The sequence below is a fragment of the Bidens hawaiensis genome, unplaced genomic scaffold (assembly GCF_021521415.1).
Source record: "Bidens hawaiensis isolate Kalapana, Puna unplaced genomic scaffold, B.hawaiensis_p1.1 tig00005145_1, whole genome shotgun sequence".
NCBI lineage: Eukaryota > Viridiplantae > Streptophyta > Magnoliopsida > Asterales > Asteraceae > Bidens > Bidens hawaiensis.
The window spans coordinates 1,481,830-1,553,918 of NW_027491328.1; positions in this window are offsets into that span (position 1 = coordinate 1,481,830).

Below are 72,089 nucleotides of genomic sequence, written 5' to 3' on the forward strand. Positions count from 1 at the left end.
TTTTACCCGCTTTTGTTTAGTTGAAATAGTTAGGTTTCGGGGACGAAACCTCTTTTAAGGAGGGTAGACTTATAACATCCGCATTTCTAAGAATAATAAATAACGGGAAGTTTATTATCAATTGTGTGTCGTCAGTTTAATTGTGTGCGTGTTTATGTTTGGATAAGGTTTTGGTTGGAATGGGAAGTGGGTGGTGGAGCCCTTAGACCCCCTATATATATCCTATGTTCTTCTCCATTCCATTTCTTTACACAACACCCACACTCAAGAAACACACACACTTTCTCTCTAAAACCCAAATCCAAATCCGAGCTAAAGAAGGACGGATCTAGTGTATAAACGCCATCAAACACCAAGAATCACGTCCAGATCCTCGAGTTGTTTCAGATCTGAACCAAACCCGAGAACAAAAGTTAGCCGTGCACAGTTAAGGAAGAGAATTACCATTAACGGCGAGAGAAACCGACTTCAGGTGAGTTCTAGCCCCTTTTATGCGTTATGTTTTCGGGGCTGTGTGCATACTCCTATGTGGTAGATAATACACTTACTTGAATGGTAAGTTTATGATACGTGTATGACCATGTATTGAATGTTATTATTATATGACGATTATATGAATGATTGATGAGACAAGTATGGTTGAATGAGAAAAGGGTGCATACTCAAATAATATATGCGAAGAGTACGGGGTTACATACCCTAATAATATATGCGAAGAGTACGGGGTTGCATACCCTAATAATATATGCAAAGAGTACGGGGTTGTATACCCTAATAATATATGCGAAGAGTACGGGGTTGCATACCCTACTAATATATGCGAAGAGTACGGGGTTGCATACCCTAATAATATATGGGAAGAGTAAAGGGTTGCATACCCTAATAGTATCTGCGAAGGTCATAGGGCGAAAGGCTCTTTAAAAAGTAGAACGGTTATGTATGTATAAAAATAATGAAGGTAAGTAAAGATATGAATGTATGGAAGTATGAATGTAAGAACGAACGTAATATGTGTCTTCGGATATATATATGAACATGTGTAAGAATATGAACGTAATGTATGTTACCTGCTTAACTAGAACTCACTAAGCGTAGCTGACTTTTAGTATGCACGCAGGTAAATAGGTTACAGGAGCTGGCTTGAGGATGGCACATGGTAGGGACTGGAAGACTGGCATCTCGGGGAAGAAATGTTATGAAATATGATGTTATGTTAAAACAATTCAACTTTTGTTAAGACTAGATTTTGCTATTTTGTAATTTGATGGTTTGATGTGTTAGTATTCCGCGAAAGTTTTTAATTAACTCTGATTTTAGAACTGTGTTTATGAGTAAATCCAACGCCAAAGTCGGGTTACCGGGAACGGGGCCTTACACCAGCATTCAAATCTCCTATTATATTGTCCTCGGGATGGTTGGATAAAGTTCTTGGCACCACTTCGGTAGGTATTGGCACTTAAGGTTGGAGATTGTTCTCACACACTTCATTAGCAACATTAGATGGAGAAATAACTTCAGTAATCTCCTCATCTGATTCACCATCGTCATCAAAAACTGGATTAGAATCTGGAACATCATCAGATTGAACATGGTCAGATACGTTTTGAGGAATAAGCGCAGGTTCTTCAGGCATAGTCACTTGATTTTCAGACAATTGTTGATTGTAAATCATTGTCAAAGTTTCTTCGGAAAAATCTTCCTCAGGAAGTTTGAAACTCTCCCAAAGACTCTCATAATCAAATAGCCTAGAATTCCCTGGTCGTTGAACGGTAGGAGTATATTTTTGACAATCAACGTTTTGGACTTGAACAATCTTGTGGAGGCTAGGAATGTATACACGTCTGAGTGGACTAGCATACCCCACGAAGAAACCTTCAACAGATTTGAGACCAAATTTGCCATTTGGTTCAAGAATAGTACACGTTGATCCAAACGGTTCAAGCCACTTTAGATTAGGTTTTCGATGATTAAGTAGCTCAAAACATGTCTTGCCGAATTTCTTGACTGTAAGTACCCGGTTTAGAGTATAACAAGCTGCCGCCACTGCTTCTGACCAAAAATTAACTGGTAATTTTTAATCTGAAAGCATAGTTTGAGACCTTTCAATCAAGGTGCGATTATTTCGTTCAGTAACCTCATTTTGTTGTGGTGTGTACGGTGCACTGAATTCATGAAGAATCCCTCGGTAATTACAGTACTCAAGCATTTTGTTGTTCTTGAATTCTGTCCCATTGTCACTTCTTATACGACGGATCGGTAGATTATACAAATTTTCCAGCTTCTTGAATAAGATCATTAGGGAATCATATGTCTCATCCTTTGATTCCAAAAACATCACCCACGAAAATGTCGAGTAATCATCAGTAACCACAAGAAAGTAAAGCTCTCCTGTGATACTTTTGACATTCACTGGTCCAAATAAATCCATATGGAGACGTTCGAACGGTAAGTTAATGGTGTTGACAATTTTCTTTGGATGAGGTTTCTTTGTCTGCTTTCTCTTTTTACAGTCTAAACACTCTTTGCTTAATTGAAAATTTCTTAAATTCACTCCCTCTACCAAGTTCTTGTGAACCAGATGGTTCATCTTCCTCAAACTTATATGTCCCATCCTCTGATGCCATAAAACGGATTCCCGTTCAGATGCTCTTGAGATGAAACATTGAGCAGATCCTGAAGATGTTAATGCAGTACTCATATTCATGACGTAAAGATCATTCTCTCGTGGAGCACGCATAAGAATCCACTCTTCTGGCATTTTGAAACCCGGTTTCAAAATCAAACACTCTCGATCTGTGAAGTGTGTAAAAAAGTGTTTATCACAAATCTGTGAAATGCTTGTTTTTGCAAATCCTTTTGAATTACCCAACCCATGATCCTTAACCGTTTCCTCAGTTAACACTGATTCTGCCACTTTTACACCAGTTGACATATCATATTCAGAACTTTTGTTTTCATTCTTTTCAGACTTAGCACAAACCTCATCAACAGACTTTGAGTTATCATGATGTGGAGTGTTGATTTCCACATTTAGTGCCTTTTTGAACCCTTTTGGTTTCTTTGGAATATAAGCATTCCACATTGGTGGAGGCACAACATGATAATCCTCTTTTATGTTCTCAGTGTCATTATCCTTATTTTTTGTTGATCAAGAACATATGACGATGCAGCATAGCTTACTAATTTCAAATTAACCTTTTCAATCTCAATCTTGAGTGTTTGAAGCTCAAGTTTGAGTGCTGCATTTTCGTCTATGTGTTTGTTGATGGAAATTTGTTTTTCTTCAACCGTGTGTTTTAACATTGAAATGGTTTTCTGATCTTGTAAAATCCTTTCCCATAAATTCTTTTCACACGATTGAAGTTTCAAATATGCCTCATTAACAACATTCAGATCAAACAATGATTTGTCATAGTGTTTTTTAACTCTTTAATTTCAAGAGTCTTAGTCACATTCATCACAAGGAAATTCACATTTTTCACATAAATTTGAGTTTAGAGTTACCTCATTTGCCATGAATGCTTGATCGGTTGGTTCATCACTTGAAATTTCTGAATCTTCATCAGTCATAACTTCAACAATTTCATCAACCAACTTGTCTTTTGAATCTTCAACCTTACTTGATTCTTTGACATCTGATTCATCAATGTCTTCCTCTCCAAAATTTGTCTTACCGTGTGGCACTTCCTCGCTATTAAACCAACCTGCAAAACTTTCAATTATATCAGGTGGAAATAATGAGGTAAGATAATCAGAAGGAACCGTGTGAATTCTGTCATAGGTTGTTGGAAGATTGTCATCAGAATCATCTTGATCATACTCTTAATTAATCTTTTCACCCTCTTGGTCATCCTTCACCAACTGCTTCATGTCCTCAACCGGCTTGACTTCTTCAACCTTCTCAACCTGTTCACATTCCTCAATCACTTTTGCTAAATTAGCTTGAAATACTGAGTTCCAGTTGAACCCCTCATCTACTTGAGCTGTAGCAGCCTTTTGTTGAGAATTTGATGCTTCTGTCGGTTTCTTTCCTTTTGATGATTCTCCCTCGAGACGATGATATATTGCTTGCTTGTAATAGTCCCGTCCAAACGGATTTGCAGCATTATCATCCACATTTTTGCTTGTGCATTCCCTCTTGAAGTGTCATTTTTCTTTGCATCGGAAACATCTCACTTTGGATTTGTCAAAGCCTAGCTTTGAATTTGATCCATCCAATACATTTCTTCCAGTGATCTCTTTGAATCTTTGTGCTCTTCTTATCACACTTTCCATGCACCAACGAATGTCAATCATCTCCATCTCTTTTGGGTCAATTTGATCATAATCTTCCTTTGTCATGTTGTAGTTGCCAATTCTTCCAGCAACTAAACATTCATAAGATTCCAGAACTGAGCCCAGAAATGCCATATGTTCCTTGACAATTTCAGTGTTTAGGCACCCAGTTTTCTTCAAATTTACAGCAATGTTGCACTGTAATACATCAGGGTTTTGTGTGTTAGAAGTTTGAGATACGGGAATGGCCCTTGAGTAACTACTACTATATTGTGGAGTAGCAGAAGTAACAGGTATACTAGTTGCAAAGGCTTGACCAGTTTGTTCAGCACAAAATGCAATGGGAATCTTGGGATTTGAAGAACTTGATTGTGAACCCTTGTAGTATAATCCCACATCTTGTGATACTACGGTTGATTTCATCTTTTGCTTCTTTTTGAGCTCTAGGTCATGAGCTTCAAGCTTCTCGATAATTTCAAGATTTAGACGGGCATAAGCAATGGGGTTTGATTGCTGAATCATGATGAAAGTACCCCATTCCTCAGGTAATGCATCAGCAAGTTTATCAATGTATTCATACTCAGGCTTGTCAATATTCAGCCTCTTCATTTTGTTCACCAGGTAGCAGTATCTCTCAATCAACTGTGTGAAAGATTCTCCCTTAACTTGAGCAAATATATTGAATTCTTTCTTAAGAAGTGCCATTTTACTCTTTCTCATATAAGGGTTTCCATGATCTTTGTTCAACAGTGCATGCTAAATTGAATAATAAGATCCATTGTGCTGAGTAATTGGATGATCTCGGCTTTGATGGCTTGTTGAAAGAGATTTAACATTTTCTTCTCTTTTAAGAACATAGATTTTTCCGCATCAGCAATTTGAGACAATCGATAGTTTCCCCATTCTCATTCTTGGGAATTATGTACTCTTCCTCAACTGCTGTCCATGTTTCGTAGTTCAAAGCTTGAACATACATCTCAAACTTGTCGGCCCATGATGGATAGTCTTCCATTCTAAGAAGCTTAGGGGGCTTGTTGGCAGTTCCCATTTCATTTTCCAAGTTAATGTTCTAAAGTAGAGCAGACGGCTGTGACACGAACGCACTAAGGTTTTCCATCTTGAAAGTCAACGGATATATGTTATATGGTCAATGTATAAGTGTATGGTCAACGTATATGTAGATGATCAACGTATAAGTGGATGGTCAACATATAAGTGGATGGTCAACATATATGTAGATGATCAACGTATAAGTGTTCACCTTATAACATATGCGGCATATAAGTTATACGCCGTATATGTTGTACGTGATCAACTTATACGGTGTCATGACATATACGGGGGAAATCATCATTTTGGTATTTTAGGAATTTGAAGTTAATGATGATGAAATTCAATGAATTTTGATAGGGTTTGTCACGGATAGGTAATGAATAACTTGTGAAAGTTTGGTGAACTTTTGACGGTTGAATTGGTAGATAGAGATAAAACCTTAGAAAACTTGAAGTGTTCAAGCTTGTAACGAGCCATAATGCTCTGATACCACTTGAAATGACCTGGAATGATGATGCATATGACACACAGGATCTCTAGATGTTACAGCCTATAACTCAATGTGCGGAATCCATCGAGAATGAACAAAACAAGTAAACCTTAAGCATGTATTTCATTGATAACTTCAAAGATAAAAGATATGACACTTTGACTGCTTTATCTCTCTACTCTCTCACTCTAACATCTACCAAAAGTCTACACAATAACGCATAAGTCCACTATTTATAGGACTCAACATGAAAGACCACAAACCCGTATATGTTATACGGCGTATAAGATATACGCCGCATAACTTATGCGGTGTTTGTGACTTATGCGCTATCATCATACATTTTATACATTTGACACTTTTGGCTCTATACAATCATATCTAATTCATCTTAAGACCCTAGCAATAGACGTTATACTCTAACAGGCGTTTGATAAAGAAAATGAAGGATTGATCACCGGTGAAGGAAGACTTTAACCCTCTCTCTCTCTCTCGCGCTGATAACCTTGCTAATATGTGTACAAAAGTTTTTTTACAAAACCCGTTTAAAATTACCGATTATGCTTCATAGGTATGAAGAATCCTGAGTAAATATCTTTCTAAAACAACTTGGATGGTTTTGTAAATGTATTTGATTCGTGTGTCTGTAAATATTTATTTATTTGCTTTAGCCAGGTACAGTTTATGTAAAAATATAATATATCTCAAAAAGAAGTCTTTTTAAGGGAGCAAATTCCTAAAAAGTTGTGAAAAATGAGTTCCTCTGGCCTATATAGAAAATGATAGTACATCGACTAGATAGTTAACCATGCCTATTTAATTTTTAGCTAAATAAAATGTTAAATTATAAGGGCGACCCGATTACGTGCAAATGTTGAAAGATATTTAGCACCACTAAAAGGGAAATATGGGTAGACTTATTATATGTTGCATTGATAGTCTTAACGCTTAGGTATGTTAGCTGGCCTTTGATATAAACTTAAATTGCAAAGCTACATGTTTAGTGGCTTACCGCTTCTTAGGCATATGATTTAATGGTTTTAAAGCTTGTATTGAGAGTGTTACAAAATTCTTAGATATTGTTTTTTTATCTGGGTATCACGTGTGTCTTATTTTAGGGCACAACAAATATTTCTGCTAAGCTTTATGCTAATCCTGCAGTTACTATTGCCAAATTTACAATTTATTTCAAAATAGTGACATAATCATAAATGATCCAATTATATCTCACGATATGCTTAAGTTTGAGTCGATGACTCCCGCTGTCAGTCATATGCTGTCCTCTTTCCTAGATAGTTAGAATCAACCTGAGTAAAGAAATTGTTAATTTCCTCAACATGATCCAATTGCGATTACATGATACAACCAATTGATCTACGCGACTAAATAGAACGATTCAAGTCAAAAGTTTGTTCTCATTGATAACCAAATGATTACAATAGACCTCGTACGGTTAAGGTCGACCTGCCTCAATGTGCACCTCGACGCGGCCTATCATTCTAAAAAGATTTTGGCATGGTAATGGTATGAAGCTGAACAGAATGACCAAGAGGTCCAAGACTATACTGATATTCACTTGAAACAAGCCTTATATAGGCAAGCCCCCATATGCTGACACATTAAGGTGTATGGGGATATCCATAAGCGAATGACTAACCATTCGCTAACCTTCTAATGAATGGCCTTCCCATATTCTAGGGGGAAAACGAGTCGAGCTGCTCGAGATCTGCTCGTGAAATAGCTCGATCGAGTTGAGGTTAATCGAGCCACAGCCTGATTTTGAGCCTAAAAGTAAGTTTGTTTAATAAACGAGCCCAAGCCCAAGCTTCACTTATCGAGCTCGAGCCGGCTCGCTAGCGTAAACGAGCCAGTAGTTTATATATATATATATATATATATCTTATGTATATAATAATTAATTAGTATATATAATATTAAGAACAAACAAAAAAAATAACTAAATAATATATATTATTTTATACATTAAAATATAATTGAAAACAAATATATGAAATTGTTAAATATATAAAAAATAATTAATAAATAGTAAACGAGGCGAGCCCAAGACGTGCTCAAGCTCAAAAATTTACTCACGAGCCGAGCTCGAGATTTAAAAATAGAGCTCAAATAAGTTGAGCTCGAGCTCTGTGTAAGTTAAACGAACCGAGCTCGAGCCTAGTCGAGCTCATGCTCGGCTCGTTTGCACCCCTAAAATATACTGACATACCAGCGTATGGGGTCTATTCTAGACCTAAGGGAGTCTAACTAAGCGTATGTCTATTGCTAGGGTCTTAAATATCTTAGATTTGATTGTATAGGGCTTTAAATGTAAATTTATGTTTTTGTATGTGTGAGTAACGCGTAAGTCACAAGGACCGCATATGTTATGCGGCGCATAACGTATGCGCCATATATCATATAAGGCCTTGGTGTCTTACATGTTGTTTCTTATAAATAGGGGACTTATGCGTTATTCAGTAGACTTTTGGTGAATGTTAGAGTGAGAGAGTAGAGAGAGAAAGTTGCCACAGAGTCATATCTTGTAATCTTTGAAGTTATCAATGAATATAATATTTACTTGTTTTGTTCACTCTCATTGAATTCCGCACATTGAGATACAAGCTGTAACATCTAGAGATCCTTATTGTTATCTACATCAGCATAGCATCCTCTTTCAAGTGGTATCAGAGCCTATTGGCTCGTTACTAGCTTGAACATTACAAGTTTTCAAGTTTTTTTCTCTATCTACCAATTCAACCGTCAAAAGTTCTTCAAACTTTCAAAAAGCATTTCTTACCTACCCGTGTCAAATCCTTCAGAAAATCATCCATTTCCTACATCATTTGAACCTTCAAACTGCCAAAATACCAAAATGATGCATATTCACGTATATGTTTGTCCAACGCATACGTTATTCATGTATAAAATATATGGCGTATAACATATACGTAGCATATACTATAGGGTGAAAAAAATATACGTTTATATACATATACGTTGAATATAACATATCCGTTGACTACACAAAGATATACGTTACACATATACGTTGACTTCATTACGTATCCGTTGATCATAACTCATCACATATCCGTTGACCATGTCTCTACATATCCGTTTGTTGGACTCGGTATGCCCAAGACACATATTATTATTATGTGGCTAGTACGTCATGATCCAAGTCGGGTCATACCCAATAACAAGCTATACAACAATTAAAATTGTTTATATATGATATGATCATAAGTAAGTAAGTATTGACACTTATGTTATTTGGAAAGGGGTTTCTAAATACATTGTACTTTTGAAATAAATAAATTATATGGATGATTTATACTTTGAGAGAAGGCATTCCATATTGTTACCTAAGATGGTTAAGTAACAATATATTGTGTCATTGTGTATAACACAAAGCATTGTGTATAACACAATACAGGCATTGTGTATAACACAATATAAGTGTGTATGACACAGTATATGTTTTATAACACAATGTATATTTTATGATTATTTAAAACATAGTGGGTGCATGCAAGTCTTCCTATTGGGTACTTGGGTGATGCCTTGAAGACAAAACAAAAATCTCTCTCTTTCACATCATAATTCACAAGTAACAAAACCTTTTCTCTCTTCTTCCTCCACCATTGAATTCGGCAAAAGGAAGGGAACAATAACAAGGTTTTTCAAGAGTTTAAAATCCTAGCTACGAAGGTGTATTGTTAGAGGCTTGGGGTATGCTAGCTTGAGGAGCTTCCATATTCAAGTTCTTGCCTTTCAATCATCCTCTCCTTCACCCGGTTTTGCTACTTGAAAGGTAGTCTTTACATGTGTAAAATTGGCTTTATACATATCATATAAACAATATTTAAAACTAATTTCCGCTGCGTTTTTTCATAATATTGGTGTTTTATGACTTTGATAATCTTGTTAAAACCCAACAATGGCATCAAGAGCCACTTATACGGATGCATGCTTCATTAGACTCAAAAATTTTCGGGTTTATGGTGGGGTTTTACCATATGGCCAAAAATTTTAGGGGTTTTGGTTACCCCATGGTTATTCAAGATTATACTTTACATGCATGTGGTAATTTTGAAAAACTAAGTCATTTGGATGATTGATTGTGTTGTTTGGACAAAACTCGAAACGTTCGGTTTGGTTATGCTATGGACGAAAGTTTTAAGGGGTCAAGGGGAATATTTTGGTCATTGTGTTATTGCATATGTGACATTTGAGCCAAAACAAGGTACACCTCAGGAGGTATTTACCGATTAAGCAAATAAACGCTTTTTGCATAACAAACGAACGATTAACCGAACGGGTCGGGTTATGACCTAGATATCTCTGGGGGGCCATCTATAAGTGATATACGTTTAATACAAGCTAAAACATTTGAAATATGGCCTTAGTTTGTTAGCAAACAAGTTAAACGAAAATATGCTCGTTTAACTACCCGCTATAGATTTAAACGCGAAAGATAGTTATAAACCAAGCATTGTATCATCCGTTAAGCCCAAAAAGACTTACCAAACACTTATTTGAAATGTTTTAAGTGATCCATGAAAATATTTTTAATTTTTACAAACATATAGTAGGTTTTTATAATTTTACACAAAACTAGCCGAAAAACACTCGTTTTCGCGCTGTTTAACGCACCCGATAAGTTTTTTGCGCCAAAAACCGAACCCGAACAAAATTTGGACCGGGCTTTTCGTATTTGGGCTGGAGAAACCAGATCATTGGGCCAAAACAGCCCATCATGGGCCCAAAGGGACTTCCGATCGACAACCCACCCCCATCCCCCATTCTTTTTATAAAACTTGTTTAGGAAGCTTGTTTATCCAATTTGGTTTATAAAAACTGAGGTCCAAGCAGCTGCAACCTGAAATTCCAGAAAACCTCCAAACCCTAAGGTAAAGAGCTTAAATAAGTAGATTTTGAACTTGTTTAATACCATAAAAACATGTCTTGGTTACTAAAATTCATTCCTAACCGTGTAAAAATCCTAAAAAATGATCCATAAACATGTTTTGATCATACACATGGCAAGGAACTTGTTTTGATAGTTTTTTTTGGCCATAAACACGGATTAAAGGGTTGAAATGACGTTTTTACGGTTCAAAAGTTCGTTTTTGTGCACTAGCCGAAACCCTAAGTTAAGGGCTGTTATGTTGATGAAATATTGCTTGGTTTGTGATATAGGACTTTTACCTAACTTTCTTAGAAGCACAAGAACCTGAAAACTTGATTAAAAAGTCGGAAACGAGCCAAACCCTCTAAGGTAATGCCGAAACACTCGCTTACGGGCTATTTAGGTTAAGGTTGCGATGTGCATATTTTTAGGACTTGAAATTTTTCAGGGACATCAGGGACCATGTCAATAAGTCCCTGTTTAAAATTGGTAATTTTTCGACCATCCGAGAATATTTGGCGAATTTATTACCGAATTGGGACGTTTATTTGGTAAAAATAGCTAAAATACTTTAAAAATTATGAAATTTTTCTGGGAACTCATATTTGATGTATTTTGATCACATAAAAATTTTGGGATCACTTGGAGAAGTTTAAAGGTGTTTTTTTTATTTGTGTTCGTGTGAATTTTTACAGCCGAATTTGAGCCGAAAAGAATATTGCACGAGCTTTTTACATTCTGGAATTGATACAGGTTGTTTTGGGACATGAATTGAGTATTCAGGAATTTTTGTGGAATTTTTGGAAATTGTTTGCGAAAAACGGACGATTTTCAGGCGAAATATAGCTGATAAAATGAATTTTTATAAATTAATAAATAAGTAAATAAATTCCAGAAATTTTTTTATTAAAATCTACATATTTTAATTGATAAGTGATTAAATTTTCATAATTTAATGATTAACGGTTAATTAATTATCCTAATCTGAATATTAAACAAATTCAATTTTTATAAAAACCGGCAAGTTCGCGACTAGTGAATCTGCGGGAATATCAAAACACCAAGAATGATCAAAAATCATATTTTTGGACTAATTAAGTAAAAATGAACTTTTCTATGAGAAACCTGGACAATCCGGGTGGATTGTGCGCGTTTCTTCTCAAATCAAACTGAATAAACGGAAACGGGCCCCGTGGCTAATCCGGGACCCTAATAGGTGATCATTCTTTAAAACTTAATCATTTTATTAACCAATACATTTACACAAGCTTATTTTCCCATAAGTGTTTTCTGAACGCGTAAACGAGCAACTTGGCCCAGCTGGGAAAACGGGAGTCTGAGCCAAGTTCGGTTTTAAGTATTAAACATTGAACAACATCACAACCTAAGCCTATTGCCACTTTCTGGGCGTTCCAGCTATACCCAGATTAGTTATACAGCCCAGTTTAGTATTGAGATTATAATAATATTAAAATATTAATATTATTATAATATTGATTATAGGAACTACTGATAGCGGATCGAACAAACCACGAGCTGATACAATACTGATTATCTACTAAACCGTGAGTTTCATGACCCTACTTTTAAACTGTTTTGCAAACTTTTGGGGTGAAAAGCATGTTTGATTACATATACTTATCTGTAACATGTAATGATGTGAATTATCTAAGTGCTAACACACGAAAGTCCCCACGATCACAGTGCTTAACTTCGAGCCAGTGGCTTGTGAATAGTACTATTGGTTTGACAAACCCAAACGGAATCGGCCTGGTTGCCGTGTCACATAGCGCCGTTTGCACATGACCATATTTATACAAACAGGCTATGTAGTGTTAGACATAGCTACCGGGGCATGTTGTGGGCGGAAGGAGAGCCACAGTGGTTGATTGAGCGTGGGAAATGGAAGCACGCAGCAATACAGTCAAGGCTTCACTGTAGCTTAGCATAATTACATCATTTACATACATACATACTTATTTCATGATTGCAAGTGTTAACTTGTGAATACTCATTACTGTTTTCTTGAAACTCGTGAAACTCACCAACTCTAGTAGTTGACCCGTTTTAAACTGCTTTTCAGGTGTACCTAAATTGGAGTAATTTGGTGATCTGTTATTTGTCTGAAGTGTGTGGTCGATGCTATGTGAATAGAAGCAAGGGTGTTAGTAGTAAGAACGTCTAGTTAACGAATTAGTTTTGTTTGTACCACCTAGACTGTAAAACAATGATAGAACAAAGAAATGTAATCTATTGTAAATTAGTTTGTAATGTTTCTTTATAAACAATGTGTTGATACCAGAGGTGTCTGTTACATTCCCGTTTTACGCTTCCGCATTGTGCTAGTCGGGGTGTGACAGCATATATGGATGTGTAATAGATGTTCATAACCTAGCCATGTTTGGTTGAATATTTGTGTTGTTATGTTTGTTCATTCGATTTGGTTGTAATATTTATTTGGGTTTGTAATCTATTTATTCATTTCAATTGGTTTGTAATAATAAGTAGATTAGGTGCATTTCTTTTACTAGAAAAATGTATTAGGATATATTTTGTAAAAGAAAATGCAAGGAATGAAGCCCAAATAAAATGGAGTCCACAACACGGGGGTGAACACTTGAAGCATTTAGATGCGGGATCAAGTGGGAGTTCATAGACACAAGCACGTCTCCTTTTGGGTCCCTTAGGTGAGACTTTTTGGCACACTTGTCTTCGGTCAACAAGTGTAGTCAGCATTAGGAGGCTATGGTTATGAACTTGTGATTGTCTGTTTTATGCTTGTATGTTTGATTTACTTTTGTTTGTGTTATTGCAATATGGTTTGCTTACAACTTAAAATCAACAACTAGCATAAAATTGGTTCCTTAGAAATCGTTAGGTAATAAAATTGGTTTTATTAAAGGCTAATGATTTCGTAATAAAATGGGTTTTATTAATAGGAACTTTGAAAATGGGTTTTTCAACTAAGTACCATACATTTGAATGCATGCAAATGGAAGGTACATAAAAAGGTTTTCCAATCTAGAATTTAGAAAATGAAAATCCCTTTTATAAAATAAGTCGAACAACATCCTTTTATACAACACTCGAATCACTTGGGAACTCGATATGGGATAAAGGTCACCTAACCATGTTGGAGGAAACTTGTGAGTTTGAGGTGGGTTTACCATATTTGTGGGATAAAGGTCACCTAACCACTTGTATGTGTAAACTCACATGTGTGTATAAGTAGGACGACTTAAATTGGAAACCATGTGAATAGGGTCACCGAAGCATGGCGTACAATGGTGTTGATGGTATTAAACATGACAACTAAACATAAGATGTTTAACCGATCCCATAAAACTAGAAGTTGCAAAGAGTTGCAATCGTCAAACGTTGACTACCTTGTTAATTTAAATAGTAGGATAAAGGTCACCTAACTACTATTTGAATGTAACGTTGGGTTCTAGATTTTAATCATTAATTGTCTTGGAGACACAAAGGGTATTAAAGAATAAAATTATTGATATCAAAAATACTAAAATTGAGCTTTGTTATATTTGTAGATGGCCGCAATCAACAATCCACCTAACGTTATTATTCCACCCGTTAATAACCTATCACTAAGATCTATTCTTGATAAGGATCGCCCAAACTATACCAACTTTATGGATTGGTATCGAAACTTGAGAGTTGTTCTCAAGCAAGAAAAGAAATACTATGTATTAGAGGATCCTATTCCCGCTGAACCTAGCATTGACGATGTCCAAGACCATAACGATTGGGTTAAGCACAACAAGGATTCGGTGCAAGTTTCTTGCCTCATGTTGGGAACTATGATTCCCAAGATTCAAAAGGATTTTGAACTTCATGGGGCGTACGACATGATCACCCAACTTAAGGAAATGTTCCTTACACAAGCTAGGGTGGAACCCTTCGAAACGGTTCGAGCGCTTCATGCATGTCGTATGGAAGAAAACCAATTGGTCTCATCTTATGTTTTTAAGATGAAAAGCCACATTGATCGTCTCGAGCACCTTAATTGTCCCGTCTTAAAAGAGTTAGCCACGGATTTGATCCTAAATGGGCTAACCAAGAAGTTTGAGACTTTTGTTATGAATTATAACATGAATGGATGGGATAAGAGCATTGGTGAGCTTCATGCAATGCTCAAGACGCCCGAGACGGGAATGGGTAAAAAGGTTTTACCCGTTCTCATGATCAATGAAGGTGGAAATAGCAAGAGGCATCACCCGGAACCTAAGGCAAAGGTTGCCAAAGGTAAGGGACAAGTCAAGGGCAAGTTCAAAGGAAAGGAATAAGTGGAACCACCCAAACTAAAGAAGCAAAAGGTTAGCTCGGAGGATCCGTGCTTTGGATGTGGGCAGATTGGGCATTGGATGAGGAATTGTCCAATCCGTCTCAAAGAGTTGAAAGCTAAGAGGGATGCAGGGAAAACCTCGGGTACAACTTTCATGATTCATGTTGATCTTAATATTAAAATAGGTTGGTTAAGTAAAGGTTGTTTATCTAATGTACCTCATAGTTGGTCTGTACCTTCCTTATGCTCTTTCTGCTTGATCTTTCAAATGGATAAATTCCAAAGCTATTTTGGGCTAGATAGATCTCACTACTTCTTATATCCCCTTATCTTTCAGGAGTATATTTATGTAATTGCTCATGATCATGGGAACAGATTACTCGATCTATTTCCGTATCGCTCATGATATATATAATAACTCGTACACCCATTTCAAATGCATATCCCATTTTTGCACTTTTTCTAACACATGGGTATTGGATACCGGATGTGGAACTCATATTTGCAATTTATTGCAGGGGTTCAAAGGAAATGAAGGATTTAAGAAAGCAGATATTAGTCTCTTCATGGGCAACGGAGCAAAGGTTGTTGTCGAAGCCCGAGGAGACTACACATTGAAGCTTCCAAATGGTTTGGAAGTTATTTTGAAAGATGTTTTGTATGCTCCTAATTTGACTAGGAACATTATCTCTGTTTCTTTGTTAAGACAATATGGGTTTGATTTTAAATTTGTGGACAATGGTATTTGTGTTTTCATGAATGATGTCTTTTATTTTAAAACAATGCCGTCTAATGGCATTTATGAATTAGTTCGTGATAATACATCCTTTGATAACATGTTGTACCATTCAAGCACCAAGAAACTCAAAATGGAATTGAGTAAGACTTATCTTTGGCATTCTCGCCTTGGTCACATAAATAAAGACCGCATACATACACTTCAAAAGAACGGTCTTTTTGAATCAAGTGAAGATGATTCATTTGATAAATGCGAGTCTTGTATGTTTAGAAAGATGACCGAGGACCCCTTTAGTGGAACAAAGGAAGGGGAAAAAGACTTATTGGGTATCATACATTTGGATGTATGTGGTCCTTTTAAGGCAATGAAAAGGAATGGTGAAAGATACATCATTACCTTTATCGACGATTATAGTCGTTATGGGTATGTGTACTTGTTAAGACTCAAAGATGAAGCTTTTGAAATGTTCAAAATCTTCCAAAATGAAGTACAGAATAAACTCGATAAAACCATTAAAGTACTTCGTTCGGATAGAGGAGGTGAATACCTAAATGATGCTTTCCAAGATCATCTTAGGAGTTGTGGGATCATCTCACAACTTACTCTACCCGGAACACCACAACACAATGGTGTGTCCGAAAGGAGGAATCGAACTCTATTGGATATGGTTCGATCTATGATGTCTAGAAGCACATTGCCTCTATCATTTTGGGGTTTCGCTTTGCTCTCCGCGGCCTGTATTCTAAATATGGCCCCAACCAAGAAAGTGGACAAGACACCCTTTGAAATATGGAATGGAAGGGCTCCATCGTTATCATATTTAATGGTATGGGGTTGTGAGGCTTATGTCAAGAAAAACACCCAAAACAAACGTGAAATTCGGTCCACTAAGTGTATCTTTGTAGGATATCCCAAGGACTCCATGAGATATTATCTCTACAACCCAACCGAGCAAAAGGTATTTATTGCTCGAAAGGCCGAGTTCTTGGAAACTAAGTTCCTTATGGAAGGTACTAGTAGAACGGTGGAACTCGAGGAGGATCGAGAACCACAAGCTGATACACGTTTGGTTGATACTAGCAATCAACAAGAGGATGTTGAGAATGATCAAATGGTTGATCAAAACACACAAAACGTTCACAAATCCGGTAGAATTAGTCATCCACCCGAAATATATGGATTTTTCATGGATGGATGCTATGTGGTAGATTCCGATAAACCCACCACATACCGTGATGCAATGTCACAATCCGATTGTGACAAATGGCTTGAAGCCATGAATGTTGAGATGCAATCCTGCATGACAACCAAGTATGGGATTTGGTTGTACCACCTCTTATTTCCAAACCGGTTGGAAGTAAGTGGGTTTTCAAGAAGAAAACTGATATGTATGGAAACTTGGATACTTACAAAGCAAGACTTGTAGCAAAAGGTTTCACTCAAACTCAAGGGGTTGACTATGATGAAACTTTCTCTCCGGTAGCAATGCTAAAGTCTATTAGGATATTGTTTGCCATAGTCGCACATTATGACTATGAGATATGGCAAATGGATGTCAAAACCGCTTTTCTAAATGGGCATCTAGAGGAAGATGTCTATATGGTTCAACCCGAAGGTTTTGTCGATCCACAACATCCTAATAAAGTATGCAAGTTAAAGAAATCAATCTATGGATTGAAACAAGCATCTAGAAGTTGGAATCACCGTTTTGATGAAGAAGTTAAGAAATTTGGATTCATCAAGAATGGTGATGAAGCTTGTGTGTACAAGAAAGCTAGTGGGAGCAACATTACCTTCTTAGTATTGTATGTTGATGACATATTACTATTTGGGAATGACATTCCAATTATGGAAGGTGTAAAAGCGTGGCTTGGAAGTTGTTTTTCTATCAAAGATCTTGGTTAAGCTGCATATTTTTCGGAATAAAGATCTATAGGGATAGATCAAGGCGGTTGATAGGTTTAAACCAAAGTGCATACATTGACAAAATCTTGAATAGTTTCAAGATGGAGGACTCTAAGAGAGGTTTGGTACCTATTCAAAGAGGAACGATGTTGAGTGCGTCTCAATGTCCAAGCTCGAAGGAAGAGCAAGATAGAATGAATGGGATCCCATACGCATCGGCTATTGGATCCATCATGTATGCAATGGTATGTACTAGACCGGATGTGTCATGCGCTTTAAGCATGACAAGTAGATTCCACATAATCCGGGAAGTAACCATTGGATGGAGGTTAAAAGTATATTGAAATACCTTAGAAGGACTAAGGACATGTTTCTAATATACAGTTCAGGTGAGGAGGAACTCGTTGTAAAGGGTTACACGGATGCAGTTTCCAAACTGATCGAGATGATTCTCGATCACAATTGGGATATGTTTTCGTTATGAATGGTGGGGTAGTCTCTTGGAAGAGCACAAAACAAGATGTGGTAGCTTTGTCCACCACAAAATCGGAATACATCGCTGCCTCATTGGAAGCTCAATAAGCTGTGTGGATTAGGAAATTCATTGCCGACCTAGGGGTGGTCCGTACCATTTAGGACCCTCTAGAGATCTTTTGTGACAACGAGGGTGCGATTTCTCAAATCAAGGAACCCTGTGCATATCAAAAGACGAGGCACATTGAGTGGAGGTTCAACTACGTAAGGGATGATGTTGAAAAGGGAAAGATATGTATTCGCAAAGTTCACACCGATCAAAACATTGCGGATCCACTCACGAAGCTCCTTGAAAGGCCAATGCATGAAGGTCACACTTGTGCCTTAGGACTTCGATATTCTAGTGATTGGATATGATCGAATTTTGTATTTGGATATCGGAACAATTGTTATTTTGACTAATTCATATGATTATGGTTTATGATTATGACATTTTGAGTTATGTTCCATTTTAGCATGTTTAAATCCATGAATAAGTTACTTATTCTAAATGTCCGTAGTCGCTCATATTTGTGGGAGCAAATATGAAGGTAAGACTATTATGAACTTGGATTGGTGGATATTCATAAGGTATGCATATAGAGCAAAGGTTGCTGCCAAGGTTCATAGATATTTATGGGATATAAATATTGGACTGACCCGCTCACATATGTTGATCATAAGTAAATTTGAGTAAAGGCGAATATCATAGTATCCTCCGACCTGAGATACATATTGGGTCTTGATATGCACCGAATATTGTACTTTGACTTAGTTCTTCGCTGCTCTGAAACATGACAGTACATAAGTCCATGAATAAGTTACTTATTCTAAATGTCCGTAGTCGCTCATATTTGGGGGAGCAAATATGAAGGTAAGACTATTATGAACTTGGATTGGTTGATATTCATAAGGTATGCATATAAAGCAAAGGTTGCTGCCAAGGTTCATAGATATTTATGGGATATAAATATTGGACTGACCCGCTCACATATGTTGATCATAAGTAAATTTGAGTAAAGGCGAATATCATAGTATCCTCCGACCTGAGATACATATTGGGTCTTGATATGCACCGAATATTGTACTTTGACTTAGTTCTTCGCTGCTCTGAAACATGACAGTACATAAGTCTAAGATCAGGTTTAGTACAAGGTGATTGTGAGAGACATATGTAGTCAAAAGGGGATTTGTCTGTGACATTTGAGCTAAAACGAGGTACACCTTAGTACGTATTTATCGATTAAGCAAATAAACGCGTATTACGTAACGAACAAATGATTAACCGAACGGGTCTGGTTATGATCTAGATATCCTGGGGGCCCATCTATAAGTGATATACGTTTAATATAAGCTAAAATATTAGTATTATGACCTTAGTTCGATAACAAACAAGTTAAACGAAAACATGCTCGTTTAACTACCCGCTATAGATTTAAACACGAAAGATAGTAAGAAACCAAGCATTGTATCATCCGTTAAGCCGAAAAAGACTTACCAAACACTTATTTGGAATGTTTTAAGCAATAGGCAAAAATATTTTCAAAAATTATTAACGTATACTATGTTTTTATAAATTTATACAAAAAGAGCTAAAAAACACTCGTTTTCGCGTCGTTTAAGGCACCCGATATGTTTTTCGCGTCAAAAACCGAACCCGAAGTAAATTTGGAATTGGGCTTTCTTAATTGGGCCTTAAAAATCAGAAACTTGGGCCAAAATGGGCCCAAAATGGGCCCATAAGCAATCCCGATCGCAGCCATACCCCACCCCCACTTTTTTATATAACTTCATCCTTAAGCATGTTTATTCATTCCATTTAACAAAAAGTTGAAGTCCAAGCAGCTGCAACCAAAATTTTCAGAAACTCTTCAAACCCCAAGGTAAACAACTTAAATAAGCAACTTTTACACTTGTTTAACCTTGATTAATACCATGTAAACATAGTTTGATTGCCAAAAATCATTCCTAACCATGTAAAAATCCTAAAAATGGTTCATAAACATGTTTTGATCATACACATGGTAAGGAACCTGGTTTGATAAAATTTTTGGCCATAAACACGAATTAGAGGGTTGAAACGGCATTTTTACGGTTCAAAAGTTCGTTTTTACACCCTAGTCGAAACCCTAAGTCAAGGGCTGTTATGTTGATGAAAACTTGCTTGGTTTGTGATATAGGACTTGTATCTAGCCTACATAGGAGTACAAGATCTTGAAAAGTTGATTAGAAAGGGGGAAACGAATCTAAACCGCTAAGGTAATGCCAAAACACTCGTTTACGGGCTGTTTAGGTTAAGGTTGTGATGTGCATATTGTTAGGCCTTGAAATTTTTCAGGGACATCAGGGACCATTTAATTGAGTCCTTGTTCAAATTTGGTAATTTTTCGATCATCCGAGAATATTTGGCAAATTTATTACCGAATTGGGACGTTTATTTGGGAAAAATAGTTAAAATACTTGAAAAATTATGAAATTTTGTGGGGAACTCAGAATTAGTATATTTTGATCACATTTGAAATTTGGGGGCATTTGGAAAAGTCTAAGTTTGTTTTGTGCAAATGCGTTCGTATGAAATTTTATCGCCGAAAAGAATATTGCACTAGCTTGTTACATTCTGGAATTGATACAGATTGTTTTGGGACATAAAGTATTCAGGAATATTTGGAAAGCGCTTGGGATAAACAGACGATTTTTCAGGCTAAATATAGCTGATAAAATAAATTTTTATAAATTAATAAATCAGTAAATAATTCCAAAAATATTTTTATAAAAATCTACATAGTTTATTTGATAAGTGGCTAAATTTTCATAATTTAAGGATTAATGGTTAATTAATTATGATAATTTGAAGATTAAAAAAATTTAATTTTAATAAAAACCGGCAAGTTCGCGATTAACGAACCTGCGGGAATATCAAAACACCAAGAGTGATCAAAAATCATATTTTTGGATTAATTAAGTAAAAACGAACCTTTTTTTATGAGAAACCTGGACAATCTGGATAGATTGTGCACGTTTTTTCCACAAATCAAACTGAATAAACGGAAACGGGCCCCATAGCTAATCCGGGACCCCAATATGTGATCTTTCTTTATAACTTAATCATTTTATTAACCAACACATTTACCCAAGCTTATTTCCCCATAACTGTTTTCTGAATGCGTAAACGAACAACTTGGCCCAGCTGGGAAAACGGGAAACTGAGCCAAGTTCAGTTTTAAGTATTAGACTTTGAACAACATCACAACCTAAGCCTATTGCCACTTTCTGGGTGTTCCAGCTATACCCAGATTAGTTATACAGCCCAGTTTAGTATTCAGATTATAATAATATTAAAATATTAATATTATTATAATATTGATTATAGGAACTAGTGATAGCAAACCGAACAAACCGCGAGCTGACACAGTGTTGAGTATCTACTAAACAGTGAGTTTCATGACCCCACTTCTGAACTGTTTTACGAACTTTTGGGGTGAAAAGCATGTTTGATTACATATACATACCTGAAACATGTATTGATGTGAATTATCTAAGTGCTAACACACGAAAGTCCCCACTAACACAGTGATTAACTTCGAGCCGGTGGCTTGTGAATAGTACTATTGGTTTGACAAACCCAAACGGATTCGGCATGTGTTGCTGAGACTTTACCGCGATTGCACATGACCATAATTACACAAACACGCTATGTAGTGTTAGACATAGCTACTTGGGGCATATTGTGGGCGCAAAGGGGGCCATAGTGGTTTCACAATTACTAGTGTTAAATTGTGAATAATCATAACTAATTTCTGGAAACTCCTGAAACTCACCAACTCCAGTAGTTGACCCGTTTTAAACTGCGTTTCAGGTGTACCTAAATTGGAATAACTTGGTGATCTGCTACGTGTGCAAGGTGTGGTTGATGCTATGTGAATAGAAGCAAGGGTATTAGTAGTAAGATCATATAGTTTAACGAACTAGTTTTGTTGTATCACCTAGATTGTAAAACATTGATAGAATAATGTAATGTAATATAATGTAAATTAGTTTGTAATGTTTCTTTATAAACAATGTTGTTGATACCAGAGGTGTCTGTTACATTCCCGTTTTACGCTTCCGCATTGTGCTAGTCGGGGTGTGATAGAAGTTGGTGTTAGAGCCATTGGTTATAAAGGATTAGGTTATCCCTTAGGGTAACAAAAATAACCGTAGGCTAGATTAACTCTGGGAAAATACTTAAATAATAATTTAATATTATATACTGATGGATTCCGGGATGAACTTGTAGGTCAAGTGAGTTATTGTGGTCCGGAACATAATAATAGACTTGCTTATATGAGGGAATTTAGGGAAAAGTTGCGGGACGTGCAGATAGGTAAAAATGGCAACGTATGTGTATAAAAAGTAATACTGAGTACGTATATATATATATATATATATATATATATATATATATATATATATATATATAAGGTGTACGAATACGTGTACGTATGATGTTACCGATAACAGTAAATCTTATTATGAATATTATATTTATTTATATTCAAAAATAATTCTAATTATAACTAAAATTAAAATTTTAATAAAACTAATATTATATTTTAATATAATTAATATTAAATTTGGCTTAATTAATTAACCTTTCCGATAATAGTTAGCACTAGCAATATATATTATTCTTATGACTAACCTTTGTGAAGAGTCATGGCAAGGAATAATGACTACGTACCGGAAGATGAACCGGTAATATCTGTTGAGGAGGAGGATCCAGAGGAGGACCCAGAAGAGGATCCAGAGGAGGACCCAGAAGAGGATCCGGAGGAGGATGAGGAAGAGGTTGAAGAAGAAGTAATTGGTAGAGAGCTACCCAGTAATGTGCCTGACCTGTCCGGCTGCAGATGCGATAGTTACCCACCCAGGTCATAACGCAGAGGCCAAGACGAAGTTATTAGTCAGTACCATTCACCTGCTAGAGTAGCCAGATCACCTACTCCGCCTATTCATCTATCCCCGACGACTTCAGCTACTGCACGAGTCCGACAGACTGTTCGTATTCGGGTAACCCCGATTGACCCTACCTCAATTCCATTCAGATCTACCCACTATCGGGGAGGACCTTCACGTCCTAGGACAGATACTTCATCTTCCCATTCGTTGAGTATACCTACCCCTCGCCCTGACCTCCCAAACGTAGGAAACAACTCTTGAATGGCTGTCCTGACCGACCGTGTGATAGACCACTTGATTGCCATAGCTAACATTAACCAGGGGAGGAGAGACGTGACCTAGTGCTTATTGACATTGCAGCAGATAGTACTGAACTTCCAGCAGTCAGATGCCTACCACCGTTGGTGTTTGAATAGGGTAACAGTCCGACTATGGAGCCATTACTGGGTGATCACTGTGTTGTTGCTTTTATGTTTATGGTTAGTCTATCGTTTGTATGGATAGATGTAGGATGTTACGGACCAGTATATGTGATCTTTTGACACTCCATGTATGTATATAGTAGTATGTTATGCTGACATGGAGTATGATTTTATGTAGTATTACAAGCACCGACCCTTACAGGGTTAAGTCTAGCAGTCACTTAGTGATAGATTTTGATATATACAGGCAAGCACTGGCCTTTATCAGGCTAAGTCTATGTACTTTTTGTTATCAATGCACAAAACAGTTTGTGAAATACCAGTGTGTTGTTTTATTTACTTGTACAACATTTATTGTGATTATGGTTACAATGTGCCGTATACTAGAATTAGTATTAATTGGCTTATATATGTTTATCATTATAGAATAGCCCCAAAGGAAGCAAATCCTATGACTGAGGCGGAAATAACTGAGATGATTGCTCGGCAAATGCAGGCAGTGATCTCACTTATTGTAACACTAGTAAATGCCGGTGTAAATGCTAATATACAAACAAACCAATAACCAATCAATAATGCTCCCCTAACAAACACTGAAACTGTTACAAATAATAATAATCCCACGCCTAATACAAACGCCCCTCCCAATGAAAATAATCCCCCACTTGATACAATTGTCCACCCGAAAACATTGTCAAGTATGTTGCCTCTACATTTACTGATCACGCATTAATGTGGTGGAATACTACGGTACAAATAAAAGGTCAAGATACGGTTAATCGCATGACATGGGCTGAATCAAAAACATTTATGCTAGAACATTTTTGCCCAAAGAATGAAATACAAAGGTCTGAACATGAACTTTGGAGCTTAGAAATAAAAGGAGCGGATCATCTGGGGTATACCAACCGCTTCAATGAACTGGCTCACCTAGTACCATGGTTAGTAACTCCTAATGACAAATGAATTGAACGTTATATTTGGGGTTTAGCCCCAGAAGTGAGAAGTTTGGTGAACTCTGTTGGTCATACATCGTTTGAGAATGCCGTGACTCAAGCTGGCATTGTAACTTTTGACTTGGTAAGAAGTGGAGTGTTGAGAATGGCCGGGGAATCATCGGGTATGAAGCGCCAATTATGGATCAGGGTCACAAGGACGGCCAGTAAATAAACGTGCACGCTCGACAATACATAATTATGTCATGAGCAGTTCTGAGGTGAAACGAGACAGGTACAAGGGACCATGGCCAAAATGTGATAAATGTAGTTTTTATCACGTGGGTGAGTGCAGACCATTAGTTTGTCAGAAGTGTGGGAGAATGGGGCGTAATGGCCCTAGTTGTAGAGTCAGTATGGAGATTGTCAACCGACCAACCCAAGCAACTCAACCTCGCCGTCCGCAACCACCTAGACCGCAACCGATTCGTCAACAACCCATCCAACAAATCATAGCCCCAGCAACCCGTCGTGCTTGTTATGAATGTGGTAGCACAGAGCATTTTAGAAAGGACTGCCCCAAGCTGAATCAAAGAGCAGTCACCAGTCGAAACCAAGCATCGACTTCTGGTGCGCCTAGAGGACGCGCGTTTGTTATCAGGTCAGGAAAAGCACGACAAGACCGGAACGTAGTAACAGGTACATTTGTTGTTTCTGATCAATGCGTTTCTGTATTATTTGATACTGGTGCCGGTAGAAGTTTCATTTCCACTAGCTTTGTATCCCTGGGAAATATGCCAGTTAGTGAACTAACAAATCCCTATACTATAGAACTCGCTAATGGTAACTCTATAACTGTCAACCAAATAGTCCAAAACTGTTCCATTATTCTAAATGACCAACCATTCCTTATTGACCCACTCCCGGTAGAGTTAGGAAGTTTTGATGTTATTTTCGGCATGGACTGGTTAACCAAGTATAAGGCAGAGATTGTGTGTAATGACAAGACGGTTAAAATTCCCCTTTCGGATGGTAAAATAAATATGGTACAGGGAGAGAAGTCCGGCTCAATATTACCTCTCGTGTCTCATCTCAAAGTGTTGAAATGTTTACGCCAGGGTTGTATGGCATTTTTAGCAAACGTTACCAAAAAGAACCCTGAGGAAAAACACATTGAAGATATCCCCGTTGTACGTGAATACCCCGATGTCTTTCCCGACGATTGACCTGGATTAACACCGAACCGACAAGTTGAATTCCGTATTGACTTAATCCCAGGATCAGCCCCTATTGCTAAGGCACCTTATCGACTGGCACCCTCTGAAATGCAAGAATTATCCAACCGGTTATAGGAGTTGTTAGATAAGGGTTTCATACGTCCTAGTTATTCTCCTTAGGGAGCACCGGTATTGTTTGTAAAGAAGAAAGACGGAAGTTTTAGAATGTGAATCGATTACCGGAAATTAAACAAAGTGACCATCAAAAACCGATACCCTCTTCCACGAATAGACGACTTATTTGATCAACTTCAAGGGGCAAACTATTTCTCAAAAGTTGACCTTCGATCCGGTTACCATCAAGTTAAAATTCAAGAGGAAGATGTGTCTAAAACGGCGTTCTAAACTCGTTATGGTCAGTACGAATTCGTAGTTATGCCGTTCGGACTAACTAATTCTCCCGCAGTTTTCATGGATCTTATGAATCGAGTTTGTAAACCGTACCTCGACAAATTCGTTATCGTGTTTATTGATGACATTTTGATATATTTGAAAATCAAAGAGGACCACGATCAGCACTTATGAACCATTTTGGAGTTGTTGAGGCAGGAAAAGTTGTATGCAAAATTATCAAAATGTGAATTTTGGCTACAAGAGGTTCAATTTTTAGGACACGTTGTTAATCGACACGGAATCCATGTAGACCCGAGTAAGATTGAAGCCATCAAAAATTGGCAAGCCCCGAAGTCACCGAAAGAAATCCGTCAATTTTTGGGATTAGCTGGGTATTATCGGCGCTTTATTGCTAACTTTTATAGCATAACCTAACCTTTAACCCTTTTGACTCAAATAGATCGCGCTTATGTTTGGGGAGAAGATCAAGAAGCGGCCTTTCAATTGCTGAAACAGAAACTATGTCAAGCCCCAATACTGAGTCTTCCAGAGGGAACTGATGATTTGGTAATTTATGTTGATGCTTCCCAAAAAGGTTTAGGATGCGTACTTATGCAAAGAAACAAAGTCATAGCATACGCTTCTCGACAATTAAAGGTGCACGAGAAGAATTACACCACCCATGACTTGGAACTGGGCACGGTTATCTTTGCACTTAAGATCTGGAGGCACTACTTATATGGCACCAAATGTACAGTTTACACTGACCATAAGAGCCTACAGCACATTTTCGACCAGAAAGAACTAAACATGAGGCAGAGGAGATGGGTAGAACTGCTGAATGATTATGACTGTGAGATTCGATACCATCCAGGCAAGGCTAATATAGTAGCAGATGCCTTAAGTAGAAAAGACAAAATCAAACCACTACAGGTCCGAGCACTTGGAATGATTGTCCAAACCAGTCTCACCGAACAAATCCGTATTGCTCAAAACGAAGCCCTAAAAGGAGATCACTTGGAAAATGAAGACTTACATGGGACTGAACAAAACATTGAAGAAATAACCGACAAAATTTTATTCTACAAAAACCTAGTTTGGATTCCCACTCTCAACAATTTGCGGGACTTAATCATGGACGAAAACCATAAGTCCAAATATTCCATTCACCCAGGGACAGATAAGATGTACAAGGACTTGAAGGAGTATTATTGGTGGCCAGCTATGAAGAAGGATATAGCCACGTATGTTGGTAAATGTTTAACTTGTGCAAGGGTTAAGGCCAAATATCAAAAACCTTTGTGAATGTTGCACCAACCGGAAATACCACAATGGAAATGGGTACAAATTACCGTGGATTTTGTAACACACCTCCCTAAAACTTCCCGAGGAAACGATGCAATATGGGTGATAGTTGATCGATTAACCAAATCCACTCACTTTCTTCCAATCCGAACCATTTACACAACCGAAAAACTTGTTCACATTTATGTAAATGAAATCGTATCCCGACACGGCGTACCCATTTCAATCATTTCTGATCGTGATAGCCATTTCACCTCTCGTTTCTGGCAAGCTATGCAAGAAGCTTTGGGAACCCGAATTGACCTAAGCATCGCCTACCATCCACAAAACGATGGTCAATCCGAGCGAACTATTCAAACCTTAGAAGATTTGCTTCGCGCTTGTGTACTAGACTTCGGAGGGAATCGGGATCAACATCTTCCAGTGGTCGAATTTTCGTATAATAATAGCTATCATAGTAGCATTCAAGCGGCACCATACAAGGCGTTGTACGGTCGGAAATGTAGATCACCCCTGTGCTGGACTGAAGTTGGAGATACCCAAATTACTCGATCTGACTTGATTCAAAAAACCACCGACAAAATCCGTAAAATTACTAATAAATTAAAAATCGCCCGAGATCGACAGAAAATCTACGTAGGAAACCTTTATCTTTTGAAGTAGGCGATAAAGTATTCCTCAAGGTATCCCCGTGGAAAGGCGTCATTCGATTCGGTAAAACCGATAAACTAGATCCGCGATACATTGGACCGTATGAAGTAATTTCTAAGATCGGTCCTGTAGCTTACCGACTGAAAATTCCTTTGGAGTTGAGTTCTATTCACGATGTCTTTCACGTATCAAACCTGAAAAAGTGCGTTACCGACGAAACCAAAATGATGCCATTAAAAGACTTAAACATTAACGAAAAACTAAATTTCGTTGAAGAACCGGTGGAAATATTAGAGTGAAAAATAAAAATATTAAGACATAACAAAATCTCTTTAGTAAAAGTTCGGTGGAATTCAGAATGGGGACCCGAATTCACGTGGGAGCGGAAGTCTGAATTCAAAAAGAAATACCCGCACCTGTTTCCAAATAAGGATAAAGTTGAATAATCAAATTTCGGGAACGAAATTTTCTAACGGGGGGAGAATGTGACATTTGAGCCAAAACGAGGTACACCTTAGTACGTATTTATCGATTAAGAAAATAAACGCGTATTACGTAATGAACAAATGATTAACCGAACGGGTTATGACCCAGATATCCAAGGGGGGCCATCTATAAGTGATATACGTTTAATATAAGCTAAAATATTAGTATTATGGCCTTAGTTAGATAGCAAACAAGTTAAACAAAAACATGCTCGTTTAACTACCCGCTATAGATTTAAACACGAAAGATAGTTACAAACCAAACATTGTATCATCCATTAAGCTGAAAAAGACTTACCAAACACTTATTTGGAATGTTTTAAGCAATCCGCGAAAATATTTTTGAAAATTATTAACGTATACTATGTTTTTATAAATTTATACAAAAAGAGCCGAAAAACCGAACCCAAAGTAAATTTGGAACTGGGCTTTCGTAATTGGGCTTGAAAAATAAGAAACTTGGGCCAAAATGGGCCCATAAGCAATCCCGATCGCAGCCATACCCCACCCCCACTTTTTATTATATAACTTCATCCTTAAGCATGTTTATTCTTTCCATTTAACAAAAGTTGAAGTCCAAGCAGCTACAACCAAAATTTCCAGAAACTCTTCAAACCCCAAGGTAAACAACTTAAATAAGCAACTTTTACACTTGTTTAACCTTGATTAATACCATATAAACATAGTTTGATTGCCAAAAATCATTCCATACCATGTAAAAATCCTAAAAATGGTTCGTAAACATTTTTTGATCATACACATGGTAAGGAACCTGATTTGATAAAATTTTTGGCCATAAACACGGATTGGATGGTTGAAACGACATTTTTACGGTTCAAAAGTTATTTTTTACACCCTAGCCGAAACCCTAAGTCAAGGGCTATTATGTTGATGAAAACTTGCTTGATTTGTGATATAGGACTTGTATCTAGCCTACATAGGAGCACAAGTGCTTGAAAAGTTTATTAGAAAGGCGGAAACGGACCTAACCGCTAAGGTAATGCCGAAACACTCGTTTACGGGCTGTTTAGGTTAAGGTTGTGATGTGCATATTATTAGGCCTTGAAATGTTTTAGGGACATCAGGGACCATGTCATTGAGTCCCTGTTCAAATTTGGTAATTTTTCGACAATTCGAGAACATTTACCGAATTTATTACCGAATTGGGACGTTTATTTGGGAAAAAATAGTTGAAATGCTTGAAAAATTATGAATTTTTTTGGAGAATTTATATTTGATATATTTTGATCACATGTGAAATTTTGTGGCATTTGGAAAAGTCTAAGTGTGTCTTGTGCAAATGCTTTCGTATGAAATTTTATAGCCGAATTTGGGCTGAAAAGAATATTGCACGAGCTTGTTACATTCTGGAATTGATATTGATTTTTTTGGGACATAAAGTATTCAGGAAATTTTGTGAAATTTTTGGAAATCGTTTGGGATAAACGGACGATTTTTCAGGCTAAATATAGCTGATAAAATGAATTTTTATAAATTAATAAATCAGTAAATAATTTCAGAAATATTTTTATAAAAATCTATATATTTTATTTGATAAGTGGCTAAATTTTCATAATTTAAGGATTAATGGTTAATTAATTATGCTAATTTGAAGATTAAACAAATTCAATTTTAATAAAAACCGGCAAGTTCACGATTAACAATCCTGCGGGAATATCAAAACACCAAGATTGATCAAAAATCATATTTTTGGATTAATTAAGTAAAAACGAACCTTTTTATGAGAAACCTGGACAATCTGAATAGACTGTGCACATTTTTTGCTCAAATCAAACTGATTAAACAGAAACGGGTGCCGTAGCTAATCCGGGACCCCAATATGTGATCTTTCTTTACAACTTAATCATTTTATTAACCAACACATTTACCCAAGCTTATTTCCCCATAACTGTTTTCTGAACGCGTATACGAACAACTTGGCCCAGCTGGGAAAACGGGAAACTGAGCCAAGTTCGGTTTTAAGTATTAAACTTTGAACAACATCACAACCTAAGCCTATTGCCACTTTCTGGGTGTTCCAGCTATACCCAGATTAGTTATACAGCCCAGTTTAGTATTCAGATTATAATAATATTAAAATATTAATATTATTATAATATTGATTATAGGAACTAGTGATAGCAAACCGAACAAACCGCGAGCTGACACAGTGCTGAGTATCTACTAAACAGTGAGTTTCATGACCCCACTTCTGAACTATTTTACGAACGTTTGGGGTGAAAAGCATGTTTGATTACATATACATACCTGAAACATGTATTGATGTGAATTATCTAAGTGCTAACACACGAAAGTCCCCACTAACACAGTGATTAACTTCGAGCCGGTGGCTTGTGAATAGTACTATTGGTTTGACAAACCCAAACGGAGCCGGCATGTGTTGCTGAGACTTTACCCCGTTTGCACATGACCATAATTACACAAACACGCTATGTAGTGTTAAACATAGCTACTTGGTGCATATTGTGGGCGGAAAGGGGGCCACAGTTGATTAGGTGTGGGAAATGGATGCACACAGCACAAATAGTCAAGGCTTCACTATAGCTTAGCATAATTACATCATTTACATATATACATACTTATATCACAATTACTAGTGTTAAATTGTGAATAATCATAACTAATTTCTGGAAACTCGTGAAACTCACCAACTCTAGTAGTTGACCCGTTTTAAACTGCTTTTCAGGTGTACCTAAATTGGAATAACTTGGTGATCTGCTACGTGTGTAAGGTGTGGTTGATGCAATGTGAATAGAAGCAAGGTTATTAGTACTAAGATCATATAGTTTAACGAACTAGTTTTGTTGTATCACCTAGATTGTAAAACAATGATAGAATAATGTAATGTAATATAATGTAAATTAGTTTGTAATGTTTCTTTATAAAAAATGTTGTTGATACCAGAGGTGGCTATTACATTCCCGTTTTACGCTTCCGCATTGTGCTAGTCGGGGTGTGACATTGTCCCTCTTATTCGTTGAGAGTAAGATGTCTAAGGCCTAATAAGTTAAATCAATAGAGAATGATCACTCTGTGTCTATGGATTTCACATGACATCTGAGACAAAAGGATAAATGATAGATTCACCTAAATCATTTCAAGTAAGGGACTTGAAGGGGATGATGTTATTGAATAGTACTTCATCATGCGTATTAGGGGTAGTAAACAGAAGATGAAATCAATAGAGCTTAGGAAAGCTTGAAGCACACGAATTGGAGCTTAGGAAAAAGCAGAAGATGAAATCAACAGTAGTTTCACAAGAATCGTTTGCATATCTTTACTAAAGAAAGGATTTGATATCTTTACTCTAGTCAAAGGGGAAACGTTTGCATAGTTGGTTGAGAGATATTATCATTTGGTTATTGAAATGAAGAGGTTAGGAATTGACAAGCCTGATTATGAATACATTGATAAACTGGCTGATGCATTACCAGAAGAGTGGAACACATTTATAATGATTCAACAATCAAATCCTGTTGCATAGGCCCGATTGAATCTTAGGAAAAAGCAGAAGATGAAATCAACAGTAGTTTCACAAGATGTTGGGTTGTATTTCAAAGGTTAACAATCTGCTTCTTCATCAAATCCTAAGATTCCCATGGCTTTTTGTGCTGAGAAAACTGGACAAGCTTGTGTCACTAATGTTACCACTACTCCACAATACAGTAGTAGTTACTTAGGAACAATTCTAGTATCTCAAGCCTCAAACACTCAAGATTCTGATGTTATACAGTGCAACATTGTTGTAAATCTGAAAAATACGGGAAACCTAACCACTGAGACTCTAAAGGAACATATGGCATTTCTTGGATCAGTGTTAGAGTCATACGAATGTTTGGTTGCTGGTCATATTGGAAATTATAATATGAAAAAAGAGTACTATGACCAAATTGATCCAAAGGAAATGGAAATGATTGATATACGGTGGTGCATGGCAAGTGTGATAAGGAGAGCACAAAGGTTCAAGAAAATCACAGGAAGAAATGTGCTAGATGGTTCAACGTTAAAATTAGGTTTGATAAGTCTAAACTGAGATGTTTTCATTGTAAAGAAAAAGACCACTTCAAGAGGGAATGCACAAGCAAGAATGTGGAGGATAGTGCGGCAAATCCCTTTAAGCGGGATTACTTCAAGCAAGCAATATATCATCGTCCCGAGGGAGAATCATCAAAAGGCAAGAAACCGACTGAAGCGTCTACCTCACAACAAAAGGCTGCTACAACTCAAGTAGATAAAGGTTTCAATTGGAACTCGGTGTTCCAAGAAAATGTGGCACAAATGGTGGATGAGGGTAAGCAAGAGGTTATGGTTGAGAATGTGGTTGAGGATAAGATTGAGAATGTGGTTAAAGAGATTGTGGACAAAGTGGATGATTGTGTTAAGGATCAAGGATTGGACAAGATGTTCAAAGTTGAGAAAGAACAAGATGACAAGGATGCTCAAGAGGATGAACTTCCACGAACATATGAAAAACTTCACGAGGTTCCTTCTGACTATCTGATTTCATTATTTCCACCTGGTATCACAGAAAGTTTTGCAGGTTGGTTTAATGGAGAAGAAGTACCTCATAGAAAGATAGACTTTGGAGATGAAGAAGATGTGATGCTTCCTGAAATCAAAGATTAAAGTGATGAGGAGGAAACTATTGAGGTAAAAGATGAGTTCGTTGAAGGTTTGGTGGAAGTTATTACTGATGAAGATTCTGAAACTTCAAGTGAAGAATGTTCTCCAACAGATCAGGCACTCGTGGCACATCAGGTAACTCTAAACTCAAATATATATGAAAAATGTGAATTGCCATGTAATGAGTTTGATTTTAAGACTCTTGAAATTAAGAGTTGAAAAGACATTATGACCAAGCGTTGTTAGATCTTAAAAAGGTAACTGAAGCTTTTATGAAATTGGAAAAATGTGAAAAGAATTTGTGGGCAAGTATTCAACCAAATCAATAAACAATTGCTATGTTAAAACATACTGTTGAAGATAAACAAATTTCCATTAACAGACACATTGATGAAAATGCAGCTCTCAAACTTGAGTTGCAAACACTCAAGATTGAGACAGAAAGGGTAAACTTGAAATTGGTGAGTTATGCTGCTTCATCTTATGTTCTTGATCACATTATGCCTGGAACAAAAACCAAGGATGATGTGAACGAGAACATAACATCAAGTGTGGATTATCATGCCGTGCCTCCATCTATGTGGAATGCTTACATTCCTATGAAACCTAAGGGTTTAAAAAAGGCACTGAATGTGGAAATTGAGACTCCATTGCATGATACCATTGAGTCTGGTAATGATGATTGTGTTGAAACTAAAAAAGGTTGATAACAGTTCCGGTTATGATATATCAACTAGATTTAAAGTTGCAGAATCTGTGTTAACTGAAGAAAATGTTATTGAACAATAGAGTCATGTTGACTCGAAGAGATTTGCTAAAACAAGTTTTTATTCAAAGCAATCTAATCGGGTTAAACCGATTAATAAAATTGTGTTTGTGCATGATAACACCTCGAAATCTGAAAAGGAAGCAATCTTTTGAAATCAATCTAACCGAGAGTTTTATCAACAAAAGGTAGAGCATGAACAATCTGAAATGAAATCTCAGGTTAACAACTTTGTTGACCGGAGTCATTGTTTTTGTTGTAATGAAATTGGGCATGTTTTCTATGTATGTCCCAATCGATTTAATGTGTTAACCGAAGAAAAAGTTGTTGAACAAGAGAGTCATGTTGAGTCGAAGAGATTTGCTAAAACAAGTTTTATTCAAAGCAATCTAATCGGGTTAAACCGATTAATAAAATTGTGTTTGTGTATGATAAGACCTCGAAATCTGAAAAGGAAGCAATCTTTTGAAATCAATCTAACCGAGAGTTTTATCAACAAAAGGTAGAGCATGAACAATCTGAAATGACGTCTCAGGTTAACAACTTTGTTGACCGGAGACGTTGTTTTTGTTATAATGAAATTGGGCATGTTTTCTTTGCATGTCCCAATCGATTTAATGTGTTAACTAAAGAAAAAAGTTGTTGAACAAGAGAGTCATGTTGACTCGAAGAGATTTGTTAAAACAAGTTTTTATTCAAAGCAATCCAATCGGGTTAAACCGATTAATAAAATTGTGTTTGTGCATGATAAGACCTTGAAATCTGAAAAGGAAGCAATCTTTTGAAATCAATCTAACCGAGAGTTTTATCAACAAAAGGTAGAGCATGAACAATCTGAAATGACATCTCAAGTTAACAACTTTGTTGACCGGAGTCATTGTTTTTGTTGTAATGAAATTGGGCATGTTTTCTATGCATGTCCCAATCGATTTAATGTGTTAACTGAAGAAAAGGTTGTTGAACAAGAGAGTCATGTTGACTCGAAGGGATTTGCTAAAACAAGTTTTTATTCAAAGCAATCTAATCGGGTTAAACCGATTAATAAAATTGTGTTTGTGCGTGATAAGACCTCGAAATCTGAAAAGGAAGCAATCTTTTGAAATCAATCTAACCGAGAGTTTTATCAACAAAAGGTAGAGCATGAAAAATCTGAAATGACATCTCAGGTTAACAAGTTTGTTGACCGGAGTCATTGTTTTTGTTGTAATGAAATTGGGCATGTTTTCTATGCATGTCCCAATCGATTTAATGTGTTAACTGAAGAAAAAGTTGTTGAACAAGAGAGTCATGTTGACTCGAAGAGATTTGCTAAAACAAGTTTTTATTCAAAGCAATCTAATCGGGTTAAACCGATTAATAAAATTGTGTTTGTGCATGATAAGACCTCGAAATCTGAAAAGGAAGCAATCTTTTGAAATCAATCTAACCGAGAGTTTTATCAACAAAAGGTAGAGCATGAACAATCTGAAATGACATCTCAGGTTAACAACTTTGTTGACCGGAGACGTTGTTTTTGTTGTAATGAAATTGGGCATGTTTTCTATGCATGTCCCAATCGATTTTAGAATGATCATGCTCCATCTCAAATGACTGTTACCAAGAAACCTGGCCTAGGTTATGTGAGTAAGAAGAAACAGATGAGTGTTCCTGAAACTGTAAAAATCTTAAAACATGATGAGTCTGTTAAAATTGTTGTTGAAAAGGTAGTTAAAACTGATGTTCTAAAATCAAATGTTTCAATGACAACTCGAACTTCTTTTTACAGCAAGAAACAAGCTGTAGAACAAAATTGGGTGGCTAAAACTTTTGTTAAACCACCAAAGGTTGTTGAGAAAATGAAAACTGAATCTGATACACAAATAACCAGTGAGGATTTATTGTCATGTGATTCAGATATTGATGATGTTAGGTTGTTGTATAAAAACTTCAAACAACCCAAGACCAAGAGGGGTTGGGTTTCCTTGTTTCACTAAAACTGTTTACTATATGTGCAAGGGCTTCCAAGATCTCACGACTCTCGTTGGATAATGGATAGTGGAGCCTCTATGCACATGACGGGTACTCTTCATCTTCTTAAAGATGTCAGATCTATTCATGGAGGGTATGTCGGTTTTGCGAGAAACCAAGGAGGTCAAATTGTTGGGGAAGGCACATTAAAGAATAGGAAAGTTACTTTTGAGAACGTCAACTACATTTCAAAATTGGAGAACAATTTGCTGAGCATATCACAAATTTGTGATAAAAACTTCTCCACACATTTCACTGACCGAGAATGTTTAATTTTGAAATCGGGTTTCAAAACTCCTAAAGAGTGGATTTTTGTGTGCTCCTTGATAGAATGATCTTTATGTCATGAACATGAGTACAGCATCAACATCGTCAAGATCTACTCAATGTTTCATTTCAAGGGCATCAGAATGAGAGTCAGTTTTATGGCATTCGAAGAATGGGACATATCAGTGTGAGGAAGATGAATCATCTGATTCATAAGAACTTGGTAGGAGTAAATGTGAGAAATTTCAGTTAAATGAAGAGTGTTTGGACTGTAAGAAGGGAAAACAGACAAAGAAACCACATCCTAAGAAAATTGTCAACACCATCAACTTAGCATTCGAACATCTCCATATAGATCTATTTGGTCCGGTGAATGTCAAAAGTATCACAGGAGAACTTTATTGTCCTGTGGTTACCGATGACTATTTGAGATTTTCGTGGGTAATGTTTTTGGAGTCAAAGGATGAGACTTAGATTCTCTAATGATAATATTCAAAAGCAGGAGAATTTGTATAATCTACCGATTCGGCGAATAAGAAGTGACAATGGGACAGAATTCAAGAACAACAAAATGCTTGAGTACTGTAATGACCGGGGGATTCTTCATGAATTCTGAGAGAGCCTGATATGGATCTAGATCTAGGATAACATCGTGTTCTTCGTTGATAGATCGATACTATTATGGATATACAGTTAGTGTGTGTACTGTGTGTGTTGAGAGAGAAATTAGGCAGAGTAACGACACAGAAGGATAAAATAACATAACTGAATTACATTAATAATAATCTTACAAGTATATATAGGGGATGACCACATTCGTTAAGTTAAACTTAAAGAATGTGTCATTCGTTACATTAAAACTAGACGAATGAGTCTTTCATTCTTTATTCATTACAATAAGCGAATGGCCCACATTCGTTATCTCATTCGTTAATCTTGGTTAACGAATGAGCTTACATTATACGAATGTATCGTACATTAAAGCGAATGGCATATTTCCAAAATAGCCCTTACATTATAATAATAACCTAATAAAGACCGAGACGTCCAAAACATGTTTCAACAAACTCCCCCTCGTCTCAAGCTCTTTATTCAATATTTCTGGAACATCTTTGTCTTCAAGTCTGTGCAGCTATGAATCTTGAATGCATAACAGACTCGAACTACTCTCTGAAACTGCATCGCAAGATCGTAGTCGCTTACGTTAGCAAATCTGATCTGACTATGAAATAGCGCGTCGTTGTCAGACTCAGATAAGTTAATGAGCCACATCGGATCGATCACACGTATAATCCTCGTGTTAGATCCGGTGCCCAATACTATAACCGCTTCACCAGTCTGATTGTCGTAATACCATCTGTTGAACGTGGTGAACAAACTCTAAGGAAATATCTTCATCGGTGCCCTCTTCATAGTCTTCGGCGGCTTCACCTGTAAAATCATCTTTCTCCAGCCAGTGCGAGGATCTATTTCATCGATATATTTGTGTGTTGGCACTTGCGGCTTGAAGAATTTGAAACCATAACGGGTTTCATGAAGCAGATGAGCATAGAACCATTCAGCCCATTGATCTTTACCTCGATTCACAAACGGTTTGTTGGCTAGTGTTCTTACATCCCATCTCGGCATAGATAATATATCGTGTGGGCACTTGAAATAATAAATACCATGTTCCCACTTCACGATATACACCTTAAGCTCTGAATCATACTTCCAAGCAATCAAATCACCGTTCACATCTTTTACTGTCTTGTACTTCTTCATTTGGTATGCAGATGCTCGGACCTTGGCTAATCTGACTTCCTCTTGTTTATGATATCGAAAGGCGTCGATCATCTTATTCGTCCTTTTCACATCATGCTCAAACATACCATTTAAAGCATGTTTCCGTTTCCTCTCTTTCTCAGATAGGTGACTTGTCTCGGCTGCTTTTTTCCACGTCTCTATTTCTTCTCGAAGATGTTGTCCTGCTGCCTCAAAATGCTCTGTTGTGAAGAATGGAATACCTAAGTCGTTGTTGTTAGCATAAATATCAAGATACTCCTCAGCAGTTACATCTTCCATCTCAACTTCTTCATACTCAGGCACATTCCCATGTGGATTGCTTGGATTCGTACTTTCCTTGAAATCAATCTCAACTATCTTCCCAAGTTCCTCAACCTCGTCCTCATTTAGATCCAGAAGCAGGGCAATTTGTTCTTTAGTCAGCGAGTGATCAACAAACTCACCCTCTTCGATCTCATCAGCATTAACCATACTGTACACAATCCCGTCCATACCAACAAATAAAAGCATGTTAGCCGGTATAACATCAATCGGTTTGGCTCTCGTATAACCCGAACTTGTTCCACCTGCTTGATTACCTGCCGATGGTGCACCACCGCCCGGTTGCTGGTCACCAACCCCTCCCTCATCCGGATCATCTTCATCATTCCTCAATTTTTTCAACTCGTCTTCTTTGCACTTGAGTTGGAGGATGATCTCATCTTGTTTGTCTAGTCTCTCCCCGTGAGTAGCAACAAGGGCTCTAAGTTCCCTATTTTCTCGTTGACCAAACTGAATATGTCTAAACATATTCCTCTGTGCTAACTCATGAGCTGCTCTGTCTGCTTGCATATGAGTCTGTTGTAGATGCAACAAATTCATCATATGAAACCGTTGAGGCTGAGGAGACACACCATAAAAGTTCGGATGCACAGGTTACATAGGACCATGAGGACGATTAAACGCCATGAATGAGTGCTCAGGTCGTTGCAACATTGTAGGAGTAACGGGTATAACAGGAGTAGTAGGCTGTGGACTAGGCATACGTGCCAATACAGTCTTCAGCACGTCTCCAAAGTACGGATCCGACATAGATGTTGTCATCAGAGTCATAGTCGGAGGTACTGGAGAAATCGGCATATGAACTGGAGTCGGAGATCGAGTCACAACAGGATCAAGAGATCTCGGAATACTCTGAGGCATAGGAGAAGTAGGAATAGGAGCTGAAATAGATACGAGTGGAGACGGTCTTTCAAACAGTTGACTCGGTATCTCAATACCCGACCCACGTCTCACCCTTTGCTTCTTCGGTTTCTCTCCCTTTTCTACCACCGGTTCTTTTCCCTTACGTTTACGCTTCTGCTCATAAGTTAACTCAGTGTGTGGCCCTTGACCACCATCACCACCATTTCCACCATCACCTCCATCACCACCCTCATGCTCAGTATCTGAATTATCATGAGCCCACCGATTATTGGATGGCCCTTGATAGTCAATATTGGTAAGATGGCCAATTAAACGTTTATACCACGGTCGATCATGAATACTTTGACCACGATAAGATCGTAATCGTCTCATAGTCTCCGCATTCATATGGTCCAGCTTCAATACATTATCTGGATCTTTAACCAAAGTAGGCTGGAGATCGTTAATCATAAGCTGCAAGAATCTCGGATACATTAGAAACTTGTAACGGCTAGTGAGATTCTCCTTCAAGTGATAAAAAACCAATTCAGAGAAATTGAACGGTTTGTTAAACACTAACGCAACAAAGGCAGATTGCAGCATAACTCGGCATTCATCAAAACCTCCTTTACATCCATTGAGACAACGTATCAACACATGAAGCAAATACTTGTACTGCTCGCACATATTCGCTTTGTTATACATCGACTTGCCCAAATCTCCATTGTATCTAACCCTTCCGAACAACCCACGCATCAGACTTTTATCGAACTCACATCTATCATCCACCATATCCACAAAACCCAAAACATCTCTAATAACCCCCATATCAATCACCACACGTTTCTCTTGTATTACTGCTTCTCTTTGGTTCTCAGCCTCGTTAAACCTAGCAGTATCCCAAAAGGCCCGTATAATGCTTTGGTAAACCAAAGTCTGTATTGAGATAGCCCTGTAGATCCTGGAACGTATCAAGAAGTTGATCATTCCTTCGAAAATAGGTAAATCTTCAAAATTAGTCTCTAGGAAGGCACATATGTTGTGGCTTTTGTTCCACGATAACAGAATAGGAGCTTGTTTAGGTTCATCAGCTTGTTCTTGAGCTTGAGCCTCTTGTTGTTGCTTTGGATTAGCCTCTGGTTGTTGCTCGGGAGTAGGATTTTGAATGATATCATCAGCCATTTCAGTTTAATCAAGAATAAACATTAGTAAAATATTCAAGAATATTATACTCTTTAACGAATAAGCATCTCATTCGTCATAATAGATTATACGAATGAGACATTCTTTATACACTTAATGGCTTACATTTGTTACATATCACGAATCATACTTATACGTTAAGACATTTGTTATAATAACGAATCTCTGCTTATTACTTTAACGAATCAAGACTAATTCATTACACTTATTTGTTATAAGTGTGATAACCCATTCACCTTAGCGAATAAGATAGTCATTCGGTAACTTTTAACTAATCTGATGGATCATTCGTTACATGATCAACGAATTCATCTTAAACTGAAACCTTTGACTATCGTAAGTCAAACCCATCAATTTTCACTGTTAAACCCAATGAAGATAATCGGAAGTAGATTTAAAACACTTATCAATGATCTGTTAATCCTAAAAACCTCAAAACTGATTTTATTCATATGTGTAATGACAATATTCACATCAGTTTACGAATTAACCAAATTAAACACTGTAATCCAAATCATATAGCATGAAACTTATATCAGAATGCTCGTCTATACCTGAAAACGCAATGATATCAGTTAATTGATCTGAAATACAAGTATGAGATTCTGAAGAAAATTGGCCAGAGTTTCATTTAGAGAAGGCAATGGAATAGGAAAGATGCGAATGACGATTCATTCGTCCGCCTAGGGATTATAAACCTTCAATAATTTCATGAGAATCGAGGTCATTCGTTCAAATTTGAACTAATGAATGGCCTGATTCTTTGTAACGCCCGTAAATTTTGTTAATCGGCTCGATCGTTTATAAATGTCGGTCAAAAAGCCGGGGTTTCATCTTTCTAATTTAGAGCCTTGTAATACGTTTTAAAAGTCCGTTTGTTCATCCTTTTTTTTCCCAAAACATCCCCTCTTACGGCTTAAAGTATTATACTAGTATGTAGCACATGACATTTTCGTTTATCGGCATGCACGTTGTAGAATTTGTATATTTATCGGGTTCGAACCGGCTTACTTCGGGGACCTCCTTGTCATACCCATAAGTGGGATTACTTAAGTTTTATTCAAGTGTCGCAATTTTCAACTTGGAAGGGCCAGAACGTAACATTTTATATTATAATCAAAACCTAAAACCCTAGCTCCCATGTCCTGCGATCGGCAGCAGCAGCACCCCCCTTTCCACTTCGTTTTTCGTGCAATCAGCCACCGTCCGGCCGTCCAAAATTCAATTCCAGGTCGGTATTATACGTATACAACTCTTTTTCACCTTAATTCATCCTTATGGCGCGCTTATTGGTTGTTAAGATTGAGTTTTGATGATAACAGCTTGCTGACAGATTCGTATACGTTTATTGTAGGGTCTGTAACGCGATGTTAATTCACTTTTTTTGATCGATTCTTGATTCCATGATGTTATAATTTGAGTCTAGTTTCCAGAAAGGTATAATACGTAATTTTTGGACGAGATTTGAATAGTTTTTATGAATTTATAAAATCGAGTGTCAAAGCTGATGCGGGATGACGGATTCTGGTCTGTCTTCCCGACGTCATAACCTTTTTTCGACAAGTCCAAATTGGTTGGTTCCACTTCTGGAAGTTAGTGTTTTGAGTTAGGAACCAAACCTAATTGGAATCGTTTAATTTGGTTCGGTAATGAATTTTATAAAAATAAAACCATTTTGTTGCGCGCTGAAATAGCTGCACATACCTTTCTATGTTGGAAGAATTTTTATGATTTTTGTGTCCAATAGAAAAAATATAATAAAAATATTTTTATAAAACTAAGAAATTTATTAAAGTCTGCTAAATATTTAATAATTTAATTCAAAGGTTATCCTATGTAATTAAATGCATCTTCGCATGCTAAAATCTGCACGTTTTACTCGTTATTAATCAACAAGTTCGTTTTAGGCTTAACCGGTGGTTTTGGTTAGTTGAAAGGTTTTAGGGGCCTCGGGCCAAGTGTTGGGCCTCGGGCCAAGTGTTGGGCCTTGGGCCCAGTTGTTGGGTCTTGGGCCGGAGTGTTGGGCCTGAACGACCCATTAGGCTAGAGTGTTGTTACAGTCTAGTTTAGTAACGCGTTGTGTATAATTTACAGGACCTTGCTTGTGATTGTGCACTTAGGGATTTCCTAGCTCATTGCAGGTTTTCGGTTGATTCAGGTGAGTTCATGATACCCTTTTTACTCTTTTATGTTTTGGGCTAGTATACACACCGGAATACAATTTTAAACGATTTCACTCGTTACAACTATTTGGATGGTATTACATGGCCTTATTCATATTTGTGCATTTATGAAACTATTTGTGAACTATATTTTATGCCTTAGGATATTGTAGACTCGTTTATGGTCTTATATTCCTTAAGGTTATATACCTGAATATGGTCTAGACTCAATGATGTTAATAGGCTTGGTAGTAATTGAATGCGAGTAGACCTATTTAATTAGTTCATGCCTTGGACGGATTAATATATATTACCTTATGGCCCATAGGCTTACTTGTAATTTGGAATGTCTTGGGATGATATATATATATATATAGATATATACATATATATATATATATATTATATATATATATATATATGTATGAATGTATGGAGGTATGTATGTATGTATGTATGAGTATGTGTTACCTTATAGCCTACGGTTGTGTGATGATATTTAGTTCATCGTGACTAAGAATGATGTGCGTAGACTTATTGATGTGTGTATGCATGGTAATCACGGCCGGGTCAAATTTATTACTCGGGTTTTAAAATTACTTGTGGACTAGGCTCGAGGTTGCTATTAGGCCTAGTATTAATTCCTAATATTAAACGATTTTTCCTGATGAAACGTTTAAACTATTTTATATAGGCTTGCTAGTATATAGTTGGCCTTGGAATGTTATAGTATGTGTATATATATACATATAAATTATTGTTTGGCCTATCTTTCGCGATGTTGTAGTCATTTCGACTACTGATGTGTATATGCCTAATTTGTGTTTGCATGCACTGATGTTACGTGTTTGGGTTGTACGTTTGCTCGACCCTGATGTTGAGCCGTGATCGGGTCAAATATATTACTTGGGGAAGACCCGGGGTGAGGAGGCCCGTATCACGTGCTTGGATGTATGAGCCGGGATCGGGTCAAATATATTACTTAGGGAAGACCCGGGGTGAGGAGGCTCGTATCTCGTGCTTGGATGAATAAGCTGTGACCGAGTCAAATATATTTCTCGGGTTTGACTCGTGGTGGAGAGGCTCGTGTCACATGATTAGGTCTTACCGCGTCCGGGTCAAATATATTACTCGAGTCTTGACTCGTGGTGGAGAGGCCCGTGTACGTGTGTTCGACGATGATTGTATTACTTGGTGAATTATATATAATTTATTTTATTTATACCTTCTCTATTGTTTATAACTATAGCTTTGAAATAAAGTATGAATTATTGTTTATGAAAACTTGAACTCACTCAGCTCAAGCTGACTTTGTGTGTATGTTAGATTGACTTTCAGGTTGAGGATTAGAGATTTCCGCTTGGACGTGCTAGAGACTACTCGGACGGTTGAAGGCACATCTAGTCAAAGAATTAATAACGCAAACTGTTTCTTTTAAATTATTACCATAAGTATTTAAATTTTAATTTTGGTCACTTTCCCTGGTTTTGGGAATTTTGATGTTATCTATTCCGCTGTTTACTACTCTGAAACGATTTTAATGAGATGAAGATTTCAAATAAAACGAATATTTTATTTACAATTGATTTTGGACACCTATACCCGTGTTTAGGGATTTTTAATACTTAAACTTTTCCGTTGTTATTTACTCTGAACTTGTTTTAAATACAAAGAATCGTTTGGTTTTAAATTTTTGTGAATTTATGGATGTGATTACCAACTGTAGGATTCCCGGGATACGGGGTCTTACATTCGTTAAATTAAAAATCTTATTCGTTCAAAAGTTGAACGAATTAGACTCTCATTCGTTAACAAATCAACAAATAATATCATATTCGTCAACCTTAAAACGAATGACAATGTCATTCATTAAAATCTTAATGAATGATACATTATATAATCATTCCATTCGTTAACTATTTACACGAATGTCTTCCATTCATTATGCACAGCAGAAGCGAATGACTGTTCATAACGAATGGGATCATTCGTTATGGATACAATAACGAAAGGCTTGACATTCGTTAAACCAATGTTAACGAATCACCAGATAAACTTAGCGAATGAGACAAAATCTCATTAATGATTTAAAAACTCATTAAAACCAATTAGGTTTTCCACTATGAACTAAATAATCAATTAAAAACCAATTAGGTTTTAAATTGCATACTTTAAAATACCCGATCAACCAAAGATCGGTAATGTTTAATTTAAACAAATTTTTACATTAAAAACCAACTGATACCAGTTGTGAATACGTTAAGCACGATTAACTTAAAATTCAGGGCAACACACTTTTCTTTTTGTTTCATTTTATTCGCTAGCTCAGTAAATCGAAAATAAAGCAGAAAAAGTAAAATATTTTTGTATTTTTAATTTTTTTCAAATCAAAAGAAAAATTGTAAATGCAAACCAGTAAACACTATACTATAAAGCAGTACATATTTTTGTGAATTCGAGCAGGGAATCATATTGATCAAAATTACCGTCCGTCACAGTTTTATTTTCAGCTTTTATTATGACTGATGTTAAGTTGATTGTTGGTATTGTTGTCCACCTAAATCTTCTAACAAATGTTTCAGAATCTTCGGTGATATGTTTAATTTGGTTCAATTAGGCACGAATATAAGAAATTATTAGAACTAATCTTGATTCAAGCTTAATTTGATTTTCTCGAAATCACCCCAACTTGACTTAAACCTTAGAATCAATTTGATTGAAAATGAATGATTTTAAGCAAACATAGTTAGTAATCCAGTACAAGATATACCCCCGTTATCAAGCAATACCCTAAGGTCCGTTCCCATGGATGAGCATGCACGATTTCATCTGTCGGTTTGCAGACATTGTGTCCATTGTGGTCCGTTTCTTAATGGTAATTAGACGCGAGCAAGGGGACAATGTATGACTCACAGCGTGGTTTGATCAAGTCTGTAATTCATTTTGTACATAAAGTACTTTTTACGATCAAGTTTAGAGACTTAAGCAGTTACACTACGGGTTCGCTTTTTTAAGCATTATTTTAATATTCAACGAGATGAATACCAGATGTAAAACTGTATAAAGACCCAATGGAGTCAGGAACCTTAAAGCATCCCATCAATACAGGATTTAAGGCCATAAAACCATACATCGTTGAAGCGTTAACCACCAACTAGATACTTTTCCTTAAAACTATCAAATTGATTAGAAGGCTTGAATATGACCAGATTATTACATTTCTGCCATCATTATCAAGACTTTTTCTAGAACTAATAAGCTTATATATGCGGCAGTTTAGTGTGAGAGCGTATATGGATCTAGATCTTGTGATTACATCGATGTTCATGTTGATTCATTTTACGATTAGGCTATGGTTACGATAGTAGGTGTAGTGTGTATATTGAGATGGCAATCGAACAGAGTAACGAGAGGATAGATGGAAATAATCAGATGTGTTATAAAGTAATACATTACAAGGGGTATATATAGGAGATGACCCTATTACTTTAACTAATAAACATGCTTATTCGTTATTACATTAAATGATAGTGAATGGCCCTCATTCGTTATCTCATTTGTTAAAATTGGTTAACGAATGAGCTTACATTTAGACGAATGTGTTACATTCGTTACGGAGTAACGAATGTAACTTACAAAAGAGCGAATGGCCTTTTACCATAAATACATTATAACCCCTATACTTTAATCTATTACATTAATAACCCTGATAAAGATCGAGACGTACAAAACATGCATCAACAAACTCCCCCTCGTCTCGAGCTCTTTATCTTTCATCTCTGGGACATCTTGGTCTTCCAGTCAACACAACTGTGAATCTTGTATGCGTAACAGACTCTAACAACCTTCAGAAACTGCATAGCAAGCTCGTAGTCGCTTACATTAGCAAACCTGATCTGACTTGTAAATAACGCATCATTGTCAGACTCAGATAAATTAACCAGCCACATTGTATCAATAACACGGGTCGTCTTTGTGTTTGAACCATGACCAAATACAATAACCGCTTCACCTGTATGATTGTCGTAGTACCAATAATTAAATGAGGTGAACAAACTCTGAGGAAATGTCTTCATTGGAACCCTCTTCATCGTCTTTGGCGGCTTTACTTGTAATATCATCTTCCTCCAGCCGGTGCGTGTATCAATCTCATCGATATACTTATGAGTAGGCACCTGTGGCTTCAAGAACTTGAAACCAAAACGGGTTTCATGTAATAACAGCTTATGGAACCACCCAGCCTACTGATCATTCCCACGATTAACGAACGGTCTGTTTGCTAGTGTTCTCTTATCCCATCTGGGCATAGATAAGATATCGTGTGGGCGCTTGAAGTAATAAATACCATGTTCCCATTTCACGATATATACCTTAAGATCAGAATCATACTGCCATGCACCAAATCACCTCTCACATCTTTAGTTGGCTTGTATTTCTTCATTTGGTATGCTGATGCTCGAGCCTTTTCAACTTTGACTTCTTCTCGTTCGTGATAACGATAAGTCTCGATCATCTTGTTCATCTTTGCAACATAATGTTCAAACATACCATCCAAAGCACGTTTACGCTTTTTCTCAGTAGCAGAGACATGACTTGTTCTAGCAGCTTTAAATTTATCTTTTTCCTCCTGCAAACGACGTTCTGCTGCATCAAAGTGCTCAATAGTGAAAAATGGAATTCCTGAGTCATTGTTATTGTCAGTGTAGAACTCCAGATATTCCTCAGCAGTAACATCTTCTACCTCCACTTCATCAAACCAGGTACATTCCCACGAGGAACACCTGTATTCATACTTTCCTCAATCTTAATATCCACATCCACATTTATTCCCAACACATCTACTCTTCCTCATTTAGATCCAGAAGGAAGGCAATTTGTTCTTTTGTTAATGAATGATCAACAAATTCACCTTCTTCGATCTCATCCACATTCACCATACTATACACAACTCCATCCAATCCCACAAACAGAAGCATATTAGCTGGAATAACATCTATTGGTTTAGCTCTCGTGTAATCCTTGTACGGTACTATCTGCAACTGATTATCTCCAGAACCACCAGCACTCGCATCAGTCTTATTTCCTACCGACGGTATGGAACTTACGCCCGGTTGCTGATCTACCCCACCACCAGTACCATCTTGATCATCTTCATTGTTCTTTAATTTCTTTAACTCATCTTCTTTACATGTCAACTAAAGAATGATTTCATCCTGTTTATCCAATCTCTCCCCCTGAGCAGCAATACGGGCTTGAAGTTCCCTGTTTTCACGTTGAGTGAACTGAATATGACGCAACAAATTTTGTTGTGCTAACTCATGGGCCACTCTATCAGCTTGCATTTGAGTCTATTGAAGATGCAACAGATTCATCATATGAAACCATTGAGTCTGAAGATTCAAGCCGAAGAAATTTGGATGAACTGGTTGCAACGGACCCTAAGGACGAGTAAATGTCATAAACGAATGCTCAGGTCTTGGCAACTGTGTCGGTGTAACAGGAATAGCAGGAGTAACAGGCTGCGGTGTAGGCATACTTGCTAAAACCGTATGAAGAATATCACCAAATACAGGATCTGGTCGTGCGGTAGTAATCAATGTCATCGTTGGAGGCATAGGAGAAGTAGGCATTTGCACAGGTGTCGAAGAACTAGGAAAATCTGTAATTAGAGTAGGAGTAGGAGAAGCAGTAGCAGGAATAACTGAAGCAGAAACAACAGTAGACGACACCAACGGTTGACTAGGTATCTCTATACCCGAACCCCTTCTAATCCGTTGTTTCTTGGGTTTCTCCCCCATTTCCACCATTGGTTCTTTCCCTTTACGCTTACGTTTCGGTTCATAACTTAACTCAACTTGTGGTCCTGGACCACCATTACCACCATCATCTCCACCATCATTTCCACCATCACCACCTTCACGTTCTGAATCAGAATCGTCGTGAATCCAACGATCATTAGATGGTGCGACATAATCAATATTAACCAAATGACCAATCAAACATTTGAACTTAGGTCGATCTGCCAGACTCTGCCCCCTATAAGATCTCAACCGTCTCATAGTTTCTTCGTTCATGTGTTCAAGCTTCATAACATCAGCTTGATCTTTCTCCAAGTCCGGCACCAAATCATTGATTATAATTTACAGAAATCGAGGATACATTAGAAACATATGATGGCTAGAAATGTTCTCTTTCAAATGATAATAAACCAATTTAGAGAAGTTGAATGGTTTATTCATGTCACACCCCGACTGGCACAATGCAGTAGCGTAAAACGGGAATGTAACAGACACCTCTGATATCAACACATTGTTTATAAAGAAACATTACAAACTAATTTACAATATATTACATTTCTTTGTTCTATCGTTGTTTTCCAGTCTAGGTGATATAAACAAAACTAGTTCATTAACTATACATTCTTACTACTAACATCCTTGCCTCTATTCACATAGCATCAACCACACACTTCAGGCAAGTAACAGATCATCAAATTACCCCGATTTAGGTACACCTAAAAAGCAGTTTAAAACTGGTCAACTACAAGAGTTGGTGAGTTTCACGAGTTTCAAGAAATCAGTAATGAGTATTCACAAGTCAACACTTGTAATCATGAAATAAGTATGTATGTATGTAAATGATGTATGTGATGTAATTATGCTAAGCTACAGTGAAGCCTGGACTGTTCGTGCTGCGTGCCTCCATTTCCCACGCACAATCAACCACTGTGGCCCCTTTCCGCCCACAACATGCCCCGGTAGCTATGTCTAAAACTACATAGTTGGTTCATAAAAATTATGGTCATGTGCAAACGGTTTTGGAGTCTCGGAAAACCGTGCCGGCTCCGTTTGGGTTTGTCAAACCAATAGTACTATTCACAAGCCACTCGAAGTTAATCACTGTGATCGTGGGGACTTTCGTGTGTTAGCACTTAGATTATTCACATCATCACATGTTTCAGATAAGTATATGGATATAAACAAACATGCTTTTCACCCCAAGAGTTCGTAAAACAGTTTAAAAGTGGGGTCATGAAACTCACGGTTTAGTAGATAATCAGAACTGTATCGGCTCGTGGTTTGTTCGGTCCGCTATCAGTAGTTCCTATAATCAATATTATAACAATATTAATATTTTAATATTATTATAATCTCAATACTAAACTGGGCTGTATAACTAATCTGGGTGTAGCTGGAACGCCCAGAAAGTGACAATAGGCTTAGGTTGTGATGTTGTTCAATGTCTAATACTTAAAACCGAACTTGGCTCAGACTCCCGTTTTCCCAGCTGGGCCAAGTTGCTCGTTTACGCGTTCAGAAAATATTTATGGAAAAATAAGCTTGGATAAATGTATTGGTTAATAAAATGATTAAGTTATAAAGAATCATCACATACTGGGGTCCCGGATTAGCCACGGGGCCCGTTTCCATTTATTCAGTTTGATTTGAGAAGAAACGCGCACAATCCACCCGGATTGTCCAGGTTTCTCATAGAAAAGTTCGTTTTTACTTAATTAATCCAAAAATATGATTTTTGATCACTCTTGGTGTTTTGATATTCCCGCAGGTTCGTTATACGCGAACTTGCCGGTTGTTATAAAAACTGAATTTATTTAATATTCAAATTAGCATAATTAATTAACCGTTAATCATTAAATTATGAAAATTTAACCACTTATCAATTAAAATATGTAGATTTTAATAAAAACATTTCTGGAATTTATTTACTGATTTATTAATTTATAAAAATTCATTTTGTCAGCTATATTTTATCAGAAAATCGTCCGTTTACCCCAAACAATTTCCAAAAATTCCAAAAAAATTCCTGAATGCTCAATTCATGTCCCAAAACAACCTGTATAAATTCCCAAATGTAAAAAGCTCGTGTGATATTCTTTTCAGCCCAAATTCGGATGTAAAAATTCACACGAACGCAAATAAACAAAACATCTTTAAACTTCTCCAAATGATCCCAAAATTCATATATGATCAAAAAACATCAAATCTGAGTTCCCAGAAAAGTTTCATAATTTTTGAATTATTTTAGCTATTTTTCCCAAATAAACGTCCCAATTCGGTAATAAATTCACCAAATATTCTCGGATGGTCGAAAAATTACCAAATTTGAACAGGGACTTATTGACATGGTCCCTGATTTACCTGAAAAAATTTCAAGTCCTAAAAATATGCACATCATAACCTTAACCTAAATAGCCCGTAAGCGAGTGTTTCGGCATTACCTTAGCGGGTTTGGCTCGTTTCCGACCTTTTAATCAAGTTTTCAGGCTCTTGTGCTTCTAAGAAAGCTAGGTACAAGTCCTATATCACAAACCAAGAAATATTTCATCAACATAAAAGCCCTTAATTTAGGGTTTCGGCTAGTGCACAAAAACGAACTTTTGAACCGTAAAAACGCCGTTTCAACCCTTTAATCCGTGTTTATGGCCAAAAAAACAATCAAAACAGGTTCCTTACCATGTGTATGATCAAGACATGTTTATGGACCATTTTTAGGATTTTTACACGGTTAGGAATGATTTTTAGTAACGAAGACATGTTTTTATGGTATTAAACAAGTTTAAACAAGTGTAAAAGTAGCTTATTTAAGTTGTTTACCATAGGGTTTATTGAGTTTTTGGCTGGAGAAGAAGTTTATGTCCAGAATTTTCAAGAAATAATGTTGAAAATATCTTGTATCTTGTTTAAATGTGAAAGAGAAAAAAAGTGGGGGGCTGCTGCTGCGATCGGACCATCATGGGCCCACTTTGGGCCCATTTTGGCCCAAGTTTCTGATTTTTCTCAAGCCCAAAAACGAAAAGCCCAGTCCAAATTTAGTTCGGGTTCGGTTTTTGGTGCTAAAAACTTATCGGGTGCGACAAACAGCGCGAAAACAAGTGTTTTTCGGCTAGTTTTGTGTAAAATTATAAAAGCATACTATATGTTTGTAAAAATCAAAAAATATTTTCACGGATCGCTTAAAACATTTCAAATAAGTGTTTGGTAAGTCTTTTTCGGCTTAACGGATGATACAATGCTTGGTTTGTAACTATCTTTCGCGTTTAAATCTATAGCGGGCGGTTAAACGAGCATGTTTTCGTTTAACTTGTTTGCTATCAAACTAAGACCATATTTCTAATATTTTAGCTTGTATAGATCATATATCACTTATAGATGCCCCCCCGAGATATCTGGGTCATAACCCGACCCGTCTGGTTAATCGTTCGTTTGTTACGCAACAGGCGTTTTTTTCTTGCTTAATCGGTAAATACGTACTGAGGTGTACCTTGTTTTGGCTCTAATGTCACATTCTCCCCCCGTTAGAAAATTTTGTCCCCGAAATTCGGTTATTCAACTTTGTCTTTGTTCGGAAACAGGTGCGGGTATTTCTTTTTGAATTCAGATTTCCTCTCCCACGTGAATTCAGGTCCCCTTTGTGAATTCCACCGAACTTTTACTAGAGAGATTTTGTTGTGTCTTAATTGTTTTATTTTTCCCTCTAATATTTCCACCGGTTCTTCAACGAATTTAGTTTTTCGTTTATGTTTAAGTCTTTTAATGGCACGATTTCGGTTTCGTCAGTAAGACACTTTTTCAGGTTCGAAACATGAAAGACATCGTGAATAGAACTCAACTCCACAGGAAGTTCCAGTCGGTAAGCTACCGGACCTATCTTAGAAATGACTTCATATGGCCCAATGTATCGCGGGGCTAGTTTACCGGTTTTTCCGAATCGAATGACGCCTTACCACGGGGATACTTTCAGAAAAACTCTGTCGCCTATTTCAAAGGATAACGTCTTTCTACGAACATCAGCATAGCTTTTCTGTCAATCTCGAACAATTTTCAATTTGTTTGTGATTTTACGGATTTTGTCGGTGGTTTCTTGAATCAAGTCAGATCGTGTAATTTGGGTCTCTCCAACCTCAGTCCAACACAAGGGTGATCTACATTTTCGTTCATACAGCGCTTCATACGGTGCCGCTTGAATGCTACTGTGATAGCAATTGTTGTACGAAAATTCGACTAGTGGAAGATGCTGATCCCAGTTTCCACCGAAGTCTAGCACACAAGCGCGAAGCAAATCTTCTAAGGTTTGAATGGTTCGTTCAGATTGACCGTCGGTTTGGGGATGGTAGGCAGTACTTAGGTCAATTCGGGTTCCCAAAGCTTCTTGTACTGCTTGCCAGAAATGAGAGGTGAAATGGCTATCGCGATCAGAAATAATTGAAACGGGTACGCCTTGTCGGGATACGATTTCATTGATGTAGATGTGAGCAAGTTTTTCAGTTGTGTAAGTGGTTCGGATTGGAAGGAAGTGTGCGGATTTGGTTAGTTGGTCAACTATCACCCATATTGCATCGTTTCCTCTGGAGGTTTTTGGGAGATGTGTTACAAAATCCATGGTAATTTGTTCCCATTTCCATTGTGGTATTTCCGGTTGGTGCAACATTCCCGAAGGTTTTTGATACTCGGCTTTAACCCTCGCACAGGTTAAACACTTACCGACATACGTGGCTATATCCTTCTTCATACCGGGCCACCAATAATACTCCTTTAAGTCCTTGTACATTTTATCTGTTCCAGGGTGAATGGAGTATTTGGACTTGTGGGCTTCGTCCATGATCAAATCACGCAGATTGCTGAAAGTGGGAATCCAAACTCGATTTTTGTAGTATAGAATTTCGTCAGTTCTTTCTTCAAAATTTTGTTCAGTCCCATGCAAGTTTTCATTTTCCAAGTGATCTCCTTTCAGAGCTTTGTTTTGAGCAATACGAATTTGCTTGGTGAGGCTGGTTTGGACGATCATTCAAGTGCTCGGACCCGTAATGGTTTGATCCTGTCTTTTCTACTCAAAGCATCTGCCACTATATTAGCCTTGCCCGGGTGGTATCGAATCTCACAGTCGTAATCATTCAACAATTCTATCCATCTCCTTTGCCTCATGTTTTACTCTTTCTGGTCAAAAATATGTTGTAGGCTTTCGTGGTCGGTATATACTGTACACTTGGTGCCATACAAATAGTGCCTCCAGATCTTGAGTGCAAAAATAACCGCGCCCAGTTCCAAGTCATGGGTGGTATAATTCTCGTGCACCTTTAATTGTCGAGAAGTGTATGCTATGACTTTGTTTCTTTGCATAAGTACGCACCCTAAACCTTTCCGGGACGCATCACAATAAACTACCAGATCATCAGTTCCCTCTGGAAGACTCAGTATCGGGGCTTGGCATAGTTTCTGTTTCAGCAATTGAAAAGCCGCTTCTTGTTCTTCTCCCCAAACGTAAGCACGATCTTTTTGAGTCAAAAGAGTTAAAGGTTGGGCTATGCTTGAAAAGTTGGCAAAAAAACGCCTATAATACCCAGCTAAACCCAAAAATTGGCGAATTTCTTTTGATGACTTTGGGGCCTGGCAATTTTTGATGGCTTCAATTTTGCTCGGGTCTACATGGATACCGTGTCGGTTAACAACGTGTCCTAGAAATTGTACTTCTTGTAGCCAAAATTCACACTTTGACAGCTTGGCATACAACTTTTCCTTTCTCAACAGCTCCAAGATAGTTCGTAAATGTTGCTCGTGTTCCTCCTTGGTTTTCGAATATATCAAAATGTCATCAATAAATACGATAACGAATTTGTCGAGGTACGGCTTACAAACTCGATTCATAAGGTCCATGAAAACTACGGGAGCATTAGTTAGTCCGAAAGGCATAACTAGGAATTCGTAGTGACTATAACGAGTTCGGAACGCCGTTTTAGACACATCTTCCTCTTGAATCTTAACTTGATGGTAACCGGATCGAAGGTTAATTTTTGAAAAATAGTTTGCCCCTTGGAGTTGGTCAAACAAATCATCTATTCGTGGCAGAGGGTATCGGTTCTTGATGGTAACTTTGTTTAATTCCCGATAATCGATGCACATTCTAAAACTTCCATCCTTCTTCTTTACGAACCATACCGGTGCTCCCCAAGGAGAATAACTGGGACGTATAAAACCCTTATCTAACAACTCCTGTAACTGGTTGGATAGTTCTTGCATTTCAGAGGGTGCCAATCGATAAGGTGCCTTAGCAATAGGGGCTGATCCTGGAATTAAGTCTATGTGGAATTCAACCTGTCGGTTCGGTGGTAATCCGGGTAAATCGTTAGGAAAGACATCGGGGTATTCACGTACAACGGGAATCTCTTTTATGCATTTCTCATCGGGGTTCTTTATAGTCACGCTTGCCAAGAATGCCATACAACCTTGGCGTAAACATTTCAACACTTTGAGATGAGACACGAGGGGTAATATCGAACCAGACTTCTCTCCTTGTACTACAATTAGCTCACCATTCGAAAAGGGAATTTTAACTGTCTTGTCATTACACACAATCTCCGCCTTATACTTGGTTAACCAGTCCATGCCAACGATTACATCATAACTTCCTAACTCTACCGGGAGTAGGTCAATAAGGAATGGGTAGTTATTAAGAATAATGGAACAGTTTTGGATTATTTGGTTGACAGTTATAGAGTTACCGTTAGCGAGCTCTATAGTATAGGGATTTGTTAGTTCACTAACTGGCATATTACCCAGGGACATAAAACTAGTGGAAACAAAGCTTCTATCGGTACCAGTATCAAATAATACAGAAGCATATTGATCAGAAACAACAAATGTACCTGTTACCACGTTTGGGTCTTGCCGTGCTTCTCCAGACCCAATAACAAACGCGCGTCCCCGAGACGCACTTGAAGTCGATGCTTGATTTCGACCGGTGACTGCTCCTCGATTCAGTTTGGGGCAGTCCCTTCTAAAGTGCTCCGTGCTCCCACATTCAAAACAAGCACGGCGATTCATTACAGTTGAGTTTTGCTGAGCTGGATGCTGACAAATTGGTTGTGGTCTCGGTAGTTTGGGACAACGGGGTTGGATTGTCTGGGCTGGTCGGTTAACAATCTCCATACCGATTCGAAAATTGGGACCACCATTGTGTCCAGTCCTTCCACACCTTTGACATATTATCGGTCTACACTCGCCCACATGATGAAAATTACATTTATCACATTTTGGCCACGGTCCCTTATACCTGTCTCGTTTCGCCTCAGAACTGCTCATGACATAATTTTGTATTGTCGGGCGTGCACATTTATTTGCTGACCTTCCTTGTGATCCTGATCCATAATTGGTTCGCTTCATACCTGATGATTCCCCGGCCATTCTCAACACTCCGCTTCTTACCAAGTCGAAAGTTACGATGCCGGCCTGAGACACGGCATTTTCGAACGAAGTATGGCCAACAGAGTTCACCAAACTCCTCACTTTCGGGGCTAAACCCCAAATATGGCGTTCAACTCGTTTATTTTCAGGAGTTACTAACCATGGTACTAAGCGGGCCAATTCATTGAAGCGGTTCGTGTATCCCAAATGATCCGCTCCTTTCATCTCCAAACTCCAGAGTTCGTGTTCTAATCTTTGAATTTCGTTCCTTGGGTAGAAATGTTCCAACATCAATGTTTTGAGTTCAGCCCATGTCATGTGATTCACCGTATCTTGACCATTTATCTGTCCCGTAGTGTTCCACCACATTAATGCGTGATCAGTGAAAATAGAAGCAACATACTTGACTATGTTTTCCGGTGGACAATTACTAATATTGAGAACATATTCAGTTTTCTCGATCCACTTGATTAACCCGTTTGGCCCTTCAGTGCCCTTGAAATCAATCGGTTTACAGGCCATAAAGTTTTTGATCGAATATTCCCTTCGAGGGGGATTAGGGTTGTTATTATTATTGTTTGGGTTCGGTGGGGGATTATTTGCATTGGTAGGGGTATTTGTATTAGGTGGGGGATTGTTATTTGCAACTGTTTCATTGTTGGTTGGGGGAGCATTATTGTTTTGTTGTTGGTTTGTTTGCATATTTGCGTTTACACCGGCAGTTACTTGTGTTACGATAAGTGGGATCACTGCCTGCATTTTCCGAGCAATCATCTCGGCTATTTCTGCCTCAGTCATAGGGTTTGCTTTCTTTGGGGCCATTCTATAATGATAAACAAATATAAGCCAATTAGTACTAATTCCAGTCTATGGCACTGTGTAATAGTAATCACCATAAATGTTGTAAAGGTAAACCAGATAACATACTAACATTTCACAAGTTGTTCTGTACATTGATAATAAAAGGTACATTGACTTAGCCTAATAAAAGCCAGTGCTTGCATGTATATATCAAAATCTGTCACTAAGTGACTATTAGACTTAACCCTATAAGGGTCAGTGCTTGTAATAATGTACAAAATTGTGCTCCACGTTAACATAACATACTGCTATATACATACATGGAGTATCAAAAGATCATGTACACATAATTGTAATATTCCACATCTATCCATACAGACGATAGGCTAGCCACAAACATAAAAATAACAGCACCGTAATCACCCAGTAACAGTTCCACAGCCGAACTCTCACCCTATCCAAACACCAGTGGTGGTAGGCATCTGACTGCTGCAAGTTCAGTACTATCTGATGTAACGTCGATAAGTACTGGGTCACGTCCCTCCTCTCCTGGTTAAGGTTAGCTATGGCAATCGAGTGGTCTATCACACGGTCAGTCAGGACAGCCATCCAAGAGTTGTTTCCTGCGCTTGGGAGGTCAGGGCGAGGGGTAGGTATACTCAATGAACGGGAAGATGAAGTATCTACCCTAGGGCGTGAAGGTCCGCCCCGGTCGTGGGTAGATCTGAATGGAATCGAGGTAGGGTCAATCGGGGTTAACCGAATACGAGCGGTCTGCCGGACTCGCGCAGTAGCTGAAGTCGTCGGCGACAGGTGACTAGGTGGAGTGGGTAATCTGGCTACTCTAGCAGGTGAACGATACTGACTGTTAACTTCGTCTTGATCCCTGCGTGGTGACCTGGGTGAATAACTATCGCATCTGTAGCCGGATAGATCTCTACAGATAACTTCTTCTTCCACCTCTTCCTCTTCCTCCTCCGGCTCCTCTTCTGGGTCCTCCTTTTATTGATCCTCCTCTTTTGGATCCTCCTCTGATTCTTCCTCGGGATCCTCCTCTACAGATATTACCGGTTCTTCTTCCAGTACGTAGTCGTTATTTCTTAACATTACTCTGCACAAAGGTTAGTTATAAGAATAATATATATTTCTATCGCTAACTATTGTCGAGAAGATTAATTAATTAAACCAATTTTAATATTAATTATATCAGAATATAATATTAGTTTTATTAAGGTTTTAATTATTATTATTATTATTATTATTTAAATCAATACTGAATATAAATGAACATAATATTCATAGTAAATTTACCGTCATCAACAGTATCGTACGTACACGTATTCATACACCTTGTTTCACATAAGCACGTATGAGGGTTACACATATATATACTTTCACATTACCTGTTATACACATATGTTGCCAGTTTTACCTAACCACACGTTCCGCGACTTCTCCCAGAATTCCCTCGTATAAGCAAGTCTGTTATTATGTTCCGGACCATTATAACTCACTTGCCCTACAAGTTCATCCCGACATCCATCAGTATATAATATTAATTTATTATTTAATTATTTTCCCAGAGTTAATCGAGCCTACGGTTATATTTTAGGTACCCTAAGGGATAACCTAATCCTTTATAACCAATGGCTCTGATACCAAATTCTGTCACACCCCGACTTGCACAATGCGGAAGCGTAAAACGGGAATGTAACAGACACCTCTGATATCAACACATTGTTTATAAAGAAACATTACAAACTAATTTACAATATATTAATTTCTTTGTTCTATCGTTGTTTTCCAGTCTAGGTGATATAAACAAAACTAGTTCATTAACTATACATTCTTACTACTAACATCCTTGCCTCTCTTCACATAGCATCAACCACACACTTCAGGTAGGTAACAGATCATCAAATTACTCTGATTTAGGTACACCTGAAAAGCAGTTTAAAACGGGTCAACTACTAGAGTTGGTGAGTTTCACGAGTTTCAAGAAATCAGTAATGAGTATTCACAAGTCAACACTTGTAATCATGAAATAAGTATGTATGTATGTAAATGATGTATGTGATGTAATTATGCTAAGCTACAGTGAAGCCTGGACTGTTCGTGCTGCGTGCCTCCATTTCCCACGCTCAATCGACCACTGTGGCCCCTTTCCGCCCACAACATGCCCCGGTAGCTATGTCTAAAACCACATAGCTGGTTCGTAAAAATTATGGTCATGTGCAAACGGTTTTGGTGTCTCGGAAAACCGTGCCGGCTCCGTTTGGGTTTGTCAAACCAATAGTACTATTCACAAGCCACCGGCTCGAAGTTAATCACTGTGATCGTGGGGACTTTCGTGTGTTAGCACTTAGATTATTCACATCATCACATGTTTCAGATAAGTATATGGATATAATCAAACATGCTTTTCACCCCAAGAGTTCGTAAAACAGTTTAAAAGTGGGGTCATGAAACTCACGGTTTAGTAGATAATCAGAACTGTATCGGCTCGTGGTTTGTTCGGTCCGCTATCAGTAGTTCCTATAATCAATATTATAACAATATTAATATTTTAATATTATTATAAAATCTCAATACTAAACTGGGCTGTATAACTAATCTGGGTGTAGCTGGAACGCCCAGAAAGTGACAATAGGCTTAGGTTGTGATATTGTTCAATGTCTAATACTTAAAACCGAACTTGGCTCAGACTCCCGTTTTCCCAGCTGGGCCAAGTTGCTCGTTTACGCGTTCAGAAAATAGTTATGGGAAAATAAGCTTGGGTAAATGTATTGGTTAATAAAATAATTAAGTTATAAAGAAGGATCACATACTGGGGTCCCGGATTAGCCACAGGGCCCGTTTCCGTTTATTCAGTTTGATATGAGAAGAAAACGCGCACAATCCACCCGGATTGTCCAGGTTTCTCATAGAAAAGTTTGTTTTTACTTAATTAATCCAAAAATATGATTTTTGATCACTCATGGTGTTTTGATATTCCCGCAGGTTCGTTAGACGCGAACTTGCCGGTTGTTATAAAAACTGAATTTATTTAATATTCAAATTAGCATAATTAATTAACCGTTAATCATTAAATTATGAAAATTTAACCACTTATCAATTAAAATATGTAGATTTTTATAAAAATAATTCTGGAATTTATTTATTGATTTATTAATTTATAAAAATTCATTTTATCTGCTATATTTCATCGGAAAATCGTCCGTTTACCCCAAACAATTTCCAAAAATTCCACAAAAATTCCTAAATGCTCAATTCATGTCCCAAAACAACCTGTATCAATTCCAGAATGTAAAAAGCTGGTGCGATATTCTTTTCGGCCCAAATTCGGCTGTACACACGAACGCAAATAAACAAAACACCTTTAATCTTCTCCAAATGATCCCAAAATTCATATGTGATCAAAATACATCAAATCTGAGTTCCTAGAAAATTTTCATTATTTTTGAAGTATTTTAGCTATTTTTCCCAAATAAACGTCCCAATTCGGTAATAAATTCGCCAAATATTCTCGGATGGTCGAAAAATTACCAAATTTGAACAGGGACTTATTGACATGGTCCCTGATGTCCCTGCAAAATTTCAAATCCTAAAAATATGCACATCATAACCTTAACCTAAATAGCCCGTAAGCGAGTGTTTCGGCATTACCTTAGCGGGTTTGGCTCGATTCCGAACTTTTAATCAAGTTTTCAGGTTCTTGTGCTTATAAGCAAGCTAGGTACAAGTCCTATATCACAAACCAAGAAATATTTCATCAACATAACAGCCCTTAACTTAGGGTTTCGGCTAATGCACAAAAACGAACTTTTGAACCGTAAAAACGCCGTTTCAACCCTTTAATCCGTGTTTATGGCAAAAAAAAACTATCAAAACATCCTTACCATGTGTATGATCAAAACATGCTTGTGGACCATTTTTAGGATTTTTACACGGTTAGGAATGATTTTTAGTAACCAAGACATGTTTTTATGGTATTAAACAAGTTTAAACAAGTGTAAAAGTAGCTTATTTAAGTTGTTTACCTTAGGGTTTCTTGAGTTTTTGGCTGGAGAAGAAGTTTATGTTCAGAATTTTCAAGAAATAATGTTGAAAATATCTTGTATCTTGTTTAAATGTGAAAGAAAAAAAGGGGGGCTGCTGCTGCGATCGGACTATCATGGGCCCACTTTGGGCCCATTTTGGCCCAAGTTTCTGATTTCTCAAGCCCAAACACGAAAAGCCCGGTCCATATTTTGTTCGGGTTCGGTTTTTGGCGCGAAAACTTATCGGGTGCGACAAACAGCGCGAAAACAAGTGTTTTTCGGCTAGTTTTATGTAAAATTATAAAAGCATACTATATGTTTGTAAAAATCAAAAAATATTTTCACGGATTCGCTTAAAACATTTCAAATAAGTGTTTGGTAAGTCTTTTTCGGCTTAACGGATGATACAATGCTTGGTTTGTAACTATCTTTCGCGTTTAAATCTATAGCGGGCGGTTAAACGAGCATGTTTTTGTTTAACTTGTTTGCTATCAAACTAAGACCATATTTCTAATATTTTAGCTTGTATAGATCGTATATCACTTATAGATGGCCCCCCGAGATATCTGGGTCATAACCCGACCCGTTCGGTTAATCGTTCGTTTGTTACGCAACAGGCGTTTATTTGCTTAATCGGTAAATACGTACTGAGGTGTACCTTGTTTTGGCTCAAATGTCACAATTCAGAACAAGTGCAATGAAAGCAGACTGCAGCATCACCCTGCATTCATCAAATCCACCTTTATGTCCGTCGAGGCAATGAATCAATACATGAAGCAAATACTTGTATTGTTCACACAAGTTTGCTTTGTTATAGATTGACTTTCCCAGATCACCGTTATACTTTACCCTTCCAAATAATCCACGTATCAATGTTCTATCAAACTCACACCTGTCATCCATTGTGTCATTAAACCCTAATGAATCTCTGATTACGCGTCTTCCTTGAATTACTGCTTCAATTTGATTTTCTACTTCGTTGAGTCTAGCAGTATTCCAGAATTCATGAATTATCTTCTGATAGACAACTGCACGAGTCGAGATTGCCTTGTAAATTCTTGAGCGTATCAGAAAGCTAATCATACCCCCGAATATTGGAGAATCTTCAAAATTCGGCTCAAGATAGGCACAAATGTTATGACTTTTGTTCCATGATAGCATCACAGGAGCTTGAACAGGTTTAGCTTGATCCTCAGGCTGTAGCACTGGATTATCTTCTGGTTGTTGCTCGGGAACAGAGTTTTGAATATTTTCGTCAGCCAAATCTGTTCAACAAACAAATATTAGTAAAATATTCAATAATATAATACTGATTTAACAAATATCTATCTTATTCGTTAAGATGATTTAAACGAATAAGACATTCGTTAAACATTATCTATCTGTCATTCGTTACATATAACGAATCACATTCATACGTTAAAGATAACGAATCTGATATTATTATATTAACGAATCACTTCTTATTCGTTATCCTATTCGCTATCAGAAGAATACCTTATTCGTTACTTCTAACGAATCAAATAGTCATTCGTTACCAGATTTAACGAATCAGACCATCATTCGTTAAAATAATAACAAATTTGAATTCATTAATCACTTTGACTAACAATAGTCAAGTTTACAGTTAATTTTGACAAATCTCAGTCAAAGACGACGATGAACATTGAAAACCGTTTGATCTTCTAAATTGTTTACTAATTAACCATAACAAAGATGATCAAAAATCTTTTTAATACACCCAACACTGATCATCTCTCCTATCATTGAATCGACTATTAGGTTTGTAAAATGTTAATTAGTTTGGTGAATATGCAATAAAACTTTTATCAGTGATCCCGTAAACATCCGATGAATCTCCAAACAAATTATATCATTGTAATCGCTCCTACCTGTAGAATACAAATTGGTTAATCAATTACGATTATAAGCAGGTATAGGATTTTTAGAAAATTTTGCAAGAGCTCTGTTAGAGAAACAACAAAATAGGAAATGGCAAATGAACAGCCATTTGATGTGCGTCGAATAACCCTCACAACGAAGCTTTAATTAAAACGAAAATCCTAACCACACACAACCGGCAAGTGTACCGGTCGCAAGTAATATAACTCTAGGAAGTCCGAGTATCGAACACGAAGACACGAAAGACGCTAACGATTACGACCCTAGACACGACCTACCTAAGAATAATAATTAATTAATTTTTGATTTTTAAATTTGTTTTTATAAAATGACTTAACTGGACTGACTGACCTAACTGACAAAAGTTACCAAAAATAGAAAACTTAACGGAAAACTGACGGTGTTAACTTCGGATGGGAGAAAAACGTCTACCTAGGTCTGAATCAAATTGTAGGTCTAACAAGCTAATGGATTGGATGACTTCAAGACACCGGTCCCTAAATATGACACGACTAAGGGTCGCTCGGGGTCACTGGATTACCTCTCGGTCTCACTCAACAAGCCTAAACTACTCAAAATCGGCTAAAACGACCAAACCGGGAAATAATTGCAAACGTGTTCTAATGAAGGATCACCTCTCGGTCTCACCAACACTCGACTCTAATGGTAAGGAATACTACACAACCAAGGATAGAGGAACAATTCAACTTAAACCAAAATAGATCAACAGCTGTTGTGCTGCTATTGGCTGCTATCGTGCTGCTGATGATGCTGCTGTTGTGCTGCTGTTGTGCTGCTGTTGATGCTGTTGTGCTGCTATTGATTCCGATCAGCAGCTCTTTTGGCTGATTAGGGTTTTAGTTTTTTATATAATATAATATAATATGGTCTTGGGCCTCCATGATGCATACGGGTCGGGCCTTGAGCTTTGTCTTGAACTTGTATGCGTAAAAGGCTCGTAAAAAACTCGAAAAGTCCCGGTTTCTTCCTTTCTTTTACCCAAAACCTACAAGATTAATAAATGTATGTAAAACCTATTTAAAACGAGTAAAAACACATAAAATATAATATATTACGTAGATAAAAGGTGCGGAAAATACGTGTGTTTTACAACACATCACCATTCGTTTAACCTTGGGATTATAAACTCCAATAATTTCACACTTTCCAAGGACATTCGTTTAAAATTTGAACTAACGAATGACCTTATTCGTTAAATTATGAACCTGATACGTTACCACTTGTGAGAGCGTATATGGATCTAGATCTTGTGATTACATCGATGTTCATGTTGATTCGTTATACGATTAGGCTATGGTTACGTTAGTAGGTGTAGTGTGTGTATTGAGATGGCAATTTGACAAAGTAACGAGAGGATAGATGGAAATAATCAGAACTATTATAAAGTAATACATTACAGGGGGTATATATAGAAGATGACCCTATTCGTTAAGATAAGCTTAGCGAATAGGTCATTCGTTACAATTACTTTAACGAATAAACATGCTTATTCGTTATTACATTAAATGATAGCGAATGGCCCTCATTCGTTATCTCATTCGTTAAACTTGGTTTACGAATGAGCTTACATATAGACGAATTACGGCTTTTCTTGGATTGACATCAGAATACATTATCAAACTTTCATCAACTTGGTTTTCTTTTGATTTTACTTTCAAGTCAGACTTACACTTTGATGACACTTTGATCTCATCAACCTTTGTTTTACAATTTTTAGAAACATGTCCAGGTTCACCACACTTAAAACATAAGCATGAATCTAAAGACTTATGTAGTGAACCACTAGGTTGATTTTCATTCACAAGTTGAATCTCAGTTTTTGATGCTTCAAAAGTCTCTTTCTTAGTACCAACAGATTTAAATCCCTTCTTATATTGGAAAAATTCAAGATTGGTAGAATTTGATGAATTCTCCATTCTAGATGATTTGACAAATTTTATAGGTTTAAATGTGGTTTTCTTTGCTTTTTCTTGAACGTCTTTGAATTTAGATTTGTTAAATTGTTGTTCAAGTTTAGTGACTTATGAAGTGTCATCCTGAAAAACACTTTCAATTAATTCTGGATTAAGAAAATTCAAAGGAACTTCCTTTTCCGAAAACACCTTTGAAAGACCCTTTAATTTAAAAATCTTTCCGCTTGAGGATTTTGGTTGAGGATTTATAAACCTCATCAACTCCTTATCAGACACCGTAGGTTTGTCTGATTGAGATACATTAGGATTTACCTTAGGAGTTTTCGAAGTTTCACCCAAAGATTTTGAACCATAGACTGCCTGTTCAAATTATTCGGGTTCACATAAAATGTGATTGTCTGCAGGAATATTTTTATTTTTGACAATCATTTTGTTCAACTAACTCCTTTATAGAACCATCTTCTTCACTAATGGTAAAAAGGGAGTTACTATTAATGTGAATCGGTTCTTGAGTTGATTTGGTTTGATCAACACTTTCAGGTTCAACTGTAATCACTTCAGGACATTGTTTAATGTCTGGAATGCTACAGTAATCTTCTTTAAAGGGAGGAGGAATCTCAACAAACCCTAAACCTGCTTTCCCAATTTTCTTGTGGGAACTGTTTACTTCAATTATTTCATTTAGTAAAAACGAGGAATCTTGAAATTTTCCAAGTTTATATTCCAATTCCAAAATTTCATTTTCCAGTTTAGAAATGCAGGTTCGGAGTCTGAGAATCTCCTGAAAATGTTGTTCAACCACTATAATCTTACATTGAACCTCAGCTTTTAGATTATGACTGCTTTCAGACAATTTTTGAATTTTTAAAGTTGATTGTTCTAGTAATTTTGATTTTTGTTTGTAGCATTCATTGATCATAAAAAGCTCTTTTGTGAGAGAACTGTTCTGAGTTAAAGAGATTTCTAGTTTAGATTTGATTTCAGCACATTCAGAACAATCTAACACAACATTTAAAGGTTCAGTTACGTTAACTTGAGGTTCAGGACATACCTCGTCAAACTTAGCCATGCAAGCATATGATTCAATTGGATCAGGAATTGAAATGTCAGATTTGGCTTTCACATTTGAATTGTCAGACAAACTCTGATAAGAATCAGTCTCAGAATCTGATGTATCGCTTTCCTCAGTAACTTGATCACTACTTGCATCTTCTAATTGATCAACTAGTTCAAATACCACAAGGTTGGCCTGATTTCCCAACAACCTTTGTGACCAATCAACCCCTTCATTAGCGACAAGAGCTTGATTGTTGTTTAACTTGTTCTTATCTCCTTTAGAGGAACTCCTTTTTCCTTGATCATTACCCGATGAACTCTTTCCTTGTGATCTCTCAGCATTGCGTGGACCGGAATATTATATTCTTGTCTTGTCACATTCTTTGGCAAAATGACCAAAGTCCCCGCAGTTGTAACATTTAACTTTCAACTTATCAAAACCAACTCGTTTATTCAAAGTTGGAAGATCTTTCCCTGTTCTTTGCATGAACATCTTGACCTTTCGCACAATCATAGCCATATTCCATTTTAGATCCATCAATTCAAGATCATCAGGATCAATTTGATCATAATCTTCATCGGTTAGATCGCTGGTGGCAATTTTGCTACCCACCAATTGTTCGTATGATGTCATGAAAGCACATAGAAAAACAAACTGATGTTCAGCTTCTTGAAGGTTTACTTTAGGTAATGTATTTGAAGCATTGGTGGTAGACTTGGATTTCGACCCTGATGCCATAAAGCATACATTAGCTGAATTGTTTACATTAGAATTCTCCTCTTCAGCTTGAGTGAAGAAAGCAGTAATAGGAACCGAACTTTGACTTAAAGAGTTTGCCGGCATTGCTCCACCATAAATTGAAGGATTCTAATTCTGATTATCCTTCAATGATGTTTGACACTTTAATTCAAATTCTCTTTCCTCAATTTTGTTGATAAAATGGACTGCAGTAAGTTCAGTATTACGAAAAAGTCAAATATGACGAAGGCAATGCATTCTTCAACGTATCTATCTTGTCAGTCTCAGTCGGCTCCAGATTAACACTGGCCATTTCAACCACTAGATGACTAAACGATTTATCATCTCTTCAACTGTTTCATTCTTCATCACAATAAAGTTTCTGAATTGAAACTTCACAAGCGTTTTCTTGCTCTCTAATGTATTCCCCAGGCTTCTTCTTTTCAAAGTATAGAATAATGATGCACAAATCTTTATGGTGCTGTATTGATGAAAGATTTGTTTAGGTAATGCCATAGTGAGAGTTGAATAAGCCTTAGTCTCACTTTCAAAGTTTTTTAATTCTTGAGTTTCATAACTCTTGAATTCCTTAGAAGTCCAGCCGAGATTGTCACTTCCAACCAACGGTGCAGCATACACTTTAAAGTTCTTGTAGGCTGTATAGGCAAGAAAGATACGTATAGCTTCGAGTCGTGCCACAGGAGCATATACTTCGGTGTAATCAATGCCTTCTTGTTGATTGTAACCCAGTATGACCAATTGTGCCTTTTTTCTCACGATTACCCCACGGTCGTCCTATTTGCACTTAAAAACCCCATTTAGTCGGTATCGCCTTCTTAACACGATCGGGTTTGTCAATTAGATCCCATACACCCAGTCGTACGAACTTTTGCAGCTCCTCCTGCATCGCCTCAACCCAATATGGTTCCTTGAGTGCTATTGTGACACTTGTGGGTTCAATCTGAGATAAAAAGTAGGTGTATCGTGCAATATTGAGAATCCCCGATGAGTGAAAATCCGCATAAGCACACAAAATCGGATCATCTGTAGGAGATAAGTTAAAGTCAACCACATTGTCGCATACATTAGCTAATTGATTTCTCGTGCGAACACCGTGTGAATCCTTAACGAAGGATTCGCAGGCACAGATACATTATCACCTAGATTGGTGATATTCTCCTCCGCTGTGTCTAACGAGACACTTGAAGACACATCTTCAACAAGAGTTGGCTCGCTTGTTTCTTGAGCTTCATCCAATGGAATTGAAGACGAATCAACAAAATCAGCATCATCGGAAGAGTCAGAAACATCATGAGATGTCTCTGATACGTTAGTAGAGTCATTAACATCAACGGACGAAGAACTTGGAATAGGAAGACATCATTCTTCCAAATAAGATCGAATAAAGTCTTCAGGTATCTCCTCAACCGGTGGTGTAAACGAATTAAATAACCCATCATAATTAGACATCCAATCAGGGCCTGTACCGGTTGGAGGTGTAGTGTAGCTTTGACAGTCTATGTGATACCACTTTGCTACACATCCCGAAGAGATATTGAAGATACACTTCTTAGGAGAATTATAACCCAAAAAGTAACCCTCGAATGCCTTTTCATCAAACTTCCCGACATCTTTCTTCAATACAGTACATGGAAACCCGAATGGTTCCAAATACTTTAAATTGGGTTTACGGTTATTAAGAAGTTCATAACTTGTTTTCTTTAACTTCTTTACCGTTAGGACGCGATTCAACGTATAACATGCCGTATTCACAACTTCTTGAACTGGAAGCTTAGAATCAGCAAGCATTATTCTAGCGGCTTCAATCAACGTCCGATTCTTCCATTCAGACACACCATTCTGTTGAGGAACATACGGTGCACTGAATTCCCGATGTATTCCCTTTTGAGTACAGAAGAAATCCAGAACGTTGTTTTTAAATTCCGTCCCATTATCACTCCGAATACATCTAACTTTCAGTTTGTAAAGTGATTCTATCTTCGAAATAAGGTTTTGAATTAAAACAGGTGTTTGATCTTTCGAACCCATAAATAAAACCCAAGAATATCTTGAGAAGTCATCGGTGACAAGCAAGAAATACAAATCACCCGCAATAATGGCACGATTCACTGGACCAAATAAATTCATATGAAGTCGTTCCAGTGGCGTGACAATCGAGTTAATCGACTTGCACGGGTGTGACTTCTTTTTTTTGTTTCCCCTTTTTACATGCAACGCAATAATCATTTAACTTGAAGTGTTTAAGGGTCACCCTATCCACCAGATCGTTTGAAATAAGGTAATTCATCTTGCGTGTGTGGATGTGTCCCATGCATCGATGCCATAGAATCGAGTCTCTCTCCGTAGCTTTAGAGACAAAACACGTTTATGAGGGTGAAACATTTACATTAACGCTCATGTCTAGGACATAAATATCATTTGATCGAGGTGATCGCATGACAACCATTTCTTCAGGAATCGTGTATCCCGGTTGAAGGATAACACATTCCTTGTCTGTGAAAATCGTGGTGTATTTCTTATCACAAATCTTCGAGACACTCAACAGATTATGATTCACTTTTTCACAACAATTTACTTTCTTAAACGTAATTGTCCCGTTTGATACTTCTCCTTGTTTAGTAATCATCCCACCATTATTACCAGCAAACGCCACATAACCTCCCTGAATATCTCTAACGTTGTTAAGAAGATCAAGGTTGCCGGTGATATGCCGAGAACATCCACTGTCCAATATCCACTTGTGACTTAATACAGACCTGGATGAACTCTGCACAAGATGTAAAATGATTAGTTCAAAAAGGCAGCCCAAGTCTCAGTCTTGGGCTCTCCTTTTGAGATTTTCGGAGATAAATTTAAGTTAACACTTGCATTCGGTACTTGAGAATAAGTGACGGGTTTCTTGGTTTTCTTCTTCAGGTAGCCATCACGTATTATTCCCGAATCAGTGTTTTTACAAATCGGTTGACCACGATCAACAGATTTGTTAATTACATTAGGGGTTTCAACCCGAACCACATTCCTCGGGTTGACATTTGAATACATTATAAAACATTCATCAACTTGATTTTCTTTCAAATTGTGATTCATTTCAGTCTTTTGAGTTGACGATGATTTGATATTGTCAGCCTTTGCTTTGCACATCTTCGAGACATGACCAGGTTCACCACATTTGAAACACAAACGAGTGTAAGGATTTTTGTGGTAAAGTACTTGTCTTGTTTTTATGCAAAGGATGAGGAATATCAACATTAGGTTTTTAAAAAGTTACTGGCATTGAAACTTCATGTTTTAATCCCTTTTTATTTTTATAAAATTCAAGATTGGTGGAATTCGATGAATCCTCCATTCCTGATGATTTCACAAATTTTATAGGGTTAAACATTTTTGCAATAGGATTTACTTGAACATTCTTTGATTTTGATTTGTTAAATTTTTGTTCAAGTTAAGTAACCTCTGAAGTATCATCTTGAAAGACACTTTCAATCATTTCGGGTTTCAGAAGATTCAACAGAACTTCCTTATCTGAAAATACTTTAAACAATACTTTTAACTTAAAAACCTTCCCATTTGAAGATTTAGGTTGAGGATTGATGAACCTCATCAACTCCTCATCTAACACTGAAGGCTTGTCTGATTTCTGTACTTTAGAAGATACCTTAGGAGTTTTCAATGAATCAACCGAAGGCTTTGAACCATATACAGCTCGTTCAAACTCCTCGGGTTTACATAGAATGTGATTGTTAGAAGGTATGTTATCATTTTTGACAATCACATCTGGTTCAGTCAATTCCTCTATTGAACCGTTAAATTCATTTGTAGTAAAAACTGATTTACTCTTAATATGAATCGGTTCTTGTGTTGGTTTAGTTGTTTCAACATTTTCAGATTCAACAACAGGTACTTCTGGACTTATAGATTGCTCTACAACAGGAATGCTACTGATGTGTTGTAAAACACTCGTATTTTCCGCACGTTTTATCTACGTATTATATTATATTTTATATGTTTTAACTCATTTTAGATAGGTTTTACATACATTTATTAATCTTGTAGGTTTTGGGTGAAAGAAAGAAGAAAACCAGGACTTTTCGAGCATTCTATGAGCCTTTTACGCATACAAGTTCAAGACAAAGCTCAAGGCCCGACCCGTATGCATCATGGAGGCCCAAATACTATTATAATATTATAATATAAAAAATTAAAAATTCCTAGAGCTGCTGGACAACAGCCGATCGCAGGAACAACAACAAGGGGAAGGAGAAAAATCTTTTTTCGGCTTAGGGTTGGAGCTTGTGGCGGCTAGGGAAGGAAGAAGACACAAGAACCAAGCCTCGGGATTGAATCCCCATCGTTTTTGACAGCAAGAACAGCTCTGGAAACATCCATTCCTTACATCTTTTTCATTGTTCATACACTTCTTGTTTAATTGTTGATTTGTTTTGCAATTACTTGAGAGATTGAATTGTTATTGATCATTGTTGATCATTGGATTATTGTTAAGATGTTTGGTATGGGATTAATGATGTGTTTATTAATTGTTTGCTGCTGTCCAAAAATGATTCTCGGCTAAACTTGTTAGTTCTACCTAGGAATGATGATTCTTGTTAGTGTTTGATAGGTTTAATGGATTGTTTGATTGATAGACATGAATTGCTATTGTAAAGTTTGATTTAGAGATGAAATAGGTTGTGTTTAGTGGCTGGAAATTTTAGTGATTCATTGCATAAATCCCGTGTGTTGATTGATTAGTTTTGTTTTGATTGATCGGTGCATTGTTTGATTCTAGACTTTGTGTTTAGGGTTTGTTTGCGGTAGGTACCACCGTAGGGTTTTGTGGCGTGATTATTTGGATTAATTACAGCGGTTAGACACCTTCTTTGAGACCGAGAGGTGATAAGAAGTAGGGTTGTCTCATTGCCTTTGCATGCTAGAATAAGGATTGCGCGAGAGCGAGTTCGTTTCTTGTCAGGTTTAGGTGTTTTGAGCGACTAGTTGATCTATTTTAGTTTAAGTTGAATTGTTCCTCTATCCTTGGTTGTGTAGTATTCATCGCCATTAGGGTCTTGTGTTGGTGAGACTGAGAGGTGATCCTTCATTAGAACACGTTAGCAATTATTTCTCGGTTTGGTCGTTTTAGGCGATTTTGAGTAGTTTAGGCTTGTTGAGTGAGACCGAGAGGTAATCCAGTGAGCCCGAGCGATCCTTAGTCGTGTCATCTTTAGGGACCGGTGTCTATATATCATTCAATCCATTAGCTTGTTAGGCCTACAATTTGATTCAGACCTAGGTAGATGTTTTCTCCATCCTAAGTTAACACAGTTAGTTTTCCGTTAAGTTTTCTATTTTTGGTAAGTTTTGTCAGTCAGTCTAGTTAGTTCAGTTAAGTATTTAAAAATCAAAAATCAATATAATTATTATTCTAAGGTAGGTCTTGTCTAGGGTTAGTGATCTTTAGCGTTCTGACGTGTCCACGTGTTCGATACTTGGACTTCCTAAGTCTATACTACTTGCGATCGGTACACTTGCCGGTTGTGTGTGGTTTTAGGATTTTCATTTTAATATTAAAACTTAGTTGTGAGGGTCATATTTATAGGGTTATTAGACTTACATCTGCTACTGCAATCTCCTTTGAAAGGAGGAGGAATCTCAACATAACCCAATCGTGCTTTACCATTTTTCTTGTGATGATTATTAACTTCAATAATCTCATTTAAAAGAAACGAGGAATCATGAAATTTTCCAAGTTTATTCTTTAATTCAAAATTTTCATTTTCCAAATTGGTAATGCAGGTTCGAAGTCTGAGAATCTCCTTGAAATGTTGTTCAACAACCACAATCTTACAATTAACCTCAGCTTTCAGGT